Genomic DNA, 72089 nt, shown 5'->3' on the forward strand with positions numbered 1-72089 from the left:
TAAAACGCAGTGTTTTGTCTATTTAATTACAGACGGATTTTCCGTCTGTAACTATTTCTCACTGAAAAAAATTAATTTTTCCGACGGAATTATCGACGGATTCTCTTTTCCGTCTGTAATTTATGCTAATCCATTTTTTTTGTTTTCCGACAAAAAATCCCTCTGAAATCCCTCTGTATTTCAGTGGGATAAAATCCGTCGGAAATATCCGTCTGTAATAACTAATTTTCTAGTAGTGGTTTCACCATATCTCAAAGCCCAACAAAATTTGCTATTTTGTCTACCAATGGTTAGTGGAGAATGAAAAAAAAGTAGATAAAGCTTGTGTAGAATTGTTAGTTCCAAAATATCACAAATTAAGTTTTGATAATTAAAAAAATTAGATATAATTTAATTTTTTTAATGTGTTATCTAATATTTTGTTCAAGTGTACTAAGAAATTACTTGAGAAATATAAGCAAATTAGATAACTTCTGAACTTAAAAAAGTTTAAAAAATAACAATACAACTTCAAAAGCTAAACTAAGTAAACTGGCTATGTCAGGAAGCTATGTAGCTAACTCAGAAAAAATATAACACATTTCAAAAGAATATTGTATTATCCCTTAGTGAAAAACAGATGAGGGTGCGAAGTTGCTGATCTTAGAAAGTCATAAAGAAAATAGTTTATTTTGACTTCAACATTTGAATTTGATCGTAGTCAACAAGAAAAATAGTTTCAAAGAAGCTTCTTATCTCATCTGCTCAAAGAACACTACAAAGCTTTTAAAAAATGATAAAAAAAAATACTGACAGGAATAAAAGGCACATCACCTTTCACACATCTCTATAGATATACAAGGACAATGACTAATTAAAAGAGGTTTCTAACTACTCGTTTTGCCTCAGGACTATATAATAAATATATCTTTAAAACCTCTACAAGATGAAGAAGATTTCTGAAAAGACCACCTACAGAAAAAATTTATTATAAATCGATTTCTCATCTTCACTCGATAAGTTTTAGACTTATGAAAGTTTAGAAACCTCAGTTGTAGCCTAAATTTGTATTATATAGCAGTTATAGATTACTCTTGTGTTGATCTAAGATAGCTCTATTGAGTATAGATAATCTGTTAGGCTACATCTTAGAATATATAGGATAGAATTTGTATATGAAGTTGTGAAGTTGAAAACTTTCACCATGCATCTGCATTACCGTGAGTACCAATACTCATCAATATCTGAAATATGTTAACCCTTCATAGATAATATCTTAAAACTATCTCAGGAACTTGGGAAAGGATTTGTCAACTCAGTTATATATAAAAGTTGAGAACATCTTTTTAGTTGGTTTATATTACGAGTCTATAGACTCTACAATTATTTAATCATTTAGACATTTACAGATCCTTACTCATGAGAAGACTTAAATTAAAGAAAGAATATCTAAGGTTCTTAGACTATCTCTAGTAGGGAACTCATCCCAGTTTCGGTTTATGGCTCACCTGTCATAAAAAGTAATTTCACATAAGCTTTTGCGTCATAAAAAGTAAATAGGAACTCAAAACATCTCCCTCTTTTCCATTAGGAGGAACTAACTTTAGTCCCTATTGTGGTCCCACTTAATTAATTAATTAAAATACTTGAAATTAATGTAATTAATTTTTTTCAATAATGTAATTTAAATTTATAAATTTAAAAATAATTCACTATTAAAAGATATTAATATTAAATAAATTCATATATAATAATAATATACAATATATAATTTGGGGTTACACTAATTTGTAACATTACTTAATACAAAGAAAAACATAATTAAGCTTTATAGTTGACGACAAGCATTGTGAAATTACCATATATGTTCAATCAAGTCCTCTCTTTCAATTGTCTATGCTGCTGCCTATTTCGAAGTTGGGCATTTCTTTGGAGAAATTGATGGTATGGTGTGAAATCTTCTTCTTCCAGCTGAGGTTGTGAGAATAGAAGTGTATCTAAGTGGTATATATAGAGTAACAAAATATTAATTTATTAATAATAACGGTAACATAATTATGGCTATCTTTGCAACAGCTAATTTTACAACGGCTAATTTTACAATAGCTAATTTAATATAATAATACAAATTATTAATTAAATAAATAATTAATTATTTAATCTAATTAATTATTATAATTATTAATAAATTAATTATAATTTAATTACTTAATTAATTATTATTTAAATAATTAATATAAATTATTAATTAAATAAAATTATAATTATTTAATTTAATTAATTATTATAATTATTATTAAATTTAATATTATTTAATTATTTAATATAATTATTTAATATAATTATTTATTTAATTATAATTTTATATATATATTTATTTAAAAGGTAACTTGCCATGTGGCAAATTACCATTGGTTATGCTTGAGTCCCTCTGAGCAGGGACTCTTCCATCTTGAACTTCGTGAGGGAACTCGTCTCTCTCCTTCTCCAACGGTAATTTCCTCAATGTGTCAGAAAAATGTTGAATAGAGATCACCCATTGGAGGTGCTCTTAGGAGGAACTAACTTTAGTCCCTATTGTGGTCCCACTTAATTAATTAATTAAAATACTTGTAATTAATGTAATTAATTTTTTTAATAATGTAATTTAAATATTTAAATTTAAAAATAATTCACTATTAAAATATATTAATATTAAATAAATTCATATATAACAATAATACACAATAGATAATTTGGGGTTACACTAATTTGTAAAATTACTTAATACAAAGAAAAACATAATTAAACTCTATAGTTGACGACAAGCATTGTGAAATTGTCATATGTGTTCAATCAAGTCCTCCTTCAATTGTCTATGCTGCTGCCTATTTCGAAGTTGGGCATTTCTTTGGAGAAATTAATGGTATGGTGCAAAATCTTCCTCTCCCAGTTGAAGTTGTGATATGCCATTTTCAACATCATCATACTCTAAGTCTTGAGTAAAATTTCCTACATAACTGTCTCTTTCATCCTCAACAATCATATTATGCAATATAATACAAGCTCTCATTATGTTTGCAAGCTTATTCTTTTTCCAAAAATAAGCTGGACCACGTATAATTGCAAAGCGTGCTTGCAACACTCCGAATGCTCGTTCCACATCTTTTCTTTGCCCTTCTTGGTATTGTGCAAATAACTTGCGTTTCTCACCTTGTGGCTTTGAGATTGATTTGACAAATGTGGCCCATTCAGGATAAATACCATATGCTAAATAGTATCCCATTATATAATTATTATCATTAATAGTATAATTTACTTCCGGAGCATGGTCATTTAGAATATCATCAAACACTGGAGAATGATCTAACACGTTGATATCATTATTTGAACCAAAAACTCCAAAGAACGCATGCCATATCCAAAGGTCTGAAGATGCTATAACCTCAAGTACTATGGTTGCAACCCCACGATAACCACTCATGTACATACCTTTCCACGCCTTTGGACAATTTTTTCATTGCCAATGCATGCAGTTAATGCTACCCAACATGCCAGGGAAGCCATGACCCTCCGCCATTTGTAGCAGGCGCTGTACGTCATTTGGATTGGGTTTTCGCAAGTATTCATCTTGGAACACGGAAATGACACCTTCAACAAATTTTTTCAAGCATTCAATTGTAGTGCTCTCGCCTATGCGCACATAATCATCAACAACATCAGCTGCTACGCCATATGCTAACATCCGTATCGCAGCGGTACATTTCTGAAGTGACGACAAGCCTCTTCTTCCAGTTGCATCAACCCTCTGTTGGAAATACGGATAGACGTTTGAAAGAGCGTCTACTATTCGAAGGAAGAAATATAATTTTTAGTTCTCTGTCGAGGTGAGAAACAAGAGTTGAAGTGGAGTTGTGGAGTCATTGATAGTTGATATTTATAAGTGTGTCTGCAATAAGTACCTTAACGGCTAGTTTTGCAACGGCTAGTTTTGCAACGGCTAGTTTTGCAACGGCTAGTTTTTCTTAACGGCTAGTTTTGCAACGACTACTTAATGGCTAGTTTTGCAACGGTCACTTTCATGAACAATAACGGCACAATAATATTGACTAATTTAAAAACTTACATCAGAAATAAATAAAACAAACTACATCACATACCAGTAATATGCAATAAATAAATAAGAACATACTACATAACTCTACGAATATAAAGAACCATTAAGTAAACCACTTGGCCATTATTTTCTCACATGCAATCTCATGAAGAGCTCGTCGTTTCTCACTCATTGTAGACGTGTCAGCATTAAGTATTTGCATATCCATTTTCCTTTCTTTTGCTTTTATCTCCATTTCTTTAATATATCTCTGAGTTTGTAATTCTTGTTCTTTCATTGCCGCTTGAATTTGTAACTCCTTCTCTTTGATTGCCATCATCTTTGCTCTATGTTCCTTCTCCTCTTCTCTTTCTTTTTCCCTTTCTATTAGTTCCTTTTCTCTAACATTCTTAATATCTTTCATGAGAGATAATTTTTTGACAAACCGATGATTTTCTTTTGCTAAATTCTTTAGACATCTGTGCTTTTTTCTTACCTCTTCGCTTGCTCTTCTTTGATCCTTGTGGGCGAAAGGGGGAGTCCACACCGGGTTTGTCAGCCAACGGTGTTTCTAGGTTTGATGAGGATGAGTATGCTCCACTTGCACTAACCTTGGTTCTCTTTGAGCCGCCACTCTGTGTATGTAGTTGGCTTCTCCATTTTTGCTCCAACCAAAGCATGTTTCAATGCCTCTCAAAAGTAAACTTTTGACCATAATTTGTGGAATAAAGTTTATAAGCCAACTCCTTTATATCATCAGCGTTCGAACCACTCCTTATGTTTCGACTAGCTTGATCGTAGCAACCAGCAAATTGTGCAATAGCCTTGTTGATCTTATACCATCGTTTCTTACATGCAACTATCCCCCTTGTCATGTCGGTGCAAAATTCTACACAGTAGCTATGAATTCGACTCCAAAATGTTTCCCCCTTTTGATCGGCACCAACTACAGGGTCAGTTGAAACATTTAACCATCCACTGATCAGCATCTCATCCTCTTTCCAATGCCAGTGTTGAATACTATCTTGCCTCCAATCTTCAATATCATCATCATTAAGGTCGATAGCATCTAATCCATGAGGGTTGGCAAAATCTGAATATTGCGAATTTGGACTAGATTGTATAGGAGTCTGAGAGGATGGGTTAGAAGAGCCACCAACACCAGATGAGTTATGTCTTGATGCACTGAATTGAATTGAAAACGGCAAGAAAGTTGGAGTAACATTTCCGATAGAGGGGTTAAATATGGACGAAAATGGAAAATGGGGTGTTTGTGAATTTTGATTTTACGGTTGGAATATAGGAAACTGATTATTATAAGGAGCTTGAAAATTGAAATTAGAAATATTTTGTGGATTTGGATTTTGAAATGAATTTGGTAGTGTGAAGTTTTGATTTGGAACTTGAGAGTTTGAGGTTTGAGATTGTTGGGTATTTGGAATTTGAAGAAAGTTTTGTAAGAAATTGAAGAAAGAGTTGAGTTGGTTTGGATCCATTTTTTCGAACAAAAAATAATAGTAGCAGAACTTTGATTTTCGTAAACTTGGAAGAAGATAAAGAAGAGTAGTAGATAGTGTGAGAATAGAAGTGTATCTAAGTGGTATATATAGAGTAACAAAATATTAATTTATTAACAATAACGGTAACATAGTAACGGCTAATTTTTAACGGCTATTTTTACAACAGCTAGTTTTGCAACGGCTAAATTAATATAATAATATAAATATAAATAATATTTAATATTAATTATGATATAAATAATTAATATAAATTATTAATTAAATAAAAATTTAATTACTTAATTTATTTAATTATTATAATTATTAATAAATTAATTATAATTTAATTATTTAATTAATTATTAGTTAATTAATTAATATAAATAATTTATTAAATAAGAATATTAATATTTAATTTAATTAGTCATTATAATTATTATTAAATTAATTATTATTTAATTATATAAATATAATTATTTAATTAATTAATATAATTATTTAATTAATTAATATTTTATATAATTATTTATTTTTTATTTAGTTGCCATCTGGCAATTGTATATCGATTAATGGGAGTCCCATTCAGAGGGACTCTCTCTTCTCTCTCTTCTTGAAAAAAGTGAAGGAACTCACTTTAGTTCTCTCCATCGATCCAATTCCTTTTTTCTCTGACTAAATAGTAACTGGACTTTTCCATTGGAGATGCTCTTAAAGATAGTTTGTGGTTGGATCAAAGTCTTACATGATGAGAATATCAAGAGAATATCCAAAAAATTTTAGTTGTTAAGGTAACCAATTGAGTCACTTTTTAGCTTGAGAAGCTTTGAAGCAATAATATTTAAAGTTCTTAGATGAGTAGTATTCAATCCAAGTCCTTCCTAAAAAAATTCGTAGAATAAGATAAAGTATAGTTTTGTCTTTAAAATTTGTTAAAAATTTTAAAAATGTCCATAAATTTTACTTTATTTCAATTTTGTCTTAAAAATTTTTAATTTGTATCAAATATATCTCTAAAGATTAATTTTTCAAGAAACTTTAGGACCAATTTAGCAATCATTTTACGAGAACAACTTTTAACACAAGCAAATTAAACATAGTTATCATGCATTATTGCTGGATTAATCTTTAACTTTTTAAAAATTTAGTTATCGGAGAATATATTTGCTAATGTAATTAAAAATATCATAGATAAAATTAAAATAAAATAAAACTTAAGAATATATGTAAAATTTTCAACAAACTTTAAAAACAAAAAATATCTTTATTCTAGTATAATATTTAAATTTCTTAAATTGAATTACAATTTAATGTGAGTCACTTTGTAGTCTTATAAATGCTTGAAAAAATAATATCTATAATTCTTAAATTGTACGATACAATCTGAGTCAAAGGTGCGATCTTAAATGACTCCATAAAAATAATAACCTTCGTATATTCATTCTAATAGTAGAAGTCTTAATGACTCTTGAACACTGTATTATAGGCATTTTAACCGAGCTAATATATATCCTTTATATACTCCTTATATTCTATGCTTTACATTATGTTAGTTAAGAGATTCTCAGTTATGTTTATTTCACGATCTGCCAAGACCTCATATTCTTCTCTAACCAAATTGAAATCCTCAAAGGATATTAAAAACTATCTTGTAATTTGAAGCATTTTATATAGTATTTTTGGAATGTATATTAATATATTATTTAAAATAAGATAAATTTTACTCAATTTTCTTTAAAATAAAGAATAAATTATTCTCTTGTGACATATCTTTAATAATTATTAGATAAAATGAGTTGAGTTATTGTAGTTAATATTAACTCTGAATTTAACCTAAGTTATAATAATCTAACTAGTTAATTAACCAAGGTATAATTTTTTTTATAATTTATAAAAATTACTAGAAAATTACATTTTGTAATTTTAATCACACAATAAAAAAATTTCAAAAAATGAAAAAAAAATAAAACATTTGATGCCTCTTTAAGGTTGAAAATCAGTAAAAATTCTATTTGTGTCATTCTATCTTAAGACCAAGAAATAAAATTATTGTACTCTCTGTACCAGATAATTTATGGTTCAATATTATTAACTATCTTTTTCATATGTATATATTTATCAATCACCCCTCAGACGGCTTCTTCTCCAAACACCTACCATATATACAAAGAAAAAATTGATCACCATCGTCTCTTTTTTCCTTTTTTTAAACTCCTTTGATTCTTCCGTGGTATTATATATGTACATATAATCCCTTCTCTCTCTAATTTATCAAGAGAGAATTTTTAAGAATTTTTTATGTCTAATAATTTTTATAATTTAAAAAATATCATGGTTAATTAATTAGGTAATCAAAACTTAGATTAAATTAAAAATTAAAGTTAATTATGATAAACCAACCAATTTTATATAATAATCACTAAATATATTATAAGAAGTAATTTATCATTTATTTTAGAAAAAATTGAATAGAATTCACCTTAAAATAGTTATTCTTTAAATAATCATATTTGCTCTTTTAACTCTAAAAGGGATTTTAAATCAATATGTTAAAGAATTTCTAGAACTTAATTTAACATTTTTTACTGCATACATACAAGTCCAAAAATTTGGAAAGCATTCGTAGTTCACGGTGACTGTGTCCAGAATTAGGATACCATACTAAATTTTGCAAAGATGATGGTGGTGCTACCAAGAATGCCCTTGGTTGGTGAAATGATGGTGAAGAAGTTGGAAGGTGATATGATTGACCTGAAAATGTTGCATTTGGTGATTCAAATTGTTGACCAAACCTAATGATGACAAAACAAGCGAGTTGAATTGTTAAATCTATCACATCTCATAAATCTTCTTCTTGATCAATAGGCATAGAGGATTGAGATAAATTGGCTAATGGAATTGCTTGAGATGGTTTCTTGAATCGATTGAGCATATCTTCATATGCTACCAAGTATTATTCTATTTCAACTACTATAAACTTACCCATTTTTTGCTGCCAATAAAACCTGATACTCCTCAGTGAGCCCATGAAGACTAGTTTGAATTTATTCATCTTGAGAAAATGGTGCTTCTAATACAATTAAAGAATCTACTAATTGTCTGATTCTTGCAAGATCTTAGAGACTTTAAGAATAGTATCCCATGTCTAATAAAAAAATTTGCAGGGCATAACACTGTTTTTAAAAGTTGTGTCCATAGATGCTAATAGCCAAGTCATAAGTGATTTGCTTAAGTTTTCTTTCTTTAAAGGTTTTTGATTTTGTATTTGTTGGCTTTGCTGGATCTTTAGAATTCACTGTTTATACAGGGAGCTTTCTTTCTTGAAGTGTCCTTCAAGATTCTAACTTTCCACTGTGATGATTGTAGTTTGTTTCCATCAAGCTTATCTAAAATGACTGGTAAGAGATATTAAAATTAGTGACTTGGTATGTATGTACAAGCTAGTGACTTGGTAACTCCTTGTGCAACTGAATTGATAACAGAATTTCAGTTACACTCTAATTACATAAAAGATAAGTTAGGCTAAATTTTGTCAGGCTTTTTTTTTAAATTGTTTTTCTTCCATGCATTCATTTTCCACTCTCTCACAAACCTAAAAGTTAGGCTGCGGAAGCTTCTTGATTATTGTGTTCTGTGGCTCCTAACACAAGATTGATAACTTTTTTATAGCGTAGGGCACTTTCTAGGGTGTAGCATAACGAAATAATGGAAAATATTTCAATTCCTTATTTGTAACCTAACAGATAGAGATTATTGCTGCATTTTTTGTTGACATTTCTATGTCTTTATGTGTTCTACCAGATTATAAAATTCACGGATTATGACTGCTCACAAGTGATTATTATCCACTAAATTATCGTTATCATGTCATTAGATACTTATTTATATATATATATATATATATATATATATATATATACCATTATGAGAGATGTATATTAAAATGAACTACCAAAATCCATCACTGATATAAAATATATATTAAAATATAAATATATATTAAAAATAAATTAAATTACATATATATTTATATATAGGAAAAATTTAAGAGCCAGCAACTTTATAGAATTTTGGCCAGTATGTAACCAGCAGAAAAATATGAACTATTGGATGAAATTTCACATCAATCTTACACCATTAACTCATCATTGATAGCTATTTGATAGCTACTAATCACAAAAGTTACTGACTCTTAGCATTGCTCTTATATATAAATATATTAGTAGTTAATTTTAATAACTAATTTTATTATACCAATAGCATTTTGATATATACGCAGTGTTTCATTTTACTTTCATGCATACTACATCTTCATTCTTAGTTCCACTGTATATGATGAGACTTGACTTGATTAATTAAATTTAGTATATATCTCAACACCTTATAACTGATCCAATTAAAAGGTATAATTGACTGCTCTTTCCACATTGTTAATTGATTGAAATATTATTAACAATTTGTTAATCACGCCAAGCCACATATTAAACTCTGTTATACCTATTCTTTTCAATTTACTTTAAATTAATAATATTATTCTTCTTGATGAGAACAAAACTATATATAATAATTAAAACAGTGATCTTGATATCAGATGAAACGAATTTATTCTGTGGATGGAACTCGATGGAAGCTAAGAAATATAAGTTTGATATTTTGCATGAGGAAGAAGCCGGGTACACATCCTAATTCCTAAGTATATACGTACAAAGTTCAAAAGGATAATATATTGAAAGTTATTTACATTTTGTACATATTATAATTAATTAATTTATCACCGAGGACGGTGATTTTTCGATCTTCTACCAAAAATGGAAAAGGGAAGAAAAGAAAATTAAATATTTAATTATGAATGGGAGGGTTCTTCCCTGCAGGAGTGTAGTCCATAGTAGCTAATTCATGAACCTCTTGTTTTGGGTCAAACACATTGCTGTTGACCTTCTTATTATCAATATTCTCAGATAATAATGATGATTTCACTGTCTCGCGCAAACTTCTTGCAGCTGCATCAACACAAAACAACGCACAAGCTAATAAGTAGTCATCTTCAGTTAATTATGTACTCACTTTAATATTATTTAGAAAAACACTTCTTCCTATTAGCTTAATTTAAAAGAAAAAATTTAATAACATGTTATCAGAGATTTATATGTCTCCTCCATCTTATTCACTTAAGCTTTTGAAAAAAGTAATTTTATAATATAATATAAAATCTCCAAAAAAAGAATTTTAGTAAAAGACAATAAATAAAAAATTATGTAAAAAATTTACATAAATTCATAAAAAACTATTTTATAAGGGCATATTAAAAATATGAATTATGCTAGGTGTATTAAAATCAGACACTAATATAAAATATTTGCTAAAATACAAATATATATTCAAAATAAATTAAACTACACATATATTTATCTTAGTGGTTAATTTTGATGTACAAATAGCATTTTTGTAAAAATATACTCATTCATTTGTTTTTTTCTATCGAAAGTCTCTAGAAGAAGTATAGTTATTAAATTGGAGAGATGATTTAATCAAAGTATATAAATAGTGGGAGAGAACGAAATAATAAGCTCACCTGTAGCTGTAGTGGTAATGAAGCACAAGAATAGAAAAGCAACAAGAAGAAGACGAAGGCGTTTGCTTGGTAACGTAGCCATCTTATATATTTAATTTGATATATTTGGTGTGGTGGTGTAATGTAATAAACCGAAAATAGTTAAGGTGGAATAATGAAGTCGTACATGGAGAATTAGAGGAGTTGGCGTCGTGTATATATAGGGAAGGAGGAGTGAATGAAGGAAATGAAGGAAGCATTTGGGTGCGTAAGAATTCATCTGAGGAGGAGAGTGGACGCAAACAAGAGAAACAATTGTTGAAATTTAGGTTCAAATCAATGTCTCCCTGCTTTCTCTTCGCTGAAAACGACAACACTTTTTATTGTTGTCCTCCCCCAATCGACAAAACTAAATAGAGGATCCAAGCATATAACTATACATGAACACTTAATTCCTTTATTACACAATGCTATATATGCATTAGTGGTACCTTGTCCAACGCTTTGCCCCCTCTCATTCTTCAATTTTTACTAGTATGTTGTGCAAACATCCGCAACCGTACCAAACACTCTATCTAACCAGTAAATAATTTTCATTTTTTATTGATCAGTAATAATTTATATCAAATGAATTATGTATAATATAATATTACTGTGCAAATTATTACTGTGCAGTAATAAATATAATCCATTTTTTATTGCACAATAAATATAGAGATGGATTATACTACTGTGCAAATTATTGCAAGTGTATAGCACAGTAATAAATATAATATTTTTAAAAATCAAATATGTCTATGTAAATTTTCTGAGATCAAATTCCGAACCTAAATTTTCATTATAATATATATATTGGAGTATTGGGATGTATAATCCATCTCTCTGAATTATGTATCTTATACACTTGCAAATTGCCTTGTAAATTGCAATAGACTATTGAATATATGGTGATTGGTGATTATATATAAGGGTATTTTTATTAAAAAAAAGTTTTATCACATTGAGGCAGAGCAAAGGAACAGTTAAAACAGAAAAGCAACAAATCGTATATAATTTTTAATTTTTTATGTTATTTTTGACATTGTCATTAAGAACTAATCATCCACCAGATTTCTCCTATATAAGAGCGAGTGCAATAATATATACAGTTTTAAATTTCTAGAGATTAATCAAACAGCGACATTATGATGAGAACCTGATATTAGGCATTTGTGCATAGAATTGAAGAACTGATGGTGTTGCAAGCACATGGCACTTCTCCTACAACAGATGCAGAGAGTGGCTGCTATGCATCCATGAGCAGAATTATAGGCCATATATAAGAAATTAGGATTTTATTAGGGAAGAAGCCAAATATAAAAAGTACTGTAACATATAGATTATTATTCACTTTAATCATGCCTAGTTTTTGAAGCAAGCATTTAATATAATGAACCAAAATACATAACCGACAACGATGTGGGGTTTTAGATCATTTTCAAATAATAAGGGAGGGCAATAATCAACATTCAACAATGTAATACATACAGAAAAATCACATGCAAGAGTGCTCATCTATCTAATTGTGGGGTTGCTTTGTCCCTTTATATAATACCTAGCCATATACTAATCATCAAATTATTATCTTTCTCATAGGGCCCCTTATGCTTCTTAACTATAAGAATAAATAGCACCAGAAAAATTACTGCTGGAAAATCGAGAACCATTAAGAAGAATACGTAAATTACTAAAGGGATTTAAGAGAATTAATTACTTGTAGATATACACACTATACGTAATTACAAGTATTTTGATGTCAAGGGACTAAAAGCATTTTTGAATTTCTAAGTATTTTTTAAAAGAATTGAATTCTTTTATAATGTTAGCCTAAGATTTATTTATAAACTTTTTAATTTTTATGTAAACTGATAGTTATACTTTATATTATAGTTATAAAAATCGAATCGGATCGGTTAGTTCGATCAAAAAATCGATAAATCAGACTCTTAATCGATTCAGTCCAGTGTTATAATAGTTTAACGATGAGAATCGATAAAAAAGGTCAAAATCGGTCAAATTCAGTAGAAATCAATAGAAAACCGATCTAACCAAACTCCTCTAAAAAAAATTCTAAAATTATTGAAGATGTGGTTTAAAATCTGAGTCCTCTTTGTTATTACATGCTCCTTTTGTCACTAAACTATGTTATTTCTTATTATTTTATATGTTAATTATTAATTATATAATAAAAATATACAATAATTTTATTAATATTATTTTAATTTTATACTCACTTATATTTAAAATAATTATATTTGTTATTATTCATAATTATTAATATAAATATTATTAAATATGTATAAATAAAAATATCAAATATTTTTATTAATTACAATATCATTATTCGTTTTATGATTATATGATATTTATTAAATATTATTTTTCAATAAATACATATAGTATATAACAATATAATAAATAGAAACTAATTAGTTAGTTATTGAAATAAAAAATATTTACTTTAGTATAAAAAAAATTAAAAATTTTTATTATGAAAAATACTAGAATTCATATACTTATTTAATGATAACTGGATTATAACTTGTTGATTATAATTTGTTAAAACTTGATTATTTTTAAATATTAATGAAGATATATATTTTAAATTTTAATTTTAAGTTTTTGACTATTTTATATTTTTTATTTATATAAGACTGGTTTTATCGGTTCAACCAATAACTTATTGATTCAACTAATAAATTAATAAACCAATAATTTAACCGTTCGATTCTGACAACTATACTTTTTACACTATTTTTGGCCAATTTGAATTGCCGCTATGCAATTGTTTCCACACTCTTTGCTTAGTCTGATCAATTGAAAATCTCAAAAAAAACTAAAATGTCAAATGATTTCATTTAATTAAAAATAATATTATATACGGAAATATTAACATACACTACAACAATTTTGATCTATGGCAACATATATTCGAAACAATACTTAAAAAATGTTGTCTAAAATAATAAAAAGCAACTCTTAATATTTGTTGCAAAAAAATAAGACTATTGCAACTCTTTTAAATCAACATGTTATAAATGTTATTTTTTAGTTAATTAAAAAACATAACAAAAATGTTGCTTTAATAAATTAAATAGACAACATTTATTATATTCATATATTACATTTTATAAAAGTTGCTTTAAAATTTTTAATAAACATCAACTTATAAATGTTGTCTAAAATAAATTAATATTTTTTTTTTAAATTATAAGCTTCTCTCCAAATATTTTAACAAAATATTTTTTTCACTTTAACTAAAAAGAAGAAAAACAAAACCCCTTTTGCTCCACGGGCCTTCAATTCATCATCTTCTTCTCCTTTTACTGAAAGAAAGACTGAGACAAAACCCCAACCCTAACAAGCACAAAATCATCTTCATCTTCCTCTCTTCGATGATGACAATAGATGAGCTTTGATTCTCTCTGCTTGTAGTTCGAGATTCAATCTTCTCTGCTCGCAATCGAGATTCAATCCAATTTGTTCGCGTTTGATCTTCGATTGTCTCTGCTAGCAGTTCGAGCTTCCATCATTTCTGCTCGCTTGTTCATCACCGGGTACCTATGATTCTGCATATTCCTTTTTCTTTTTCATTTTGAATCCTAATTTTAATAATGTTGATGTTGCTATTATAGGGTTTTTGGTAATAATGTTGCTGTTTCGAGCTTGCCGTTCATATTGTGTATATTTGTGTATTTTGTAACCAGATCTATAAAGTCTTTAGGTTTTGCTTGCCGTTCATCTATGACTCTTTCAATTTGCCAGCGTTCTTCTGCTAGGGTTCATCACCGCTGATCATTGTTTTACAGGTACTCATGATTTTCTCTGTTTTTCTTTTCTATTTTTGTGTTTTGAATCCTAATTTTTGGTTATATGAAATTTGTTGCTGTATGTGTGCATTAGTGTTGAAGCAACTCTACTGTCACTGTGTGCGTTTAATGGAATTGCATGTGTATTTTAAATCTTCTGGTTGAACTTAAACTTGTTTTTACATACATAGCTTTGTGCAGTACCATTTTATTTTGGTTTTTTATTATTGTGGGAGTTCTTGTTTCTGGACCCAAGGAAATGAGGCAGGAGGTAGCGGCTGTTTGCTCATTTAATTTGGCTGAAAATCTGCACTTTGAGTCCTTTAGCTTTTAACTGGTGATTTTACTTGTATTGCTAAAAAATGTAAAATGCTTAGCTATTAGCCAGAGTTGATCTTAGTTAGCTTATTTTGAGTTAGGATTTTGTTATTTTTTGATAGTGTAAATTGATTATGTAACAAATGTTAGATCCTAGTTCCTAGCTACCACCAATGACAATGCGTCTAAATTCTAATAGTCTCCTTTGCTTCTAGAAAATAAAATCTGTCATAAGGAACACAATAAAAAAAAAGAAGATAAAAAGGTTTTTTAGTTCCATATCTTTTTTTAGAATATTAACATACAAACAGTTTAATATTTTATAAATCTAAATCATTTCATAAATGGTTACATCAAACTCAAATTTATATAACACCAGATGCAGATTGACATGGACTAAATTTGTGCATTGCTAAGGCTTCCACAACACTTTACAACACCAACAACGAAATTGGGAATACTCCAAATCTTGAGTGTTGTTTTGCTGTTTGTAGTTATTATTGATTGATTGAAACATCTGATATTATTTATTTGATAATTGCATCACATACAAGTATATATACAACACATGGAAAAGAACAAGCTAATAAGGTAAGTGTTTTCATGTGCAGAGTGATGGCTGGGACCAAAATATTGCCTACTCAATAATTGAAAGAAGCTAAGCATTGAACACGGGTTGCTTAACACGGGTTGCCTACTCAATATATGAAACTTGTTGCTGTGTGTATTAGTGTTGAGGTAACTCTACTGTCACTGTGTGGGTTTAATGGAACTGCATGTGTATTTTAAATCTTCTAGTTAAACTTAAACTTATTTTTACATACATAGCTTTGTGCAGTACCATTCTATTTTGGTTCTTTTATTATGATTTTGAATTTTAGCTTATTTTCATTCTATGTACTCTGTAGAAATTGGGAAACAGGGTAAGTAGTGCTGATATTTTGAGATTAGCAATTGGGAAACAGGGAAAGTATTATATGCGAAACTAATTATTGTTTTGGGTCAAGTGTGTGCATGGGGTGTGGAGTTTGAGCATAGTTTTGTATATTTGGAGCTTCGAGTGAAGAGCAGAGCTACCAGCTTGCTTCTTCTCATACTGCTCCGTAGATCAAATGGCCTCTTTTTATACAACGGAATGGAATCACTTCCATCTTTTATGTAACTTTTGTATCTAGCTTAAATTCATGCAACATTGCAACATGAACCTGATTTGCCATTGCTTTTAGGATTCAACTTTTTTTTTCTTACCATGCCCTCTGTAATTTTAGATGCAGCTGTGCTTTACCCTGCTCTCTGGAATAATTTGAATTTTTCTTTTGCATGTTGACTGTGCTTGCTACCAAGTTGTAATTTGATGCCATAAATATGGACAAATCATTATGCTTATGTCATATGCAGTGTCTTGTTATGTTTTTTTTTTTATAGTGAAATTATCAAAGGATCCTAGAAACGACAGTCCTAGTTTTTATATATGTAATACAAGTTTCAAGCAAGATAGATACATTGAGACAGCATCTTTAAAGAAAGCAAGTTCTTTATTTGTTGTAACTCCTAACCCAAAGGACTTGGCATGATATTTAGAAATGAGATTTCTAGTAATATGAATTTACTGATATTTATATAGGGTCTGGCAAAATGGATGTGTTGTTGTGCATCAGTTATTGAACTTGTTTAAATATTCTTGACTAAGCACTGTTGGGGTCATATTTGGTATAGCGTTATCACCACTGCTACTTTAATTTTTGGCATTTGTGTTTAAGGTTGGTGATCCTGCACAGCTTCCAGCAGCTGTAATTTCAGATGTTGCTAAGAATCATGGGTAAACAATTCTTTTGATGATAAGCATATCTTCTAACTAAATAAAACTATTCTTCTACTTAATACCCTACTTTTGTGCTATTTTTTGTTTCATGCTTTAAGATATGGCACAAGCTTATTTGAAAGATTGATGCAAGCTGGCTATCCAGTTAAAATGTTGAAGACCCAATACCAAATGCATCCTGAGGTTGGTTCATATTTTACTGGGAAAGTTAGTTTGTTATTTATTTCTGTTCATACTATGGTCATGCTTCAGATTTGGGATTCCTTTATTCCCTAGGCAGCCTCAGATTGAATTGCATAACACAACCAATAATAGTAACTTATCTTAATTAGTATCTTAATTATTCATTCTCTGGTTTTGTATCTTAATTCCTTTCCGGTGACCATGATTTTGTTGAGTCAAAATCAGGCCGGATGGTTAGTTGTATCCATTCTTGGAACTGCTAAGACCAATACTTGCATCATCACATGCTTTGTTTCCTTTTAATAGTAATTTAATTAGAAATTTAATTTATTACTTTCCTGGAAACTGCTAATCTGCCCTCCTCATCATCACTTTCATCACCCATCACCATCATCATCGCATGAGACCCCCATCTAATTGAACTCCAACTCCATTCATATCATTTTATATATTTCTAGAATACAATACCCCAACACTAGTGTGAATGCTATAAGCTCTTACTTTTCTTTTCTTTTCATTTTGACTAAATTAAACTAAATAGAAATCTCTAGTCTACTAATTTGGTCCTTTAATTTACCATGAAATTTATTTGCTACTTTCTTTTTAAGTTCCTTGGACATATTCAGCCCCCAGTACTGTCTTTTGTCTTCCTTAAACCTGGCGTCACGAAGAAGCTAATTTTGTTAAGAAAGATAAATCAAAACCGAACACGTATACGTATATGCACCTACGAAATTATTTTGATTTGTTGTGAAATAATATTTTTCTTTAGAATAGAATTCGAATTTTATGACAGGTCTCTATTTATTACTCCATAACAGCAACAGCAATGCAGATTTGCTAAAAGCCTGTGATGTTTATTTAGTTGATGATCTGATATATCTGTTTGATGAGATAATTTAATGTAGATTATTTGTATGGTTACTATGTGTGCGCACACGTAATGCCCTTACTTAGTCCCCACAATAATCCTATAGACAAATGTCCTCACTTAGCTGCTTTGTCGGCCTGTAGAGGGAATTTCATTCAACACAATTATTTGATGGATCATAACTTCCCAATATATATCTCATTTAATATATATATATATATATATATATATATATATATATATATATATATATATATATATAATGCTTAGCAAATCGCAAAATATAAACTGAATTAGTACTATTCGTATGTTGGTGGAGTTTTCTTGAATTTGGCCACGATAACTATTACTTGATGCAGTAGAGTGAGTTACTACAAGCCAGCTATATTACATGAGATATTAGAGGCATGTGTGATAAACTTTTCCGAAAAGGGAAAATGTATGATTTAAGTAACGCATAAATTTAAGATTCCATGCATTATTGAAATCAAATTCAGTACCCCTCTCTTTAATTAGAAATTTAATTTATTACAAAATCTAAAACTACTACATAATATATTTACAAAATCTAAAAATAACCCCTGTTAAAAGCAAGAATGGAACTTAAATTTAGGATGTGTCTAAAGTATGAAAACTGATTGTTTAGATTGCTAAAATTTGGCATAATATATATATTAGCTGGAAATTAAAAGATGAATGGTTATGTCATATATAAACGCAGTATCCTGTTCTTTCTTTATTAACTGCTAATATTAATAGTGCTTTTGTTTATATAAAACCTGCACTCTCTTGTGTATATAAAAGCTGCACTAAGTGCAGAATTAGATTGATTCTATGCAAGTCACAATTCATTTTTACTCATACTCTTTCTCATCTCCTCTGGTCTCTCTTTCTTAATCAGATTGATTCCTTCACTCATACTTGAGTATACGCAGCTGAACACTAAGTGCAAATTATTGCGGCATGACCTCGTAAGTCTATCTTATACTTATTTGCTTTTATATGTTTATGTTATTCTTTTGCACTTTTTTATGTAATAAAATACTGATTGTTTAATTAAAAAATTAATATAAAGCATTTTTATTTTAAAATATATCTTTTCAAAGTAATTATTAATATTTCTTTTAGAATAATAAAAGAATTATGATTAGTTTGTATTTGGTTAACTTTTTAGAATAATAAAAGAATTATTAATATTTCTTTTGAAATATAAAAGCATTTTTTTAATATTTCTTTTTATATATTTTATATTGAGCAACCGTGTATATATAGCAAGTTTCAGATTCCATTTTGATAAAAGAAAATTATTTTTAGCTGGTGTTTAAGACCATAATCATTTTTAGTTTAATAGTAATATCACTATGAACAATTAGGTTTTCCCAGGACTCATCCAAGAACTGGATGAGTTTACCAAGACATAGCCAAGAGTTTAGAGATGGCGTCAATAGATTCTTGGACTATGCTTACTCCGTTGGAAATCCTCAAGGAGAGGAAATTCTATGTCCTTGTGCAAAATGTTGCAACTTCCTTTGGGGTCAAAGAGAGTCTATTTATAGCCATTTAATATGCTTTGGATTTGTCAAGGGCTATACACGATGGGTTAATCATGGGAAAAGTGTAATTGGTATGGATGTCGATACTGGTGATACCGGTGAGATTTATTCATGCGATGACATTGAAGGCTTGCTAGACGAAAGGTTTAGGAATGTGGCAGATGTTGAGGGAGAAAAAGAAGGTATGAACGAAGATGCAAAGAAGTTCTATAATTTGGTTGACGAGGCTAGCAAGGAACTATATCCTGGTTGCAAGGGATTTTCTACTTTATCTTTCACCATCCGACTATACTTGTTGAAGTGTCTACATGGATGGAGCAATGCCTCGTTCACTTCCCTCCTGGAGTTGTTGAAAGAGGCTATTCCTAACTTGAATCTCCCTTCTTCTTTCAACAAAGCCAAGGCTATGGTGAGAGATTTAGGTCTTGATTATAAAAGATTGATGCATGCCCAAATGACTGCATGCTATATTGGAAAGAGCACGAAAATGAAACATGTTGCCATGAATGTGGAACTTCTCGTTGGATTGAGCCTGCGGTAGTTGAAGGTGACATATCTTCAAAGAAAGCTCACAACATTCCTGCAAAGACTTACGGCACTTTCCCCTAATTCCCAGGCTTCAAGGCTATTCATGTGCTCAAAGACCGCTAAGAATGAGTTGGCATCAGGAAGAGCGTAAAAGGATGGAAAGCTAAGGCATCCTGCCGATGGTCAATCATGGAAAGATTTTGATAACCGACATTCAGAATTCGCCAAGGAACCTCGTAACTTGAGACTTGGTTTGGCGAGCGATGGATTCAATCCGTTTCGAACCATGAGTATATCTCATAGCACATGGCCGGTTATTTTAATGACTTATAACTTGCCACCATGGATGTGCATGAAACAAGAATACTTCATGCTTTCTTTGTTGATCCCGGGACCAAAATCGCCAGGAAATGATATTGACGTGTACCTGCAACCATTGATTGAGGAATTGAAGGAGTTATGGGAACTTGGGGTAGAAACATACGATGCCGCAAGAAATAAAACTTTTCAAATGCATGCAGCTCTCTTATGGACAATTAGTGATTTCCCTGCATATGCAATGTTATCCGGGTGGAGTACAAAGGGGAAACTAGCTTGCCCTTCTTGTAACTATGGGACTTGTTCTAGTTATCTTACACATAGTCGGAAGATGTGTTATATGGGTCATCGTGTTTTTTTGCCCGAGGAACATCCATGGAGAACTAATAAAAGGTCATTTAATGGAAAAGAAGAACATCGAAAAGCTCCACCATTGCTAGAGGGCATGGAAGTTTTAAGTCACTTAGATTCTATGGAGAATTCCTTTGGGAAGACAAAAAAAAAGGTGAATGAAGGCCCGTGGAGGAAAGGTCAATCTTTTTGATTTACCTTACTGGAAGTATAACACATCAAGACACAATCTTGATGTAATGCATATAGAAAAGAATATAGTTGACAGTATTCTTGGAACTCTCTTGGATATCTGGAAAGACAAAAGACCACCTAAATGCTCGATATGACTTGAAAGAAATAAGCATTCGTAAGAATCTTCATCCAAAAGAAATAAGAGGTCATAGAAAGTGAAGTTTGCAAAAGCATGTTTCTCCATGACTAAAGCTGAGAAATCATTTTTTTTGTGATGTCTTGAAGAAGCAAAGCTATCTGATGGTGCTGCCTCAAATATTTCTCGATGCGTGAACCTTGCAGAAAGAAAAGTATCAGGTTACAAGACTCATGATGCCCATTTTATGCTGCATTATTTGCTGCAAATCCCATCAAAAGTATACTTCCAGATTCGGTCGCAATCCCTTTAATTCGGCTTGGCTCTTTTTTCGTCATTATGTCAAAAGGTTATCACATTAGAAGAGATAATCAATTGGAAGCAGAGATTGTGATAACACTATGCCAATTGGAGAGGATTTTTCCTCCTTCATTTTTTGACATAATGATGCATTTGCCTATTCATTTGGCTATGAAGTGAGACTAGGCGGCCCAGTTCATTTCGGTGGATGTATCCTCCCGAAAGATACATGTGTACTTTAAAGTCATATGTTCGAAATAGAAGTCGTCCTGAAGGATCTATTGCGGAGGCCTACTTGGTTGATGAGTGTTTAACTTTTGCTCACGTTATTTACATGATGGTTCAAACAAAATTGAATAGATACCCCGGAATAATGATGCTAATGACTTTGAAGCGAAAATTCCACATTCATTTCCAATTTTGTTTCCTAAGAAAGGCTGTCCATTGGGAGCAAAGAGGGTGAGATTTTTTCTCTTGACGACAAGTCTCGAAACCAAGCCCATAGCTATATATTATTGAACTGTGGAAAAATTGAAGACTATGTTAGGTAAATCCTACTTACCAAACATATTATTGAACTGTCCATTTCTTTCGAAAATTCTAATTTTGGATTTAGAGAGCATGAGGCTGATCAACAAGGAACAAGTTGGGTGAAAGCTAAGAACCATAGTATGAACTTTCCCTCATGGTTTAAAGCACGTGCCATGCGTCAGAATGTTCCATTGGATTAAGGAGCTTCTAGAGGGCCCAACAAGATTGCAAAAAGATATTCGGGGTATTTTATCAATGGGTATAGATTTTCATACTAGGCAACGTGAGGCAAGACGCAAGATGCAAATAGTGGTGTAACTTTAGTTGCGTTGACTACGAGCTTTGCAAGTGCAAAGGATCCAAATCCAATTCGTGCAAAAGTTTCCTACTATGGCAGAATAAATGATATAATTGAGTTAGACTACTTTGGCAATTTTAAGGTTGTAGTGTTTAGATGTGACTGGTATGAGACTCAAGAGGATGGCTATGGCTCTTCGTATGTTCAATTCAACAAAAAATGCTATCAAGAAGAGCCTTTTGTGTTGGCATGTCAAGTACACCAATGCTTCTATGTGCAAGATCCATTTGATCAAAATAAACATTATGTTATGAAGTCAATTCCAAGGGATTATTTAGCATAGGTGACGAAGCTGATGTTGATCCCCAAGCTATATATGAAAAAGAGCCATCTGACCAGTCAATCGGTCCTTCTATACCCAATGATAATGGTGAAATTGATTTGATTAGGGGTGACTTGCACGAAGTTGTTATAGATGCTTCAAAAGGAGTTCTTCTTTCACAAGAATACAACACAGAATCAGAAGAAAATTCCGAAGACGACATTGAATGATTTATACTTTTTTCCTTTATTACACTAAATAGTAGGGAAGTAGAATGAAATATGTATATACTTTAACTTTTTAATTGCATTAAACAGTAGGGAAGTGGAATGAAAGATGTATCACTTTTTATATATGTGTCTTATGGCATGCCTTCTTGTTTATTACTATTAAATAGTAGTCTTCAATTATATCCTCAGCAAACAACTCCATTCAGTTTCTTAATGATTTATTAAAGGCTGAATTTGGTATTAGGAAAGAACTTTATTTACATTGCCAAATTCTAATGTCTAATGTCATCTTTTATTTTGTTTTATTTCAGAAATACAATGGAAACAAGAACTACTCCAAAGCGGAAAAGACTGGTAAAACAGTATCAAAGCAACAAGCAATTCATGCAGAAAAATACAGCAGAAATTCATAAGAAGCAACATTTTATCTCTCCAATGATGGCTGGTGGTCATGGACAAAAGAGAGTGACTCCTATGCCTTCTAAGCAAAGCACTCAAAAAGAAGTCCCAATTTCTAAAAGAATGAAAAGTATGTCGAACCAGAAAATTGGAGCTAGTGAAGAAGAACCAGAAATCTTAAAAAGCGTCCAACCATGGGTATGGATAAATTTTTGGGACACATGGGGTTCATTTGGAAAGAGAAGATGACGATTTTGAACCAAGTGCTGAAAACGAAAGATCTATTCAAGAAAAGCAACAAAATCTTAGGAAGACAAATACAAAATCAAGTTGTCAAGCCATGACTTGATACATTTGGAGACAAATGGGATTCATGTGGAAGGAGAGGAGGAACTAGTGGAGCAAATGCTAATGAAGTTGGGATGATGATGATGATGATTTCTCGGATGATGAGGACTATGTTGGTGAATATGAAGATGAAGTTCTTCATGGTGATGACAATCACCTTATGGAAACTAACAATGTTAAAGGTGCTGTACTTTATACATAATTATCATTTTACTTATTCATTAGCATGTATAGCTATATAATTCATTTAAATGGTTAAATTGCACATATTTATAGATACTCCAAAGACTAGAAGGACACGAGGAAAAACAAGGTGTGCTAAAATCCATGCAAGAAGTTGGGAAGAAAGAGAAGAGGTGACTTTTTATGAAGGACAAGCAGTGGGACCAACTCCAAGAAGAGTGAAGGATTTAACTTACTTTATTGGAACAATGGGAAGGAATAGCGATTTCATAACATTGATGTACACTAGTTGGAAAGCTGCCCCTCAAAGTCAAAAAGCGCATATGGAAATATATTAATGTAAGTGTTTTATTTCTCATCTTTTTATGATCTGAAAATTTTCAATTTTGTATGGCTTAGCTGTAGTTTTGTGAAAATATAGCTGCTGTTTTACACTGCAATTTTGTCTTTGTTTTTAGTGTTCTTGAATTGTCATTTACAATTTTTGTTTTGTACTTTTTCGTAGTCAAAGTTCATTCTTCCAAAAGAGGGGAAAGGGTGGGTGATGACTGGTGTTCGAGAAGCTTGGAAAGGTTACAAAACAAGAATCAAGGGAAAGCATTTTGAGAGATATAACAACATTGAAGATATGCTGAAAAATCGCCCTTTAGATATTCCAGAAGTTCAATATCAAAAGTTAATTGCATATTGGAGTATTCCTTCTGTTAAGGTGAGTTGTAGAATAAATAATTCTGTTTCTTTGTCTTTTTTTATGCTTTTGGTTTATTACATATAACTCCCTTTAATTTTTTTGGGTATAGGTTCTATCTCGTTTAAATTCTGAAAATCGTAAAAAGCAACAACATCAACATCGAATGGGACCTATAAGTTTTGCAAGAGTGCGTAATGAAATGGTAATAATTTTGATTTTTTATAAGTTTTTTCTTGTTGTATAATGACCATCTTAAAACTAGATAATTATTTTTGGCCATTTTTAATACTCTTTTTCCTTACTTGTAGCGTGAAATGAATGAGAACAAAGAAGACCCATCACAGGTTGATGTGTTTGTTGCAACTCGAACTGGACGAAAAGGAAAAGAGCTTGATTCAGGAAACAAGCTGTTATTGTAAGTCATAATAAGTTGAAGTAGAACTGCCTTAATTTACAAATTAATCTAAAACAAAATTGCCTTAATTTACAGTATTATTTTAAGTCAGATTGTCCTGTATAAAACTTAAAAGTATTGTTATATGTAATATGTATATATCTTGATTTTAGAGCCTTCAAAGTCAATTTCCCCTGGAGGAGGATTCTTCTTGAAAGCTAATATAATTTATAAATAACTAATTAAGTAGATTTAAAACATACATGATCATGTTTTGTGGGGTCCATAATTAAAATATACATGTGAATTGCTTATGCTTTAATTTATTTAGATATAGCAGGCGAGAAGTTAAAGATACAAATGTGTAGGCATTAATTTAAGACAGCTTGCTTTTTTAGGTTTGAAATTAATCAAATCATCCCTTAATTTCTGTCATCTATTTATATTTAATGGGTAGCTGATATGGACATGACTGGTAAACAGAGCTCTCAGCCATCAACTTGAATAAATGTGTGTTTCTAAAATACATATTATTAAGTGACAATTTTTGTGAAAAGGACATAAATCTAAGTTTTAACTTTTAATAGTTCATTATATCATTATTAAAAGTATTAAAAGTTCTCCAATGAAGTTCTCATCTCAGAAACTTTCATTAATGCTGCACCTCTTATTTGCTTCCATTAACTCCCTCTTGAGTGTCTCAATTGAAACTATTCACATGTCCTTAAGAACTTGAGAAACTTTCTCAGATTCAGTTCGTTTGGGGAACTCATAATCACATTCTTGCTATGCTTCTTCTTGAACCGAGGAAATAGCCATGACATAACACCTTTACTTTTAGGTTTTGGAAAGAAGCATGAGAATCAGTGAGTGGAACAAGCTAAAATTGTTATGTGTTTTTTAATAGGATAAACTTAAGAGCCACCAAGAAGCTGGAGACACTTCCGAGAAAGCATTTACTGCAGTATTTGGCAAAGAACAACCAGGAAGAGTTCGATGTTATGGGAGGACAATCACAAAAACATCTCTGCAGAAAGAACGGGAGATTGCTAAAATTAAGCAACAACATGCAGAGACTATAAGTTCAATGAAAACTGAACTTCATGAGACAAAAGATAGAGTCCAAAGTTTGGAGGATCTTGTGAAGCTTCTCTTGCAACAGAGTTCTCTTGGCACAAATTGATGAAGCACTATCTTTATTACGAGCCAAGGAATCAACACATGATATAAATAGTAAGCAATGTTCGAATGGCAACGATCGTCCTTCCTCATCAACTCGTGATCCAAAGTGATGACCAGGTATAACAAAAAAATTTGCAGTGATTTTTGTGATTTATCATTTATTGGGAATGGACTATCAACATTTTTGGCCTTTGCTTTCTCTGTCTTCTGCCATCTTACTTCATGGTGGCTTCTGCAATACACTCTTGCTATTTTTAATCAATCATCTTTTTTTCTTTTTCCTTTTTAATTACTTATTTTTGTAGCGTTGTGCTATTGTGAGGAAGAAAATTTTTTCCTCATTGCTGAAATAATGTGGCTATGTTGGAGAGTGATGCATGTTGTCACTGCAACAGACTCTAGTAACTGCTGTTTCATTTTCCCCCCTTCAAATTTATGTTTCAGTCATTTTTATCTTTTCATTGCATTTCTCTTTCTCAGTTTACTCAGGTACTTCATCAAACACATACCATGCATCATTTTTCATTATTGCACCTTTTATGTTTCAATTTTTTTTTAAATGCAACTTTAACTAAACCCCAATTCATTTAAATGCAGCAGTTATTGGACTCAGTGGAGGCAAGAGGATTTTGAGTTCATCATACCACACACTATCAGATTGTTCCAACAAAGTCAAGCATAGATATAAAATATGCAAATAGATTGACATTATTTTGATAAATATTAATTACTATTTTGTTATGACAATTATTGTTAGACAAGAATTTTATTATTTTGTTGAGAATTATTGATGAACATGTATTAGAAATACTAATTGAACTTTTTAATATCTACTTTAATTAGAATTTTATTTTTAGTTATTTTGTCTCTTTTATAATTTTTTGTGTACAAATTTATTTATTAATTAAATAATTACACATGTATGAACAAAAAATTTTATTGTAAATTTTATTTTTTTATATTTTTATTACAAAAATAATTTTTATTTTTATCAAAAGGCAACCCTTTTATTAGTTGCATATTTTGAATATTAGACAACACTTGTATAGGTTGCATATCCAAAAGAAAAGGCAATATTTTAAAGGGTTGCATATTCAAAAGGGTTGCATATTCAAAACTAATAGGCAACACTTCAAAGGATTGCAAATTCTAACTTATAAGCAACACATAAAAGAGTTGCATTTTATTGCAAATAGACAACACTTCAAAGGATTGCAAATTCCAACTTATAAGCAACACATAAAAGAGTTGCATTTTATTGCAAATAGGCAACACTTTTTAGTAGTGACCAAAATATGAGAGAAGAGACAACACTGCAAAAGTGTTGTCTCAAACACACCTTTGAAGTGTTGTTGTTTTTCAACCAAAGGCAACACTTACCAAGTGTTGCTCTCAAAAGCGTTGCTTTTGAAACAAAAAAGTGTTGCCTTGATCTAAGGCAACGGCTGCATATGCAACGCCGACAAAAAACGTTGCCTTAGGTCCAAAAGTGTTGCCATTGATCAAAAGCAACTTTTTGTCAGCCTTTAGGCAATACTTTTTAAATGTTGCCTCAATCTGAAAATGTTGTAGTGATATAATTAATTATTTCTTTACATGATTTTTTTTATAATAATAATATTTTTATCTAACATAATGGCTTCCAAAATTTTTCACTTAAAATTTTATAGTAATTGAAAATAAAAATTTTTTGTTATTTATAATAGTAAAAGAGCTGTATACAAACATACATAATAATAATAATAATAATAATAATAATAATAATAATAATAATAATAATAATAATAATAAATAGAAAACACATATTGACCAATACAAGTACATTATTTCAAAATGTTATCTTATAATATAAATAAGAGTACCCCTTCTCTTCTTTTTTTTTATTGACTGAACAAAAATAAAACAATCCAATATTGGACATATAACATAAAATAGTTTATTAGACAAAAAATCATATATTATTATCTAGTAACACTTGTAAAAGAGAAAAAGAGTACCAAAATTTTGTTCTGAAGAGCGTCTTTTTTTTATTATTTATTGGCTCTGAATTGACCGATTAGATCAGAAAACTAGTGAATCGAATTTTCAATCGATCCGGTCCAATCTTTAAACCACTTAAAGATAAAATTTATAAAGATGAAGTTCGAATTTGGGTTTTCTTTATGCTTGCATGCTCTCCTTGCCACTAAGCCATGTTGTTTCTTATAATATCAAATGTTAATTATTAATTATATAGTAAAAATATACAATAAATTTTTTAGATATTATTTTAATTTTATACTCACTTATATTTAAATTAATTATATTTTTATTATTCATAATTATTAATATAAATGTAATTAAATATGTAAAAAATATCAATATTTTATTAATTACAATATAATTATTTTTTTATGATTATATGATATTTATTAATATTATTTTTTAATAAATACATATAGTATATAACAATATAATAAATATAAACTAATTAATTAGTCATTAAAATAAAATTAAAAAATCTTTATTATGAGAAAAACTAGAATTTTATATACTTATTTAATAATAACTAGATTATAACTTGTTGATTGTAATTTGTTGAAACTTGATTATTTTTAGAATATTAGTGAAGATATATATTTTAAATTTTAATTTTAGATTTTAGACTATTTTTTATTTTTTATTTAAGTAGCACCGATTCTGTCGGTTCAACTAATAATTCGTCAGTTGAACCAATAAACCAATAAATCAATAATTTGACCAATTCGATTATCGGTTTAGTTCTAACAACTATGGTCCTGCTATGTTGCTTTTTTTCCCCTCAAATTACTTTCATACTCCAATGAATTGAATATTTTTGCATATGAACCAAATGTTAAAGATTGTTTTCTTGGGCATGTTCGTGAGTGTTGTAATTAAAATGCACCTTAGCTTAGTCCTTTTGAGTTGAAAAACAGTTTAGTGTTCTAATTTGTAAAGAGACATATCTTCTTTTATCTTTTTTAGTTCTATTGTAAATTTGTGATAAAATCCCAATTTATAAACAAATAGGCTTGTAACATTTTTTTTATATTCATGAGTATTGATAAATAATATTAAATCTTGTTTCATGTTGTATTCTTGTTTTACTGTTTAAACCAAATTAAATTCACATAAACTTAATCTTTATTCATTTCTTATGCACTATCTTTTGCCTTTATAGCTTGTTTGATCATTGTTAATAACCTCAGGACATTATACTAGAATTCTTTAATCTGAACTCCCATGATATTTTCGAGCAACAACCTGTCAATGAATCTTCCTTCTTCACTCAAAGTGGTCATTTGTGATAAACCTGTTGTCAAAAATAGCGAAGCTTTTGCTCTTGAACCAGAAGCATCAAAGTAAAAAATCTGAAAATCTCAGGTGCTACTCTCTTTCACCATTGATGGTGTAGAGTCAGCTTTTATTGGCCCTATCATCTCTCCCAATGCCACAAACAAGATTAGAATTTTTTTCCTGGTCACTCTAAAAAAAATCCGTTGCTTTCCAAGACTCTATTCCTATTGGGAATTTCAACTCACACAACAGGTTATTCAGAAACCCCAAAAGACCAACATTGATGGTTACTATGCTTGGTTGGATAGGGTTAAAATCGAAAAGATGTCCCTGTGAAAAGAAATTAAAATATGCGATCTAATTTAACTCAGTAAAAGCTCTTACATCGTTAATTCAGGACTAATGGAGGTGCATTATACTTTTGGGACAAGATTTTTCATATTTTTCACACCTCATACGGCATGGTTACTCTTACTCTTCTGGGTATAACTGCTATAACTGGTTTACCTCTTTGGGAGAGAAACTTTAACTACCACTAAGTCAATCACAGGAGTTGAGTATTTTATTGACCTCTCTTCCACCACCTACCAGAGTTTCATTCGCAACAACAAAGGTCAAAATGAAGAACATATTTTGGATAATGAGCACATAGTCTTCCTTCTCTATTAGTTGAGTGGCGTTGTTTTCTGTGCTCGAAGCATTCAAGTTGAAGCCATTTATCTTCCATTGGCCATTATGTTAGACGAAAGTAGGAAGTTTTGTCTAACCAAATTATTCTTGACTCAACTACATCTCACTTTAGATTGGATCATGGACCTTATGAGGGAGCCGCTTCAACTCTTCTGTAAGGATAAGGAACCACCACTAGATTTTGGCTTTAAGGTTGAATTGGCATTGTGCGACCAGAGGACAGCGAATGTACTAAAGTAGCTAGCGTAACTTTCAACCCCTGCTTAGAAAACAAAAAAAAAAAGGATTAAGAGAAGAGCATATAGAGGAAGGTTGATGTAATTCAAGTACAAAAATATGGACATGAGCCCCCACAAACAAGCTCTCAGGAAAAAAGAATTGAAAATAGGCCAAGCCTTTTTCTAGAATTGTTTGGAGGAAGACAGAGGAGCCTAGCTGACCCATATCCTCAAGATCAAGAGAAAGAAATCGATTGAAAGAGGACTAACTATAAGTTCAATCGATCTGCTTTCTTCAGTAGTTAGTTACAAATGTATGATAGGTCTATCATTGTTGGCTAGGAAGTCTGCACAAAAAGTTGCCTTGGCAAAGGCAATGAACAGGAAAGGAGAATCACTAATGTTGACGGTCCCGTTTGATTTTTTCAATTATGACTTTCTGCCATTTTTTAATCTAAGTGACAACCATGTTTGAACCAAAAAGATCCTACAGACTCTGTGATTACGGGGCACCATATGCTTAACTTAATTTTTTCTGAGAAGTTAATGGCTTCACATGATAAGATAAAACACTTCTTACGTGCTTTCTGTTACTTGCCAGAGAAAGGCCACAATATCAATGTGACTCATTTTGCCAATTGTCAAGCTGGTCTAGAATGGTTGATGCAATCTCTTACCCCAACTAAGATTACACAAGAGGAAAGTATTACCATTTGGTCGCAATTCTTGACTCTCCAACTACTTTTTGCTGGATTTCTAGGTAAAGATGACCTAAGAATAATAGTTTATATGTCAAACGCCGTATCTAGAAAATTTGGACTAACTCAAGCCATTCCATCTTCTTACCATCTTCAAGAAGCTCAATCTTTGCATACCAAAACTACTTCACTAGAAGATCTATTGAACCTTCAGAAGGACAATGCTTTTCCAAGTAAATTCCACCCGTTACCCTATAAGACCTGTCTGTTGATCACATATTTATTTTTTTTTCTTGGTGAAAAATATATTACTCTTCCATTAAAGTCACTTTTAGTTGTCGAAAGATGACTACTACTCTTGTGATGCAGCAATTGAGGAGAATGTTAATTATTAAAAAAAAGTAATTACAACTAAATCATTTGTCTATTTGAATTAAACAAATTATGCTCTTCTTTGTGTGATTGTTAAATTTTTTTCTCATGTATGATACCTGTTTTTACAGAGAAAAATACTATATTACTTGCTATCAATCCTCCTCTAAGAAAGACTTCTACTAGGCTTGTAGGAAAAAGGAAGCTCAATCCTAATTACCTAAGTCGTTGGGTCAAAAGAAAACTTGAACTAATTACGATGTCATCATCTTTAAATAATAATGATAACGAAGACACATCAAGTACATCCAATGACAATAATGAGGGACCAGCAATCTCTCAGAACAATAATGAGTAAGACGAGAACAACTCGTTTAGTGATAAAGTAGTAAGTGACTCCTCTTCTAAAGACAATGACGTCGATGCCTTTTGCCTCAGTGGTTAATTTGTTCCTCAGGTATATTCATCTATTCTCACATCCTTCAGGTTAAAAATAACATTGTTTTAAAGAAATTAACTGTTCATGATGTCTCTCATGCTGAATTTTTTTTTACCATCAATTTTTTTATGTTAATTTCATTAATTATCTTCGTTCCTATTTCATTTCTCGTTCTAGATTACTGCAACTCTTACTATTTTACTATTTGTGCCTAACACCAAAAATCCTGCAGCTACCACATCAGATCAACACCCACTTAGTATCAAATTTGATAAGGTATAATATGTCATTTAGACTAATTAATATTTTTTTTCTTTGCAAATTTTGTTGACATCTTTTTTTGTATTCTTGTTTTAGATTCTAAACTTTGAAATTTATCTGAGTAAGCTACTGAAAAAATAAATGCCAATCATTTCTATCCTTGCTCAAACCTCCAATATTGTGGTGAATGTCTTGTTGTCAAACTTAGAAAGTTTGAATGAAGCGTATGCATGTAGTATGGATGCGGATAAGAAAGCCATAATTGACCATCCAAAGTCACCTTTCAACAGAACAGCTCCATGTACACCTCCCACAACTAAGGCTATTGACAAATCCATTCTACTTCTTTTGGGCGCAAACAACTTGGTACTATCCTATCCAAACTTCTCTTGATGCTTGCCACTAATCTGTACATTAAGGCTCAACTTTCTAACATTCTTCAGACCTTTTCAATTACTCCGCATCCTGAGACTATTGACCCTTTGTTGGCTCACTTATGAAAGGTTTATGATGACCATTACATCAAATTTTTAGACTCTTAAGCAACTATCTCATCATATCAGCAATCAACTAAATCTTTTTCCAAGTTGAAACAAGACACCTCGTCTTTTGAAATTGCTAAAACTACCCTGACTACCCATATTGCAAAAGCTAAAGACTGGACTCATGAATTGTACGAAGAAATTCAAGACTTGGAACAACAATTGGTTGTCAAAAAAGAGATAAAAAATAAGTTGGACGCTGCTTTGATAAAGAATGAAGGTCAATTTGTTAAAGCAAGCAGCATGCTTGATAGTAGCAGTGTATCCTTACAATCCCTTAAAAAGAAGATACTTTCCTCGCATCAAGATGCAAAAGAAGCCATGAATTTTCAAATTACTCTTCATATTGAAGTTACTCGTTTGAAAGAGATCTTTGAGGCTTAATCTTATAATTTTCATATGAACTATTTCTTTTAATATGTTCCTGCAATTTTTTTATTTTTTATTAGATTTTACATACTAAGCAAATTAGAGTTTTTTTTTTTTTGCTTTTTATTTATTTTTGTCTGCACTCTATCTTTATTTTGTAAACTGGTTGACACTTGTTCCATTTGAAAAGTTATTACATTACTTCATATCAAGACAATTATTGATATCACAATAATCTCTTTTATATTTTATTTGAGATGACCTCCATATTTGTCTATATCAGGTTGCACTAATGCATGCCACTTCATATGTGTTTGCCTCAAGTATTGTCAAAATAAATCAAGTGTGAATTTGTTGACATGCTTCTAGCTTTACACATGTTTATTTACTAACCCTTTTATTTTTATATGTTGGCATGTGCTAGATTATACTTAGAAGGTGATAAGTTATTTTCATGCATTGATTCTTATTTTAAATTAATACCTTGAACACATATTTGTTTTATAGACTTAATGCTTTACACTGTCAATAAAACTTGTAGTTTATAGGAAGCACATGGATATGTTAGCTTGTACTTATCCTAAATTTGACAAACTAAATTGAAAATGTCGGTTAGCCTTTCATTTTAGGTTTTGACATTTCAACTAGGCATTTTCTTATCCCTAAACATATGGAATTTTTACCTCATGTATGCATGGCCTATACATTTTTAAATACTTGCCATTTATTGAAAGAACTCTTTTTCCTGATTCAACTTTAATAATCTTATAGGCATTTTTAGAATAAATTTTGTCAACTATATAAGGTCCTTCCCAAGTTGAAGACCACTTACCATAAGCTTTTGACTTTTTTCATAGGAAAAATTATTTTTCACACTAAATCTCCAACTGCAAATATCTTTATTTTATTTCGACGGTTGTATGATTTTGACATAATCCCTTTTGCTAAATCACCCACTCTAAAGCTCTCAACCTTTCATCATTTAGTTCATTGAGCTCGTCATACAAAGAATTCTAATAATTTACTACTGGTATCTCTTCTTATCTAGCCACCATTATACTTTATAAATTGATATCAATTGGCAACACTGCATCATGACTGTAAACTAGCTTATATAGAGTGGTTCCAGTAGAACTACTTCGAGAATTTCGGTAAGTCCAGAGAACTTGACTGAGAATTTGATGCCAATTTTTTGGTTGCCTTCGAATGCACTTTTTAATTAATGCAATCAAAATCTTATTCGTCACCTCCGGCTATTCATTGTTTTGGGCATAATAAGGTGTAGAAGAAAGCATTTTTATATCCCTAGACTTGGCATATTTTATGAAAATTTTTTCAATAAACATGGTTCTTGATCAGCGATAATAGATTGAGAAATTCAAAATTTATGCACAATATGTTCCTCAATGAAATCAATTATTTCATTATGAGTTACTTCCCTCAAAGGAATAGCCTCTACCCATTTAGAAAAATAATTAATACCAACCCAAATAAACTTATGACATTTAGAAGAAGGTGGGTGAATCTGCCCAATCAAATTTAAAACCCAACCTCTAAATGGTCATGGTTTAATTATAACATGCAATTTTGATGCTGAAATATGTTGAAGATTTACATATTTGACACTCCTCACAAGATCTAGCATAATTTATACAATCTCTCTGAATGGTTAGCCAATATAATATTTTCTTGTTTATAATCCATTTCATTTTTTTTCTCTGATTAATGGGCACCACAAATTCCTTCGTGCACTTTTGCAAGATCCAAATACGTCTCTTTTTCTTCCAAATATGTCAAAAGATTTTCGTCAATAGATATAACACATTATTCATTATAACATAACTTTGAGCTTTGTATTTAAGTTTTTTATCGACGCTGAGGTTTAGGTTCTCTAAATATTCCACAATTCGAATTATCCATTCTTTTGGATCTAATTTTTTTCAACAAAAATACTTCTGTTTCTCTCACAGGAATAAATATTTTCTTATCCTTACCAATTTTTCTAGTGGGTTTTTTGGATGGCAACAAAACGCTGCCATTTTTAGTTGCTGAATCCATAAATGTCCAAAATCCTGAGATCCCTAATTGCATTCCCTTCTCTGCTTCAGCCTTCACTCCTTCAGTGCTTCTCAGTTCTCATTCATCGAGCAGGCTTCATTGAGCTGCTTCCAAGTTCCAATGCCTCACTCAGTCATTGTCACACCATCACACGGGTCGAGCCACCGCCGTCGAGCCACAGCAGAGCCATCGAGAACTGAGAAGTGAGAACGCCTCACTCTCACACGGGTCGAGCCACCGCCGTCGAGCCACCGCAGAGCCGTTCGAGAACTGAGAAGTGAGAACGCCTCACTCTCACACGGGTCGAGCCACCGCAGCAGCCGTTGCGAACTGAGAAGGTACCTTCGCTGTCTTCCACTGCCTCACTCTCACTCTCCCTGTTGCATGTTCTGTTGAAGCCTTGAAGGTGCCTTCGCTGTCTCCCACTCTCCCTGTTTTATTTTTCTTTGAACTGTGTATTGTGAAACTGTAAACTGATTCAAGATTCAATTGATTGGAGAGAGCTAAACTGTACTGTGATTATTGATTAGTGATTACTGAAACTGAACTGTGATTCAACATGATGAACACTGAAACTGTATTGGATTGTATTGTTATTGCTCTGTTGTGTCTGTTCTGAAACTGATTAGTGATTTTCTGAATGTGAAATCAATCAAAGAAATTGATTTTATGTTGTCAAAATTATTGCTAAAATGGGTTTGTTACTCTGCTGCTGCTGTTTTTATTTATGAGTATACTGTTTTTGAATTTTTGTGAGATTTATTGATTTCACAGAGTTTAGAGTGATTATTTGTGCTGTGTTTTAATTTTAAACCAATTTATGCTTTCAAAAAATTACAAACAGCATATGTCCCATGTTATTGATTTAGAGCAAGGAATCATGAAGATGATGCTATTGTTTGAGGTCTTGGAGTGCTGTTGATGATGTAGTGTATTCTTATGCAGAAGATAGTGGTTCAAGCCCCTCATTTCTAATATTTTTTACTTCATTCTTTAACTGCAAAATTTGGTTTCTGATGCTTTTTAATGCTAAATTTGATTGATTCTGTGGATATTTAGACACCCTTTTGTTTATGATTCATGGAATTTAGAATTGGATTGTTTGGTACTGCTCTATCTGTATACTTGTTCTTCTTGGTGTTGAGTCTCACAAATATTCTCAATTACTTATAGCTGTGGTTTCCTTCTTGAATGGAATTTTATTTTTCCAAAAGAAATCATAGAGGATTAGGATTGTAGATTTTTTAATTGAGTGATGAATGCAAAGCTGAAGATGATGATGACAAAAGTGCTTGGAAACATATATTTTAAGAGAGTTTAAAAAATATTTTGAGTTTGTAAATTGATAAGATCATATAGTTTTAGTGTGTTTATGTATATTTTATTTATTATTTCATTATAAAAAGGTTTTTTCGGTTCAACCACGGTCGAACCGGTTGAACCTGAAAACCAGTGAACCAGTAGTCAAAACGGTTCGATGACCGGTTCAGTTTTCAGAACCTTGCTAATAATAATTCCAATACTATTATTAATGCCTCATACTTTGCCTCATTGTTGGAACATGACTAATTCAATTCAAAGAAGAATTTACTTGGCTCGCCATTTGGGAAAATAATTAAATTTCTATACCAATACCACCTTTATGGCATGAACCATCAAAATATAATTTTAAGGTACCAAACCAACGAAATCTAGCAAACTTTCATCAATGTTAATACAGGAATGGTCAACCAAAAAATTAGCCTGAACTTGTCCCTTAACGGCTCTTGTAGGAATAAAATGTAAAGAAAATTGTGTCAAAGCCAACATTCATTTTCTTAGTCTACCATTAAAGATTGGAGAAGACAACATATATTTAAAAATATCAAACTTAGAAATCAAATAAATAAGAATTAAATAGTACTTAAATTTAAGACAAGAAAAATATAAAGTTAAACAAAGTTTCTCAATTGGAGAATAACGGCTCTCAACATTATTTAGTACTCTGCTTAGATAATAAAGTACTATTTCGTTGTCATCCTTGTCTTCTTGAGCCAGCATTCCACCAATTGTTATTTCTGAAGCTAACACGTAAAGTTTTAGAGGTGTTCCATGCCTTGAAGGTATTATAACAGGAGAATTAGTCAAGTACTTCTTGATGTTGTCAAAAGCTTCTTGATGCTCTAATTTTCACTGAAACTTTTCCTTTTTTTTCAATTTGATTAGAGGCGCAAAAACTTTAATTTTTCCTAACAGATTGAAAATGAACCTTCTGAGATAATTAATATTTCCTAGAAATGGTTGCAGCTATTTTTTGTTAGTTAGAGGAGGAGTCCCTAAGATAGCTATTGTCTTCTTGTTAATTTCAATCTCATTTTTTCTGCACCAAAAAACCAAAAAAATTTTCTGCACTCACACTAAAACACATTTTTAAAGGATTTATTTTTAATTTATGCTTTCTCATTCTTTCAAATACCTTTTTAAAATTTTTTAGATGCTCTTTTCTATCATTTGATTTGACAACTACATCATCAACATAGATTTTTATAAAATTTCTAATAAAGTCATGAAAACTTTTATTCATAGCTCTTTAATAGGTTGCACCAATATTTTTAAGCCCAAATGGCATCACAACCCATTCAAAGGTTCCTAAAGTACCTGGACACCTAAATACGATTTTTGACATATCTTTTTTAGCTATGTATATTTGATTATAGCCTGAATATTCATCCATAAAACTTAAAATATCATGACCAGTAGTAAAATCTATCAACATATCAACTTTAGGAATTGGATATTCATCTTTTGGTGTTGTAGAATTCAAATCTCTAAAATCAATTTAAACTCTTAATTTTTCATTCTCTTTCATGACAGGAATAACATTGAAAATTTAGTTGACATACTTTGTTGTTCTTATAAATTTAGCCTTAAGAAGTCTTTCAATCTCTTCCTTAATCTTCTGCATAACCTCAGGAGCAAATCTTCTTGGTGGTTGCTTGACAGGTTTGACGTTGGCTTTTAGTGGCAATTGATGCTCTACTAGTTCATGACTCAAGTCTAGTATCTCTACATAATCCCATACAAAACAATTACAATATTCCTTAAAGATCTCCACCACTTCTTTTTAGAAATCATCAGGCAGCATCTTACTCACATATGTTGGTCTAGGATGATCACCGTTACCAATATCTACCTCTTCCAAAAGATCCTACACCTCAACCTTTTTCACATTGTCAATATTATTTTTTTCAAAACCTAAAGGACCATCATCATATATACAATCATAAGGTATATTGTCAATGCACCGTTCTCTGCCTGCCATATAGGCTAACAGCCAAGCCAGTTGGTACATCAAACTCATCATCTAAGTCTCTCTTGAGGTCGTATCCGTCCCGACTTTAGGGACCAAAATAAATCATTCATATCTATTTTGCACATTTCAATATTTTCAGGATCAAATGCCTTGGTATCAACAGTCAGTGACATAACTCCAGGATTATACATCCTAAACTCCACATGCATCTCATCATAGTAATAGGTACTGTTGTCAGCAAGAACTTTTTCTACTTTTCCGTCTTCATTACATAAAATCAACTTTTGATGTAGAGTGGATGGAATAACGTCCATCCCATGAATCCAGTCACGTCCTAAAAGCAAGTTAAAACCAGTCTTAGAAGGAACAACAACAAACACAGTTGGTCTATTAATAGAACAAATGTCAATTGACAGCAGAATCACAACTCTAACAAAAAAGTCTTTTCATTAAAATCTGTCACCCCAATACTACTTTTGATCAAATCTTTTTTAGTCTTTCCAAGTTTTTCCATCATTCTTTCAGGCATGAGATTGACAGCAGCTCCCCCATCAGTCAAAATCTTATTGACTATCCTTCCATCAACACGATCCTTGATATGCAGTGGGTGCAAATGCTCCTTGTCATTTTCAGTAGGCTTCTCAAACAATTTCCCACCACACATATTATCATCTAACAATTTCCCACCACACATATTATTATAACAATTATCTTCTAATGATTATACTTACTGGACTTGAATATACTCTTCAGGAAGCACTGACACCACAACTATAAATTGGTTGACTCCAAATATCGCATCTAAGTTGTCATCAAAACTAGTATAAAAATTATTAGTAATTTAGTCTTCATCTTTTTTTTCTTTGTGCTCAACTATTACCTTTTTTTGACCAAATTCTATTTTTATATTTTTATTGCTTTTAGGGTGAGTAGAAGAGTTGCCTGTTTCTATAGACTTGGCCATAGTTGGCAAAGGAGAAAAACTCTTATCATGCTCCTTGTATGGTTCCAAAAGAACATACTCTGGTATGTTCTTGTTTTGCTCAAAATTTATGATAGGAGAATACTTTGGAACAACTCTGACCATTTAGTCAAGGAGAATAATTAGGAACCTTCTGCATGTTAGGATTATAACAAGAATAAATTGGCTTTGAAAGAATAGGTACATTTTTTAGAACATATATACTACCTCCATCTTATGCATGCTTCAGATTTCATAATTTGGACTCGTAATATCTAGACTTAAAAGGTCTAAGCCTCACCTATTTATTTTTTTTTCCTCTTAAAAAAAGTATTAGGTTGATTCTGCACATTCTTCACATTCTGGACCCATTTGTTATTTAAAACTTTGGCTGTAGGGACTTTTGTCTTTTGAGAAAAATCATCAAATTTTTCGTCAATCATTACCACAGTTTTCATCTTTTAGTTGATGGGTTGTATTCTAACATTGTTGACATACTTGTTCAAAGAAATCTAACAATCTAACTTTTGTTTTCCTTCAGCAATCTTTCACTTTAGCTTATTAGTTTCATTCTCTTTTTTAGCAATTTTATTTTTCAACTCGGCCTTTTCCTTTTCTTCGAATTTATACTTTTCAATTTTTTTTGCAACTTTTTTGTCAAAAATAGCACTGCACTTTGGATACATAGCGATGGTGCTGTCAGATTCTTTAATTCTCAGCAAAAAATCTAACAGATCCTCACTAGAACGAGGATAAATTGGCTTCTTGTCTCGCTCAAAGTCCCTCAAGTTTTTATTTTCACCTTGAGCACTAGCCATTGTGGTGTCAATTTCTAATATATTGACTGACAAGTTGAATGGCTTAACATAATTTGAATCAGTAATGAATGATTCAATGTCCACCTTCATAGTAATTTTATTCTCAAACTTCAACCTTCCCTCCTCAATAGCTTTTTGTATTAAATCCCTTAAACGGACGCAATTATTAGTGGTGTGCGAAAATACCTGATGACACTTACAAAATTTTTTATTCTCTATTTCATCAGCCGAAGGCATCTTTTTTACTTGTGATAAAATAAGTTGTGTATCCTTTAATAAAACCTCAAATATTTGGTCTACCTTAGAAATATAACAAAGATAAGTCTTATTTTCAGTTTTAAAATATGAAGAAACTTTTTTTAATAGGCTTCAAAGATTTTCACACATAAGGAGGACCCACGTAATTCAACAATATAAATCTATTTTTCATCTAAATCACTACTATCAGAAAAACAAATATATGTAAGCTTTTTATAACCTTTTTTAAAATTCTCATTTTCTTTCTTAATTTGTTCTATTTGTCATACTCTCTTAGCTAGCTGGACAAGAACTAAAATATATCGATTAACAAATTTTTTTCTAACTTCAAATTCTAGTCCATAAGTAACCATTTCGACAACTTTGATTTATGGAATTGGAGTAAAACACTTATTTCTCATGTTTCTAAACCGTGCCAAATAAGTGTCAATAAATTTTTTCTCTACACATTTGACAGAGCATAAATCCATAAGGCTAATTTTTAATTCACCTCAAAAAAATTAATCCTGAAAATTTATTTCTAATTGCGCCCAAGAATGAATGAAATTTGGTCTCAAGTTGGAGAACTAAGTAAATGTTTTTTTTAAAAGAAAAGAATAAAAATATCTCATCTTGAGATATTCATTAGAAGCTGCTTCCCAATTTTAATAGTATATCGTGTAACACCCGCACTATCAGAGCGTCATGCTTCCAGGTGCGCCACTCTGATAGATTGGATATTACGACAACTCTAAACATATTTAATACTAAAATATGAGCCTGTTTAAAACTTAAAACCGTATAACATTTCAAAAAAACTTTTTACATTGAAAACATATACATACAGACCAGGTACAATACTTTAAAATTATATATACATAACAATAACTTATAAACATACATATCACAAATTCCTATCCCTCTTACAAAATTGGTAAAAACAAAGGCGAGAAAAAAATAATAATAACTAAGATAATATAAAAATATCGAATAAATAGAAAATGAAATAAACTCTTCTAAAACTTCGTCGTCCATATCCTGAAAAGGAAAAACCTGTAGGGGAGTGAGAACATCGTCCTTGATGGTTCTCACTATAGGGTCACAGAATTGTTATAATAAGATACATAAAATAAAAACTGTTTTTAAATTACAGTGATCATTGCTCGTCTTATGTATCTTCTCAAATACCTAGGTTCACATTCAAAAATCCAAAAATCCTTTTTAATATAGAACTTAGTTAATTCCTCAAAATCCAAAACCCTTTTCCTTTCGAGTAAAACCTTAAAAGTTTTTTCAAACAGTATGAATGACCAACATCTCCCAAGCATAGGTTCAATTAAGTCTATGCTGTAAGATTTTAATTTTTCATACTTTACTAGGGCATGAACATAAAAGAGGTTACCTACGCGGTATAAATGATCATCTTATTCTAAGCATAGTTTCATTAAGTCTATGCTGAACCAGTCAGATACTTTATACAGAACTAGACCTCAAACATACTAATCACGACCTCAGTCCCATCTAAATCCAACACGGCTCCCGGCCCAAACAACTCAATCATCAACCAATTCATCACAAACCAACCAATCAAACACAATCACAATTAATATAGTTCAAGCACAATCAAGAGCAATTACAACAAGTATAACAGTTAGCAGTTAACATAAGTATTTACATAGGTAAACCAATTACAATATGCACACCCAAACAATGTCACATAAATGCAAATGATGAATGTTTGTCCTACTAACTATGATATCACATTGTCGGTTCAATTGCTAACCCGACACATTCCCATGGGAATGTTGCCTTTTGATCACGAATATAGCTACGGGAACCCTACATGGATATAGTGCCGGGCACACTTCTGTGATCCGAAAGGATGTGAGCGGGATACTCTGCCTCCAACCTCACATCTACGCGTAAGCAGGATTAACCACCGTGTAACACCCAAACTATCAAAATTTCACGCTTCCGGCTCAAGTATTACGACGACTCTTATAATATTTAATACTAAAATATGAGCCTGTTTAAAACTTAAAAACCGCATAACCTTTCATAAACACTTTTTCGTGAAAACATAAACATACATGTACATACAAACATACATATCATAATTTCCTTAAGACATAACACTAGCTTACAAACATACATATCATAATTTCCTATCCCTCTTACAAACTTAGTAAAGATAAAGGCAAGGGAAAAATAAAAGCTAAGATAATAAAAAAAATAACGAATAAACAGAAAAAGGAATATAACTCTTCTGAAGCTTCGTCGTCCATATCCTAAAAAGAAATAACATGTAGGGGAGTGAGAACATCGTCCTCGCTTGTTCTCACCATAGGATTACAGAAATTGCTATAACAAGATACGTAAAATAAAATAAAATTTATTCTTAGAGTACAGTGATCATTACTCGTCTCATGAGTCTTTCCAAAAACCTTGGGTACACATTAGAAATCTAGTAAATCCCTTTTTAAAGACTTGGTAAATTTTTCAAATAATTTAAAACAAAACCTTTTTCCTTTCTTGTAAAATCTAAAAAGTTTTTCCTAGACAATATGAATGACCAACATGTCCCAAACATAGGTTCAATTAAGTCTATGCTATAAGATTTTGATTTTTCATACTTTTCTAGACCACAACCATGAAAGCAGTTACCTACGCGGTATAAATGACCATCCCGTTCCAAGCATAGGTTCATTAATTCTATACTGAACCAGTCAAATACTTTATACAAAACTAGAACTTAATATACCAATCACGGCCTCAAGCACATCCAATCCAACACGGCCCCCAGCCTAAACAACTCAATCATCAACCAATTCATCACAAACCAACCAATCAAACACAATCACAAATAATGTAGTTCAAACACAATCAATATCAATTACAACAATTATAGCAGTTAGAAATTAACATAAGTATTCACAAAGGCAAACCAATTACAATATGCACACCCAAGCAATGTCACATAAATACAAATGATGAATGTCTACCCTACTGGCTGTGATATCACATCGTCGGTTCAACTGCCAACCCGACACATCCCCTTGGAGATGTTGCCCTTCAGATTCATGGTGTGGGAACCCCTGAGATACAGTGCTCGGATCACTATCCAGGGTTTTGCGCCTGTACGCTCTAATGATCCGAAGGGATGCGAGCGGGATCTATTGCCACCGACCTCACATCTAAGCGCAAGTGGGATGAACTACCGCCCTTACGCCGCCGCCGCTACCTTGACAGGCGGGATCCAACCACAGCCCCTGCCGGGCGCATAGCGTCTCATAATCTCAATATAAAATAATAGTCCAGTGGTTTTTCAGAAACATTTTCAACACATCAATCAGGCTCAATATCTTACTTCAAAATCATTCTTGGCCCATTTACTTTTAAATAAAAACCATATTCAATTCACATCTTGCCAAGAATCACTTTTCAAAACAGAGCCACTCTCCACTTCTTTCCAACACTTCCGAACAATCTCAAAACCATGCCAATTTCAAAATCATCTTTCGAAAGACTCAAAATCATTCGTTTAGAAATCAGGATTTAGTCATAAAATTCCTCAGCGGAGTGTCAAGACTTCAGGGGAGAATAACCTAACTCATTTCTTAAATTCATTGAAAACCTCCGAAACCTTAACTTCTTGATTTAAATAAAGAAAATTGAATTTAAACCAAAACCAAGTCATGTGTCTAAATATTCCGAGTCAATTTAAAAAGTAACTTACTTAGATCAGAACCAAATCATTTAAACCAAAAACTAATTTCAGTTTCATTCTTAAATCTGTTTCCAATTGTTCAGGAATTGTATCTGTTTTACTAAGTCATGTTTCCTAAAACACTTCAAACTTTTCTTAAAACGTCGTAAAGTAAAATTAGTTAATCAAAATTCAAGTTCCTTTTAAGTCCATTAAAACTCCTTCAAATTTGCTTATTTAATCAACTTCCAAAACATAATTATTTTCATCTTTAAATTGACTTTGAAACCTAATTCTTTTCTAAAATAATTTACATTCAAAATATAACAATTTTCTTAATAAAAGAGTTCAAACTAATTTCATATATCCGTAATTCAATTCAAGGCATAATTCATTCCTTTTCAAAATTCGTTTCAAATAAAGTCTCGAATTTTATAAAAATTTTGGCAGCATCTTCCCTAAAACTTGGACTTTGCCACCCTTTTCGGGTCCCAACAAAACCAATCATCAACTCTTTCCAGCAGGTTCAAGACCAAATCAGTTTCCAATAAAACAAAAAACTCAACTTTCAGATGATCAAAATCACTCAAATCAACCAATCTAGAAATCTCCAATTTATCAAAATCAGACATTGTTTCAATCAAACAGTCAACCATATTCATTCAAGATAAAATTAGACAATTCATAAGACTCATATAACCACCAGAAATTTTGCACAGCATATCTATTTATAACAATTTCCAATTTAAATAAATTAGTTTATATAGAAAGCCCCTACCTCAAAACGCAAAACGATAGCCCAAACGCCTCACTGAGTCTTTTTCGCCTCAACTCGAAATCACCGACAACCAAAACCTCGGCTCCAAGCCACTTTCGCAACAACCATAGTGACACTAATCACAACATACAATAATCAGGACTCGACCCCACGTTATCAAAACTCATATTCATTAACCAACACAACATTATACTAACACAAGGCCTTCCGAAACATAAATACTTACTGAACTAGTGAAATGAAGCAGTCGCGAACTCCGAGCAAGTCACGCAAGCATCGATACACAACCCTACGACTGATAACGCCACAACACCTCAGCCTAAATTATTAAAACAATAATATAAAAGGCTTTCAAATCAAAAATGCTTACTGAACGAAGAAGGAACGGATGAACCAAAATAGCGGCGGTCACCGAACCGGTTTGGCGACAGCCCGGCAGCCACCTTAAACGGCAGTGGCGATGAAAAACCCTGACAACCACAATTGCACAACAACGTCATGACCATAAAAACCCAGGAACAAGAAAGAATGGGAACCAAATGCAACGACCCTTACCGGCGGTGGTTTCAGCAGCCACGGCGATTTTCTTCGGCGACCATACAGAGGACCACAACCACTGCGGCAGCCAGGAGGGTGGCGGCCTTGGCGGCAGGAACGGCGGCAATGGCAGTAAGGAGCACAGCGGCGGCGTGTAGACCAGCGACGACCTTCAGCAGTGGCACCGGTGGACCAGTCGCGACAGAGGCAGCAACAGCTCAGACCACATCTCTCTAGTCTCTGACGCAAGCTCTCTCTCTCTTCCACCGATACCGATGGTGACGATGACGCCCAGGACAGAAACGGCGATGCAAACACCACAGCGGCGGCGCGAGTGACGATGAAGGCCTTACGTTTGGACTCTCTCTCTCTCTCTTCAGTGGTGGCTGGGGTCATCAGCGACGGCAGCGAGGCAACGCTTCTCCTCGCGATGGCATCCTTCATTAATGGCACCAAGACATGACGGCAACGCCGGTTGAGGCAGAACGGCGAAGGCGAAGGCGAAGGCTCATCCTTCCCCGCGTGTCTCCCTTCTGTTCATAGACCTCCAATAACGGCGATGGTGAGGACCTCAACGGCGGTGACGAAGCGGGCTCCGACGGCGACGGGTCTCCTTCCTCCTCCTCTCTTCGACCGCGTTGCTTCCTCTCTCTATGGTGACAACGCGTGTGGCAGATCAAAGGCGGTCCGGCGGCAAGGCACAACTCCACGGAGTGATGGTGCATGCGACGGCGGTAAGCGGGTAAGCGGTAGCCCCTCTACCTTCTCCTCTGCTCTCTCAGACCCCTCTCTTCCTCTCTGTCTGATTGCCATTTCATGTGTGAATGAAAGGAGGAAAGGAAGCAGATTGAGTGTGGCAGCTAGGTGGGAAATTAGGGTTTCACTAATTTGAAAAATTAGGGTTAGGGTTAAGCTAGGGGTAGTTTTGTAATTTCAAATAAAATCGGGAGTAATATAGTAATTGAAACCCAAATTAAATTCAACACTAGTTATATGTAGAAAATACTATTTGTTCATCGATTTCATAAATTATTTTCAATAAAATGTTCAAATCCAAATATTAAAAGTAATATAATTAAATCCTTTATTTTTTTCAAAATAACAGTATTAATATATTAAAATATTAATTATTTAGTCCAAATCATATAAAAATTCTTATTATTTCACAATTACGATACCAACTTTAAAATTTAAATATATAAAATAACTTAATAATTGTAAAATTAGATAAAATCTTAATTTAAATATCCCAAACTCATTATTTTGGGATTTCTAGAACTTTAAGTTGTAAATAGAAATTAATCCATAATTATAGAGTTTGGATGAAAACCTTAATTTATTTCAAATTCAATTAATCAAAACTACCTTTAATTACCCTCAATAAGATAATTTATAAAATTAAAACTGTAAATAAATATATGGTCTGAGATTAGTTCAAAATAGGACTTTTCAAAAGTCTTGGGTCTTACATTCCACCCACCTTATAAAAATTTTCGTCCTCAAAAATTAAAATAATACATAAGATAATACATAGCCTTAAATACCTTTTAGAAAAGTAAGAGATCTTAACACATATATATACGTAAGTTCAAATACCTGATATCCATAAGATTTAAACATAATGGTGAAATATAGTGCAAGGAAGAAGATCAAGATAGGCTCAATACAAACAGGGTTATATGGTTTCAAAACCTTACAAAAGCTTGGAGAAACAATATAGGGTGCAAGTCAAGATAGGCATTCACAAAGCAGAGCTATAGTTAATGTGGCAAAAAGGCTACAAGATAAGTTGGTATTAAAACAACGGATATAGCGTTCCCTCACAGCTCTCTTACCCAATCGAAACTTCAACTTCCCAACTCTATCAATCACTTCACAACTCCATAACCGGTCACAAACCTAACATCCGCAAACTCTTCCACGAGAAACAAAACTCTCACAACTTCTTATAACGTTGCACACTTGCCGCTTCACCTTCTGTATCCACAAACAGGTCTTAAAGAACTAACGCATCGCATTACTATACATAAAGATCGCACGTGACATCAAAATAATTTTCGAGTTTACTCAGAAAGATAAAAGACTTTGAAAAAGAAGGACAAACAACAAGGATAATCTCCGCAAGAGTTTTGAAAGAACTGTTGAATTTACAAGTAAACAAGGATGTACAATTGATGAAGAGTATTGGAAAGAAATTCTGTTTAACAACCTCACGGATGACTCCTGAATCAGAGATGACTGATAGGAACACAAAAAGGATAAGCAAGGCAGTAGTTCGAAACTAAATCAAGCTGAGTTAAAAAGTATAAAATCATAGAATAAGGTTAACTAAAGCTAGCGATGACACTCTCAAGGTTTAAAATTTCTGATAAGTACACATAATACATTTAAATATAAAGAATGAAAAACTGAAAGAATATCGCCTCCTGTGCTAAAGAAAGGTATGTAACTCGCATTTCACAAAAGGGTGACATAAACATATATCAAAACTGCAATATGGTTAAAAGAAAATTAAATTGCATTTTATCCAAATAGTTTCCAAGTAAAAGACAGAATAGGTAAGGTTTGAAAAATAAAAGTCAATTGGGTTAAGGCCAAAACAATTTTTTTCGAAAAATCCTGAAAGACATTTAGGTACTCAATCAGATAAAGGTATACACTGATATTGTGGCAAGGTTGTAAGAAAATCAAACTTTTGTTCAAGAACCCTCAAATTTTAAATTCAAACAAGCGTGTATAAAATTTTATAGCAAATATGGAACAAGTTAAACTCTATTTAGAAAAGGAAACTCCGAGGTAGAAATTTGCTTATCAGTCAGTTTCAAAACTTTATTTAAAATAGTGCATGCCAACTTCAAAACAACTTTGTCAATTTAAAGAATAACTATGGATGCAATTTAAGCGAGAAGAATTGATTTAGATTTCTTAAGAGAATCCAAACTTGTTTCAAAAGTTCACATCAAAACTCTAAGAATACACTTGAAATTGCCATCACATAAAAACATTCAAGAATATTTAAGATGTACTTAAAAAGAAATCAGACCAAACAAGAATGGATCTTAAATTAAGGGAGTTCAAACAAGATCCACGAAGCATGGGACACCAAACAAGCTTTCCATTGGTCCAAAAGAATGCAACACTCGTCAGGAAAGACAACTCAATCAACAGTGAAGTTTCAAGAAGGAACCTTTGACTAAAGAAGGACAATTAAGAGGACAGACAACACACTAGATAGAAACAAATTCAAGCTGTCTTAGAGGAGTATGAAATTCACAAGAGAAGGAAAACTGAGACTATTGGTGGTGTTCATAAAAGAAAAAGATTAGTTAAAAACAAAATCAAGTATCACAATCATAGAAACAAAAGCTTAAAGAATTAGCCCATACTTGAGATGAAAGGTATGAACCCAATATTTTCAAAAGAACAACAAATGCGTAAATAATGTATCATGCTAAATTAAAGTCAATTTGTCAAACGAAAACTAACTGGAAATAAAGCAAAAAGCCTTTCCTTTAAGAATTTAAAAATACCTAAGTACATAATCAAATAGAGTTATGTATAGGAACCGTAATAAAATTATTTTGAAAAGTCAAATTGTACTTAAAGTAAGTGTAGTTCGGTAAACCAGTAAAAGAACATTCGAGGTATTAGAAATAAATAATTTTTAAATTGCATAAGGAATTTTCGAAGTTTTATATATAGATAAGTGTATATCAAATCAAAAGCGATTTTATAAAAGTTTGAAAATTCGTTATAAATATAGTCAATTAAGAGAAAAACTGAATCACCATTTCTTTAAACAAGACTAGGAGTAAGGACATAAAAAGGCACACTGCATCAAGACAAGTTCAAAGTCATGCCGAAAAATTACATGGATCAAGAAAAAGAGTTCAAACAGAGAAAGGCAGATACACCAAGAAATTCAAACCGGCATATGCAATTTAGGATCAAAGAAGAATGCATATGAATAGAAAATAGGATTGAAAACACCAAACTGCTTCTCAAAAGAAATGGCAACAAGAACATCAAGATAGGTTAAGAAACAATAAGTCATATGACATCCAACAGAATCCAAAGCACATAACTGAGTAACCTCGAGAAATAGTTTCTAACGTTCCCAAAACCCGCGATTTAATTTACTCAAAACTCGTATATCATCTATGATAACCCATCAGTGCTTTCAAATACATAATTCACTAGTATTAAGCCGGTCAAACCTAATATTAGTAATTATGCAACGCAAGACTAATGGCATTAATCAATAGACCGTCATGTGCATAAAGCTCTAATTCTCGTCATTCGATAAGACCTAATACATGACAAACGCTCAGAGTATGCAAGTGAAGCATAGTCGGTCCATTCCTCAGGATCTACAGGAAAGACCGCTCTGATACCACAAATGTAACACCCTAACTATCAAAATGTCACGCTTCCGGCTACGCCACTCTGATAGCTCGAGTATTACGATGACTCTTATAATATTTAATACTAAAATATGAGCCTGTTTAAAACTTAAAAACTGCATAACCTTTCATAAACACTTTTTCGTGAAAACATAAACATACATGTACATACAAACCAGATACAATTCCTTAAGATATATATATATACATAACACTAGCTTACAAACATACATATCATAATTTCCTATCCCCCTTACAAACTTAGTAAAGATAAAGGCGAGGGAAAAATAAAAGCTAAGATAATGCAAAAATAATGAATAAACAGAAAAAGGAATATAACTCTTCTGAAACTTCGTCGTCCATATCCTGAAAAGGAATAACCTGTAGGGGAGTGAGAACGTCGTCCTCGCTTGTTCTCACCATAGGATTACAGAAATTGCTATAACAAGATACGTAAAACATAATTTATTCTTAGAGTATAGTGATCATTGCTCGTCTCATGAGTCTTTCCAAAAACCTTGGGTACACATTCGAAATCCAGAAAATCCCTTTTTGAAGACTTGGTAAATTTTTCACATAATTTAAAACAAAACCTTTTTCCTTTCTTGTAAAATCTGAAAAGTTTTTCCTAGACAGTATGAATGACTAACATGTCCCAAACATATGTTCAATTAAGTCTATTATGTAAGAGTTTGATTTTTCATACTTTTCTAGACCACAACTATGAAAGCAGTTACCTACGCGGTATAAATGACCATCCCGTTCCAAGCATAGGTTCATTAAGTCTATACTGAACCGGTCAGATACTTTATACAAAACTAGAACTCAATATACCAATCACGGCCTCAAGCCCATCCAATCCAACAAGGGCCCCAGCCCAAACAACTCAATCATCAACTAATTTATCACAAACCAACCAAACAAACACAATCACAAATAATGTAGTTCAAACACAATTGATGAGCGGATAATTTATACGCTTTTTGGCATTGTTTTTAGGTAGTTTTTAGTAAGTTCAAGCTACTTTTAGGGATGTTTTCATTAGTTTTTATGTTAAATTCACATTTCTGGACTTTACTATGAGTTTGTGTATTTTTCTGTGATTTCAGGTAATTTCTGGCTGAAATTGAGGGACTTGAGCAAAACTCTGAAAAAGGCTGACAAAAGGACTGCTGATGCTGTTGGAATCTGACCTCCCTGCACTCAAAGTGGATTTTCTGGAGCTACATAACTCCAAATGGCGCACTCTCAACGGCGTTGGAAAGTAGACATCCAGAGCTTTCCAGCAATATATAATAATTTATACTTTATTCGGAAATTGACGATGTAACTTGGCGTTGAACGCCAAGTACATGCTGCTGTCTGGAGTTAAACGCCAGAAACACGTCATGATCCGGAGTTGAACGCCCAAAACACGTCATAACTTGGAGTTCAACTCCAACAAAAGCCTCAGCTCGTGGATAGATCAAGCTCAGCCCAAACATACACCAAATGGGCCCCGAAAGTGGATTTATGCATCAATTACTTACTCATGTAAACCCTAGGAGCTAGTTTATTATAAATAGAACTTTTTACTATCATAATCTCATCCTGGATTGTATTTTGAATCCTGTGATCACGTTTTGGGGGCTGGCCATTCGGCCATGCCTGAACCTTTCACTTATGTATTTTCAACGGTGGAGTTTCTGCACACCATAGATTAAGGGTGTGGAGCTCTGCTGTACCTCAAGTTTCAATACAATTACTATTACTTTCTATTCAATTCTCTTTTATTCTTATTCCAAGATATACGTTTCACAACACTTTGATGAATGTGATGATCCGTGACACTCATCATCATTCTCACCTATGAACGCGCGTGACTGACAGCCACTTTCGTTCTACCTTAGGCCGAGCGCATATCTCTTAGATTCCCCAACAGAATCTTGGTGGTATAAGTTAGATAGATGGCGGCATTCATGAGGATCCGGAAAGTCTAAACCTTGTCTATGGTATTCCGAGTAGGATTCTGGGATTGAATGACTGTGACGAGCTTCAAACTCCTGAAGGCTGGGCGTGATGACAAACGCAAAAGAATCAAGGGATTCTACTCCAACCTGATTGAGAACCGACAGATGATTAGCCGTGCCGTGACAGAGCATAGGACCATTTTCACTGAGAGGATGGGATGTAGCCATTGACAACGGTGATGCCCTACATACAGCTTGCCATGGAAAGGAGTAAGAAGGATTGGATGAAAGCAATAAGAAAGTAGAGATTCGAAAGGATTCTAGCACCTCTGCACGCCTATCTGAAATTCCCACTATTGATTTACATAAGTATTTCTATCCCTTTTTATTTTCTATTTATTATTAATTATGCGAAAATCCATAAACCGATTTAATCTGCCTAACTGAGATTTACAAGGTGACCATAGCTTGCTTCATACCAACAATCTCTGTGGGATCGACCCTTACTTACGTAAGGTATTACTTGGATGACCCAGTACACTTGCTGGTTAAGTTGAACGGAGTTATGATAAAAAAGCAATGAATTTTACAAAATACAATAACAAAGGAATCACAATTTCGTCCACCAAGTTTTTGGCGCCGTTGCCGGGGAACAATCAATTTCGAACAACAATTTCACAATTGTTTCCAGACCACAATGGTGCCAAGTTTTAATCCGGCAACAACACCAAGTTTTTGGCGCCGTTGCCGGGGATTGTTCGGGTATGGACAACTAACGGTTCATCTTGTTGCTCAGATCAGGTAATTTTCTTTTCAAAAATCTTTTTCAAAATTTTTCTTTTATTTTTCATTTTTCCCAACTTTATTTTCGAAAAAAATTTAATAAAAATACAAAAAAAAATAGAAAATCATAAAAACCAAAAATATTTTGTGTTTCTTGTTTGAGTCTTGAGTCAATTTTTAGTTTGGTGTCAATTGCATGCTTTAAAAATTTTTTCTTGCATTTTTCGAAAAATCCATGCATTCATAGTGATCTTCATGATCTTCAAGATGTTCTTGGTAAGTCTTCTTGTTTGATCTTGATGTTTTCTTGTTTTGTGTTGTTTGTTGTTTTTCATATGCATTTTTTGTTTGTTAGAGTCCATGCATTAAATATTTCTAAGTTTGGTGTCTTGCATGTTTTCTTTGCATCAAAAATTTTTCAAAAATATGTTCTTGATGTTCATCATAATCTTCAAAGTGTTCTTGGTGTTCATCTTGACATTCATAGTGTTCTTGCATGCATCTTGTGTTTTGATCCAAAATTTTTATGTTTTGGGTCATATTTGTGTTTTTCTCTTTCATCATTAAAAATTTAAAAATAAAAAAATATCTTTTCCTTATTTTTCTCATAATTTTCGAAAATTTGAGTTGACTTAGTCAAAAAATTTTCAAAATTAGTTGTTTCTTACAAGTCAAGTCAAATTTTCAATTTTAAAAAATCTTACCTTTTCAAAATCTTTTTCAAAAATTATATCTTTTTCATTTTTTTCTATTTTTCGAAAATTTCAAAAAAATCTTTTTCAAAATATTTTCAAAATCTTTTTCTTATCTTTATATCATATTTTCGAAAATATGCTAACAATTAATGTGATTGATTCAAAAATTTGAAGTTTGTTACTTGCTTGTTAAGAAAGGTTCAATCTTTAAGTTCTAGAATCTTATCTTTTAGTTTCTTGTTAGTAATTAATTTTAATTTTAAAAAAATTAAATCAAATATATTTTATCTTATCTTTTATATCTTATCTTTTTCAAAATTTTATCCTTTTCAAAATTTGATTTTAAAATATCTTGTCTAACTTTTTATCTTCTTATATCTTTAAAATTTGATTTTAAAATCTTTTTCAACTAATTAATTAACTTTTTATTTGTTTCTTATCTTTTTCAAAACTACCTAACTACTCTTTTCTCTCTAATTTTCGAAAATATCTCACCCCTTTTTCAAAAATTCTTTTTAATTAACTAATTGTTTCATGTTTTAATTTTAATTACATCTCATCTCTAATTTTCGAAAATCACTAACCCCTTTTTTAAAATTATTTTCGAAATTCTCCCTCTCTTTTCTTATTCTATTTAATTATTTAATTACTAACACTTCTCTTCACCTCTCTCCATCTAAATATCCAAATCCCCTCTTCTACATTCTTCCCGCCTTTTCTTCTTCTACTAACATAAAGGAATCTCTATACTGTGACATAGAGGATTCCTCTTCTTTTCTTGTTTTCTTCTCTTTCATATGAGCAGGAACAAGGAAAAAGACACTCTTGTTGAAATTGATCCAGAACCTGAAAGGACTCTGAAGAGAAAATTAAGAGAAGCTAAGTTACAACAATCCAGAAACAACCTTTCAGAAATTTTTGAACAAGAGAAGGAGATGGCAGCCGAAAATAATAATAATGCAAGGAGAATGCTTGGTGACTTCACAAAGCCAACGTCTAAATTTGATGGAAGAAGCATCTCCATTCCTGCCATTGGAGCCAATAATTTTGAGCTTAAGCCTCAACTAGTTGCTTTAATGCAACAAAACTGCAAGTTTTATGGACTTCCATCTGAAGATCCTTATCAGTTTTTAACTGAGTTCTTGCAGATCTATGAGACTGTAAAGACGAATGGAGTTGATCCTGAAGTCAACAGACTCATGCTTTTCCCTTTTGCTGTAAGAGACAAAGCTAGAATATGGTTGGATTCACAACCTAAGGATAGCCTGGACTCCTAGGATAAGCTGGTCACTGCCTTCTTGGATAAATTCTTTCCTCCTCAAAAGCTGAGCAAGCTGAGAGTGGATGTTCAAACCTTCAAACAAAAAGATGGTGAATCCCTCTACGAAGCTTGGGAAAAATACAAGCAGCTGACCAAAAGATGTCCATCTGACATGTTTTCAGAATGGACCATATTAGATATATTCTATTATGGTCTATCTGAATTTTCGAAAATGTCATTGGACCATTCTGCAAGTGGATCTATTCACCTAAAGAAAACACCTGCAGAAGCTCAAGAACTCATTGACATGGTTGCAAACAACCAATTCATGTACACTTCTGAGAGGAATTCCGTGAATAATGGGATACCTCAGAAGAAAGGAGTTCTTGAGATTGATGCTCTGAATGCCATATTGGCTCAGAACAAAGTGTTGACTCAACAGGTCAACATGATCTCTCAAAATCTGAATGGATGGCAACATGCATCCAACAGTATTAAAGAGGCTGCTTCTGAAGAAGCTTATGATCCTGAGAACCCTGCCATGGCAAAGGTTAATTACATGGGTGAACCTTATGGAAACACCTATAACTTATCATGGAGAAATCATCCAAATTTCTCATGGAAGGATCAACAAAAGCCTCAACAAGGCTTTAACAATGGTGGACGTAATAGGCTGAGCAATAGCAAGCCTTTCCCATCATCTTCTCAGCAACAGACAGAGAATTCTGAACAAAATACTTCTAATTTAGCCAATCTAGTCTCTGATCTGTCAAAGGCCACTTTCAGTTTCATGAGTGAAACAAGATCCTCCATCAGAAATCTGGAGGCACAAGTGGGCCAGCTGAGTAAGAAAGTCATTGAAACTCCTCCCAGTATTCTCCCAAGCAATACAGAAGAGAATCCAAAAGGAGAGTGCAAAGCCATTGATATAATCAATATGGCCGAATGCACAAGGGAGGAGGAGGACGAAAATCCTAGTGAGGAAGACCTCCTGGGACGTCCCTCAAGCAAGAAGGAGTTTCCTATTAAGGATCCAAAGAAATCTGAGGCTCATATAGAAACCATAGAGATTCCATTAAATCTCCTTCTGCCATTCATGAGCTCTGAAGACTATTCTTCCTCTGAAGAGGATGAAGATATGACTGGAGAGCAAGTTGCTCAATATTTAGGAGCTATCATGAAGCTGAATGCCAAGTTGTTTGGCAATGAGACTTGGAAAAGTGAACCTCCCTTGCTCATTAGTGAACTGGATACCTGGATTCAGAAAATTTTACCTCAAAAGAAACAAGATCCTGGCAAGTTCTTAATACCTTGTACCATAGGCACCATGACCTTTGAAAAAGCTCTGTGTGATCTGGGGTCAGGGATAAATCTTATGCCACTCTCTGTAATGGAGAAGCTGGGGATCATTGAGGTACAACCTGCCTTGTTCTCATTACAATTGGCAGACAAGTCATTGAGACAAGCTTATGGAATAGTGGAGGACGTGTTAGTAAAGGTTGAAGGCCTTTATATCCCTGCTGATTTCATAATCTTAGACACTAGGAAGGAATAAGATGAATGCATCATCCTTGGAAGACCTTTCCTAGCTACAGCAGGAGCTGTGATAGATGTCAACAGAGGTGAACTAGTCCTTCAATTGAATGGGGACTACCTTGTGTTTAAGGCACATGGCCATCCCTCTGTGGCAAAAGAGAGTAAGCATGAAGAGCTTCTCTCAGTTCAGAGTCAGGAAGAGCCCCCACAGTCAAACTCTAAGTTTGGTGTTGGGAGGCCACAACCAAACTCTAAGTTTGGTGTTAAGATCCCATATCCAAACTCTAAGTTTGGTGTTGGGACTACACAACATTGACCTGATCACCTTTGTGGCTCCATGAGAGCCACTGTCAAGCTATTGACATTAAAGAAGCGCTTGTTGGGAGGCAACCCAATTTTTATTTTATTTTGTGTTTTATTAGGTACATGATCATGAGGAGTCACGAAAAAATATAAAAATTAAAAACAGAATCAAAAACAGCAGAAGAAAAATCACACCCTGGAGGAAGCACAGGCTGGCGTTCAACGCCAGTAAGATGCATCTGGCCGGCGTTCAACGCCAGAACAGAGCATCATTCTGGCGCTGAACGCCAGAAACAAGCAACATTCTGGCGCTGAATGCCAGGAATGTGCCTAAAAGGAAAAGCTGGCGCTGAACGCCAGAAACATGTTACATGTGGGCGTTGAACGCCCAAAACGTGCACCAATGGGCGTTTAAACGCCAGAATGGTGTGCAAAGGCATTTTACATGCCTATTTGGTGCAGGGATGGAATTCCTTGACACCTCAGGATCTGTGGACCCCACAGGATCACCTCAGGATCTGTGGACCCCACAGGATCCCCACCTACTATATTCCCACCTTACCTCCTAATCCTATTTTTGTGATTACTCTTCCCCATGTCACACTTCCCAACACCCTTCACCAATCACCTCAATATCTCTTCCCAGTTACCCCCTTCACCACTCACATCCATCCACTCTTCCCCATAAATCCCATCCACCTTCAAAAATTCAAAACCATTTTCCCACCCATTCCCACCCTAAATGGCCGAACATATACTCTCCCCTCTCCCTATATATACCCTTCCATTCTACTTCATTTTCACACAACACAACCCCTCTTCCATACATTGGCCGAACCTACATCTCTCCTTCTCCTCCATATTTTCTTCTTCTTCTTCTTCTCTTCTTTCTTCTCTTGCTCGAGGGCGAGCAATATTTTAAGTTTGGTGTGGTAAAAGCATAAGCTTTTTTTGTTTTTCCATTACAATCAATGGCACCTAAGGCCGGAGAATCCTCTAGAAAAGGAAAAGGGAAGACAAAAGCTTCCACCTCCGAGTCATGGGAGATGGAAAGATTCATCTCCAAAAGCCATCAAGACCACTTCTATGATGTTGTGGCAAAGAAGAAGGTGATCCCTGAGGTCCCTTTCAAGCTCAAGAAAAATGAGTATCCGGAGATCCGACATGGAATCCGAAGAAGAGGTTGGGAAGTCCTAACCAACCCCATGCAACAAGTCGGAATCTTAATGGTTCAAGAGTTCTATGCCAATGCATGGATCACTAGGAACCATGATCAAAGTATGAACCCGAGTCCAAAGAATTATCTCACAATGGTTCGGGGGAAATACTTAGATTTTAGTCTGGAAAATGTGAGGTTGGCGTTCCACTTGCCCATGATGTAAGGAGATGAACGCCCCTACACTAGAAGGGTCAACTTTAATCAAAGGTTGGACCAAGTCCTAATGGACATATGTGTGGAAGGAGCTCAATGGAAGAGAGACTCCAAAGGCAAGCCAGTTCAACTAAGAAGACTGGACCTCAAGCCTGTGGCTAGAGGATGGTTGGAGTTCATTCAACGCTCCATCATTCCCACTAGCAACCGATCTGAAGTTACTGTGGATCGGGCCATCATGATTCATAGCATCATGATTGGAGAGGAAGTAGAAGTTCATGAGGTCATCTCCAATGAAATCTACAAAATAGCCGACAAGCCCTCCACCATGACACGGCTAGCTTTTCCTCACCTTATTTGCCATCTATGTTACTCAGCTGGAGTTATCATAGAAGGAGACATCTCCATTGAAGAGGATAAGCCCATCACCAAGAAGAGGATAGAGCAAGCAAGAGAGATCCTTCACGGTTCTCAAGAGATGCATGAGGAAGCTCATCATCAAGAAATCCCTGAGATGCCTCAAGGGATGCACCTTCCTCCCAACAACTATTGGGAACAACTCAACACCTCCTTAGAAGATTTGAGCCACAATGTTGAACAATTAAGGGTGGAACATCATGAGCACTCTATCATTCTCCATGAAATAAGAGAAGACCAAAGAGCAATGAGGGAGGAGCAACAAAGGCAAGGAAGGGACATAGAAGAGCTTAAGAACATCATTGGTCCTTCAAGAAGAAGACGCCACTAAGGTGGATTCATTCCTTGTTCTTATTTTCTTTCTGCTTTTCGATTTTTATGTTGAGTTTATCTATGTTTTGTGTCTCTACTTCATGATCATTAGTATGTAGTAACCATGTCTTAAAGCTATGAATAAAATCCATTAATCCTTCACCTCTCTTAAATGAAATATGCTTTAATTCAAAAGAACAAGAAGTACATGAATTTTGAATTTATCCTTGAATTTAGTTTAATTATATTGATGTGGTGACAATACTTTTTTGTTTTCTAAATGAATGCTTGAACAGTGCATATTTTTTATCTTGTTGTTTATGAATGTTAAAATTGTTGGCTCTTGAAAGCATGATGAACAAAGAGAAATGTTATTGATGATCTGAAAGATCATGGAATTGATTCTTGAAGCAAGAAAAAGCAGTGAAAAGTAAAAAGCTTGCGAAAAAATGGCGAAAAAAAAATATAGAAAGAAAAAGAAAAAGCAAGCAGAAAAAGCCAATAGCCCTTAAAACCAAAAGGCAAGGGTAAAAAGGATCCAAGGCTTTGAGCATCAATGGATAGGAGGGCCCAAGGAAATAAAATCCAGGCCTAAGCGGCTAAATCAAGCTGTCCCTAACCATGTGCTTGTGTCATGAAGGTCCAAGTGAAAAGCTTGAGACTGAGTGGTTAAAGTCGTGATCCAAAGCAATAAGAGTGTGCTTAAGAGCTCTGGACACCTCTAACTGGGGACTTTAGCAAAGCTGAGTCACAATCTGAAAAGGTTCACCCAGTTATGTGTCTGTGGCATTTATGTATCCGGTGGTAATACTGGAAAACAAAGTGCTTAGGGCCACGGCCAAGACTCATAAGTAGCTGCGTTCAAGAATCAACATGCTTAACTAAGAGAATCAATAACACTATCTAAACTTCTAAGTTCCTAGAGAAGCCAATCATTCAGAACTTCAAAGGAAAAAGTGAGATGCCAAAACAGTTCAGAAGCAAAAAGCTACAAGTCCCGCTCATCTAATTATAATTAATATTCATTGATATTTTGGAATTTATAGTATATTCTCTTCTTTTTATCCTATTTGATTTTCAGTTGCTTGGGGACAAGCAACAATTTAAGTTTGGTGTTGTGATGAGCGGATAATTTATACGCTTTTTGGCATTGTTTTTAGGTAGTTTTTAGTAAGTTCAAGCTACTTTTAGGGATGTTTTCATTATTTTTTATGTTAAATTCACATTTCTGGACTTTACTATGAGTTTGTGTATTTTTCTATGATTTCAGGTAATTTCTGGCTGAAATTGAGGGACTTGAGCAAAACTCTGAAAAAGGCTGACAAAAGGACTGCTGATGCTGTTGGAATCTGACCTCCCTGCACTCAAAGTGGATTTTCTGGAGTTACAGAACTCCAAATGGCGCATTCTCAACGGCGTTGGAAAGTAGACATCCAGAGCTTTCCAGCAATATATAATATTTCATACTTTATTCGGAAATTGACGACGTAACTTGGCGTTGAACGCCAAGTACATGCTGCTGTCTGGAGTTAAACGCCAGAAACACGTCATGATCCGGAGTTGAACGCCCAAGACACGTCATAACTTGGAGTTCAACTCCAATAAAAGCCTCAGCTCGTGGATAGATCAAGCTCAGCCCAAACATACACCAAGTGGGCCCCGGAAGTGGATTTATGCATCAATTACTTACTCATGTAAACCCTAGGAGCTAGTTTATTATAAATAGAACTTTTTACTATCATAATCTCATCCTGGATTGTATTTTGAATCCTGTGATCACGTTTTGGGGGCTGGCCATTCAGCCATGCCTGAACCTTTCACTTATGTATTTTCAACGGTGGAGTTTCTGCACACCATAGATTAAGGGTGTGGAGCTCTGCTGTACCTCAAGTTTCAATACAATTACTATTACTTTCTATTCAATTCTCTTTTATTCTTATTCCAAGATATACGTTTCACAACACTTTGATGAATGTGATGATCCGTGACACTCATCATCATTCTCACCTATGAACGCGCGTGACTGACAACCACTTTCGTTCTACCTTAGGCCGAGCGCATATCTCTTAGATTCCCCAACAGAATCTTGGTGGTATAAGTTAGATAGATGGCGGCATTCATGAGGATCCGGAAAGTCTAAACCTTGTCTATGGTATTCCGAGTAGGATTCTGGAATTGAATGACTGTGACGAGCTTCAAACTCCTGAAGGCTGGGCGTGATGACAAACGCAAAAGAATCAAGGGATTCTACTCTAACCTGATTGAGAACCGACAGATGATTAGCCGTGCCGTGACAGAGCATAGGACCATTTTCACTGAGAGGATGGGATGTAACCATTGACAACGGTGATGCCCTACATACAGCTTGCCATGGAAAGGAGTAAGAAGGATTGGATGAAAGCAATAAGAAAGTAGAGATTCGAAAGGATTCTAGCACCTCCGCACGCCTATCTGAAATTCCCACTATTGATTTACATAAGTATTTCTATCCCTTTTTATTTTCTATTTATTATTAATTATGCGAAAATCCATAAACCGATTTAATCTGCCTAACTGAGATTTACAAGGTGACCATAGCTTGCTTCATACCAACAATCTCTGTGGGATCGACCCTTACTCACGTAAGGTATTACTTGGATGACCCAGTACACTTGCTGGTTAAGTTGAACGGAGTTATGATCAAAAGGCAATGAATTTTACAAAATACAATAATAAAGGAATCACAATTTCGTCCACCAACAATCAATAGCAATTACAACAATTATAGCAGTTAGCAACTAACATAAGTATTCACATAGGCAAACCAATTACAATATGCACACCCAAGCAATGTCACATAAATGCAAATGATGAATGTCTGCCCTACTGGCTGTGATATCATATTATCGGTTCAACTATCAAACCGACACATCCCCATAGAGATGTTGCCCTTCGGATTCATGGTGTGGGAACCTCCGAGATATAGTGCTCGGATCACTATCCAGGGTTTTACACCTGTACGCTTTGATGATCCGAAGGGATGCGAGCAGGATCTATTGCCACCGACCTCACATCTAAGCGCAAGCGGGAAGAACCTCCACCTTTACGCCGCCGACGCTACCTCGACAGGCGGGAACTAACCACAGCCCCTGCCGGGTGCATAGTGTCTCATAATCTCAATATAAAACAGTAGTCTAGTGGTTTTTCAGAAATATTTTCAACACTTCAATCAGGCTCAATATCTTACTTCAAAATCATTCTTGGCCCATTTACTTTTAAATAACAACCGTATTCAATTCACATCTTGCCAAGAATCACTTTTTAAAACGGAGCCACTCTCCACTTCTTTCCAACACTTCCAAACAATCTCAAAACCATGCCAATTTCAAAATCATCTTTCGAAAGACTCAAAATCATTCGTTTCTAAATCAGGATTTGGTCATAAAATTCCTCAGCGGAGTCTCAAGACTTTAGGGGAGAATAACCTAACTCATTTATTAAATTCATTGAAAACCTCTGAAACCTTAACTTCTTGATTTAAATAAATAAAATTGAATTTAAACCAAAACAAAGTCATGAACCAATTTAAAAGCTAACTTACTTAGACCATAACCAAATCATTTAAACCGAAAACCAATTTCAGTTTCATTCTTAAATCTGTTTCCAAAAGCTCAGGAATTGTATCAGTTTTACTAAGTCAAAGTTTCCTAAAATATTTCAAACATTTCTTAAAACATCGTAAAGTGAAATTAGATAATCAAAATCCAAGTTCCTTTTAAGTCCATTAAAACTCTTACAAATTTGCTTATTTAATTAACTCCCAAAACATAATTATTTTCATCTTTAAATTGACTTTAAAACCTAATTCTTTTCTAAAATAATTTACATTCAAAATATAACATTTTTCTTAATAAAAGAGTTCAAACCTATTTCATATATCTGTAATTCAATTCAAGGCATAATTCATTCCTTTCCAAAAATTTGTTTCAAATAAAGTCTCAGATTTTATAAAAATTTCGGCAGCAAAACCTCGGCTCCAAGCCACTTTCGCAATAACCATAGTAACACTAATCGCAACATACAATAATCAGGACTCGACCCCACGTTATCAAAACTCATATTCATTAACCAACACAACAGAATACTAACGCGAGGCCTTCCAAAATATAAATACTTACTAAACTAGTGAAACGAAGCAGCTGCGAACTCCGAGCACGTCACGCAAGCATCGATACACAACCCTACGACTGATAATGCCACAATACCTCAGCCTAAATTTATCCGAAAAGTAATCTAAAGGGCTTTCAAATAAAAAATGCTTACCGAACGAAGAAGAAATGGCTGAACCAAAACAGCGGCAGTGTCCGTACCGGTTTGGCAGCAGCCCGGCAGCCACCTCAAACGGCAGCGGCGATGAAAAACCCCGACAACCGCGACTGCACAACAATGTCATAACCATAGATAAAATTAGATAAAATCTTAATTTAAATAGCCCAAACTCATTATTTTTGGATTTCTAGAACTTTAAGTTGTAAATAGAAATTAATCCATAATTATGGAGTTTGGATGAAAACCTTAATTTATTTCATCCAATTAATCAAAACTACCTTTAATTACCCTCAATAAGATAATTTATGAAATTAAAACTGTAAATAAATATATGGTCTAAGATTAGTTCAAAATAGGACTTTTCAAAAGTCTTGGGTCTTACACACCGTCCTTACGCCAGCGCAGCAACCTCGACAAGCAGGATTAACCACCATCCTTGCCAGGTGCAAGCGACTTATCAACAATTTCAGTAATATCCATGATCGAGCAGGCTCAAACTCTTATTTCGATAATCATTCTTGGCCCATTTACTTGCAATTAAAAAACGTATTTAGTTCACATCTTGTCAAGAATCACTTTTCAAAATGGAGCCACTTTCGACAACATCTTTCAAAAACCATGCCAAATTCAAAAGCTCTTCTGAAAGACTTAGTGCACGAAATTGCAATCATACTTTTGTAATACGCACAACTAACCAGCAAGTGCACTGGGTCGTCCAAGTAATACCTTACGTGAGTAAGGGTCGAATCCCACGGAGATTGTTGGCTTGAAGCAAGCTATGGTTATCTTATTAATCTTAGTCAGGATACCAATAGGATTCTTTAGCCTCGATTGTAAAAGATAAAAGAGCATGAAATAAATAATTGTTACCCAAACGCATCAACAGAACTCTTTTCTCTCAGCCCAAAACCAACGGCAACCGAAACCTCATCCCCTGATCTCTTTTGCAGTAAACACAGCAACTTAAAAGCAACATGCAATGCTCAAAACATGACCCTACGTTACTAGAACTTTAGAGTTTGTAACCAAACATAATAAAATACTAATGCGGGATTTTCGAAACAGAAATACTTACTGTAACAAGAAAAACGAAACAGCAGCGATCTTTGAACTGATTTGGCGGCAGTCCTGACAACCACCCCAAACGGCAGCGGCGACCTGAACAACATGCAGCGACAATGAAGTTCCCAGAAGCTCAACGAAAAGGAAAACCAACGTAAAACCCTTACCGACAGTGGATCTCAGTGGCGGCAGTGGCATTCCCGACGGCAGAGGCTCGGCTAGAAGCTTTGGCAGCAGCGGATCTGGCGGCGGTTTGGACGAAGACGGCGCCGGCGACACGAATGGCGACTGGGCACGGTGGCTGGATGATGAGCGGATAATTTGTACGCTTTTTGGCATTGTTTTTAGTATGTTTTTAGTATAATCTAGTTAGTTTTTAGTATATTTTTATTAGTTTTTAGTTAAAATTCACTTTTCTGGACTTTACTATGAGTTTGTGTGTTTTTCTGTGATTTCAGGTATTTTCTGACTGAAATTGAAGGTTCTGAGCAAAAATCTGATTCAGAGACTGAAAAGGACTGCAGATGCTGTTGGATTCTGACCTCCCTACACTCGAAGTAGATTTTCTGGAGCTACAGAAGCCCAATTGGCGCGCTCTCAACGGCATTGGAAAGTAGACATTCTGGGCTTTCCAGCAATATATGATAGTCCATACTTTGCCCAAGATTTGATGGCCCAAATCGGCGTAGCAATTCGGCCTCAGAAATTCCAGCGTTAAACGCCGGAACTGGCATAAAACTTGGAGTTAAACGCCCAAACTGGCATAAAAGCTGGCGTTTAACTCCAGAAAAGGTCTCTACACGAAAATGCTTCATTGCTCAGCCCAAGCACACACCAAGTGGGCCCGGAAGTGGATTTTTCTGTCATTTACTCATTTATGTAAACCTTAGGATACTAGTTTACTATTAATAGGACCTTTTGACATTGTATCTGTACCTCATGACATTTTTACACATTTCATTGTATACTTTCCATAGCATGAGTCTCTAAACCCCATGGTTGGGGGTGAGAAGCTCTGCTGTGTCTTGATGGATTAATGCAATTACTACTGTTTCTTATTCAATCATGCTTGCTTCCATTCTAAGATATCACTTGTTCTTAATCCGGATGAATGTGATGATCTGTGACACTCATCATATTCTCAACTATGAACGTGTGCCTGACAACCACCTCCGTTCTACTTTAGATTGAGTAGATATCTCTTGGATTCCTTAACCAGAATCTTCGTGGTATAAGCTAGAACTGATGGCGGCATTCAAGAGAATCCGGAAGGTCTAAACCTTGTCTGTGGTATTCTGAGTAGGATTCAATGACTGAATGACTGTGACGTGCTTCAAACTCCTAGCAGGCGGGGCGTTAGTGACAGACGCAAAAGGATCGATGGATTCTATTCCGGCCTGACCGAGAACCGACAGCTGATTAGCCATGCTGTGACAGAGCATAGGAACATTTTCACTGAGAGGATGGGAGGTAGCCACTGACAACGGTGAAACCCTACATACAGCTTGCCATGGAAGGAGTCTTGCGTGTTTGATGAAGAAGACAGTAGGAAAGCAGAGATTCAGAAGATGGAGCATCTCCAAAGCCTCAACCTATTCTCCATTACTGCTGAACAAGTAACCATTTCATGTTCTTTTGCTTTTCACAATCAATCCTGATAATTTCTGATATCCTGACTAAGATTTACAAGATAACCATAGCTTGCTTCAAGCCGACAATCTCCGTGGGATCGACCCTTGCTCACGCAAGGTATTACTTGGACGACCCAGTGCACTTGCTGGTTAGTTGTGCGGGGTTGCAAAAGTGTGATTGCAATTTCGTGCACCACTGGACTGGACGCGGCCCTCCCTTCTAGGTTCTCTCTCTCACTCGTGGATCCTTTCTCTCCCCGTGGCTCTGCTTGACAGCGACGGACTCAGATGTGGCAGCCACGACACGCGCAACTGCAATCTGTGATGATGACGACGACGGCACTGGCTTCGTGGCGAGGACGGCGGCGGCAACAGGGACCCGCAAAGATGACGATGGACGCGAGGGCGGCGGCGGTTCGCGAGGATGGCGCGAGCTCCTCCCTCCTCCACCGGTGCTCTCCTCTCTCAGATCTCCTCTCTTTTTTGCCAATAGTAGTGGCGGCGGTGGCAGTGACACCTACTGCGCCGCCTCCCTCTTCTTCTTCCCCCTCTTCCTGCGACCCCTTTTTCTTCTTTCCCTTTCTTTCTTCTTTCTTTCTTTCTTTCTTTCTTTCTGCCATTGGGTAAGGGGTAAAGGTGGCTAGGGTTTGCATTGGGAAGTGTGTGAGAGAGTGTTGTGTTGTGGTAGGATTAGAGTTTCAATTTAGGAATTTTAGGTTTAATTAGAGTAAGGTAATTTTAATAAAATTAGAGCATATAGTATTAATTTGAAATCTAATTTAATTTCTAAAAAATTACTTTAAAATATTATTTATTGTATCAAAATACTAATTTGACTCTCAATCAAATACTCTAATTGAAAATATAAGATAATATAATTAATTTTATTTATTCCCAAGACATAAGCTTTAAATTATATAAATATAAAATATTTAACTCAAATCATATAAAATTCTTATTAATTCATAACTACCAACTTTATATTTTAAATATAGAAAATAGCTCAATAATTATAAAATTAAATATAATTTTAATTTAAATAGCCAAACCTCATTATTTTCGAATTTCTAAAATTTTAATTATAAATAGAAAAATAATCCATAACTATAAAGTTTGGATAAAAACTTTAATTTATTTTAAATCCAATTAATCTAAACTGCCTTTAATTATCTTCAATAAAATAATTTCTAAAATTAAAACTGTAAATAAATATCTATGATTTGAAATTAGTTTGAAATAGGACTTTTCAAAAATTTTGGGTCTTGCATTCCACCCGACTTTATAAAAATTTTTGTCCTCGAAAATTAAAGTAATACATAAGATAATACATATTTGTAGTGTTCTACTTTTCAAATACTTTTTAGAAAGGTGAGAAATCTTAGCGCGCGCGCGCACACACACGTGTGTGTATGCGTATTCAAATACCGGATAACTATAAGATTTAAATATAAGGGTGAAGTATGGTGTAAGGCAGAAGATACAAGATAAAATCGATGCAAAACGGTTATATGGTTTTCAAAATTTTATAAAAGCTTGGAGGAATAAAATAATGTGCAAGTCAGGATGAGCGTTCACAAGGAAAAGCGGTAGTTAATGTGGCAAAAAGGCTACAAAGCAGGTAAGTATTAAAACAGTTATAACGTTTGCTCACAAGTCTTGTACCCACTTCAGAACTTTAACTTCCTAACCCCATCAATCACTTCACAACCCCATAACCAGTCACAAGCCTAACATCTGCAAAGTCTTCTACGAGAAACGAGACTCCCATAACTTCTCATAACGTTAGACACTTACTGCTTCACTTTCCATATCCACAAACCGTGTCTTAAAGAACTAACGCATCACATTACTATACCTAAAGGTCCCACGTGACATTAAAATAATTCTTGAGTTTATTCAGAAGGATACAAGACTTTGGAAAAGGACAAGCAACAATGACAATATCCGTAAAAATTTGAAAAGGTTATTGGGATCACAAGTAATCAAGGATGTACAAAGAATGACGAGTGCTGGACTGAAAATCACTTTGGCAGCCTCAAAAATGACCCTCAAATCAAAGAAGTTTGATAGGAATGATAAAAGGAAAAGCAGTGCAGTAGTTTGACCAAAATCAAGCTGAGTCAAAGAAGTGTGAGTTTTACAGAAGAAGAATGTCTAAAACTGAAGACAAAGCTTACAAGACTCAAGAGTAGGATTAAGAATACTTTCAAATACATTACTCATGAAGAGTGTGAAACTTTTCAAAAACTATTTCACGTTTTCAAAGAAAAGGTGCGCAACAAGCACTTTGTAAAAGAATAATAAAAGTATAATTATGGCATTACGTTAATACAATTTCATATTGAAATTGATTATGTAGATTTTTAAAACAAAATGAATACTGGTTTTGTTAAGAGCAAAAATATTTCCTCAAATATTTTAGAAAAAACAGTTAGGTGCACAACTTAACCAAAAACAAGCATAAAACTCAGAAGAAAATCAAATGGTTCTTCAAAAAGTCTCAAAGTTCATATTCAAACAAGCGTGTATAAAAGTTATAGCAAAGATGGAAGAAGAAGTTAAACTCTATTTAGAAAAGAATATCTAAGGTAAAAAGTTTTGCAAACACACCTTCAGCAAAAACAGGGTTCCACGTACACGAACACCCTTCTGCGTACGCATGGGTGTTAAAATATCCATCTCGTGTACGCATGCCACCTCTGCATATGCGAGTGCGCGAAACAGAAAGGCTAGTTCGTGTCGTGTGCCAACTGCCGCGTACGCGAGTATCTGAAAAGTTCATCTTTGCGTACGCATGCCGGTGTCGCGTACGCACGATAAGTGCATGCTAAATTCAAAATAACTTTATCAAAAATTGAAATCTCTGATAGATGCAGCTCATCCAGAACGAGTACAACCGGCAATGTTCGTGATGCCCCGCTGTGCCACCGAATAAAGTGACTGGTACGTCCAGGCCAGCACAGCCGAACCCCACGAAAATGCCCTACACTTCCCAGAGTCCCGGAGAAGAGGTAGCCAACTTATGTGAACCAGGTTGGTGGACTTGTCAATCATTAGATACCCTCTTATCAGTAACATAATAGAGCACCTGGTGTACCGTCGGAGGGTCTCCGAGTCGTTTGTCGGGGGCATCTGGTGGATATGATCTCGCAGCCACACAAGCTTAAGCGTGAAGGATTCCTTCCTCTGCGCAGCCTACTGTGCTACCACCGGAGGCTTGGCACCAAGCAGCTGCTCCACCAACACCCACGTTTCTGTGTGGTACCACCTACCGAAGTCACGGAGGCACCCCCCAACATGGTTATTGTGTGCGTGTAGGCCTAGATGGTATGCCACGTCCTGCAGGGTGATAGTGACCTCAATCCAAGGGAAATAAAACGTGTGCGTTTCCGGACGCCATCGCTCCACAAGTGCCGAAATCAGGGAATTGTCAAAGGTGAAGTCCTTGAGGGGCACTGTGTCGCCGAATCTGGCCTCAGCCAAATACGAAACGATGTCATCTGGTGGAGGAAGGGTATGACTCACTCGCTGAGGCAATAAAAGGCGAGGCCTCTGAAGAATAAAAAAAAATCAGCCTTATAAAGAGATGATCATAAATTTTTGTCTTACTGAATTCTTACTCTTTTTATTTTTTTTAATAATTAGATCAGCTTAACATGATACACAGCAAATTAGACGTTAAGCAAATATTTCTATCTAACTTACAGCTACTTCTACTTAAGTTCTTACTTCCATGTTTCTAGCCTACACATGTGCCTAAATTACATATTCCATACTAAGAAAATCCTAATTAGAACGTTATAAATACTAACAACCTAGCACAAGAAAAATAGAGTTCCAAACCAATAATTATGTCATAACAACCTTGCACAAGTAAATACAGTTCTAAATTCCTCCTAGAGACCTATCCCTAAACCATTTAACTACGTTCTTGTCACTTAAGGACTATCCTAACAATGGTCACATACTTAGATTAAACAAATAGAATGCAACTAACCTCGAAGTTGGCCACCCCAACGTAATACAATGTCTTGTTCAACCTGTTGATGTCTTCGTCATTTTCTGCCTGGTGCGCCATCACCGTATCAGTCTAAAATAGGGTAGGAAAGGCTTAAAAGTGGAGAGGAAGAGGTTGACTACGTCAAATTGGGACCCGGAATGAAGCTATAAACGACTTCTAGTTATAGGTACGTACATGCCTTATCTCGTTTACAGTGTAAACGAGATAAACTCGTGTATATTTCGTTTACACTGTAAACGAGATATACACATATCATTCTGATGGGTCTTATCTCGTTTATGGTGTAAACGAGATAAAATGAAAAATTTTAAATCGATAAATATTTTTTAAATTATTTATTCTGTAAATGAGATATATGAAATATCATCTCGTTTACACTGTAAATAAGATAAGATGAAAAATTTTAAATCGGTAAATATTTTTTAAATTATTTATTCTGATAAAAATTATATTTATTTTATTTATTAAAAAAAATCCTGGTTCTACGAGTAGTATATATAGAAGATATTGTATTCATAGAAATGGATATGACCACGTCCTTTATGGCTAATGCCACACCGTACCCTATTCAATTAACTTTACTTAAAATTTATTAAAATGCTCCTAATTAATATGTGAGATAAAAAAATTATTGTCACACCCACATTTTAAAAATATATTAATTAAAAATATATTAATTAATACTAAATTAAATAAAAATATATTAAAAATTAACTACACATAAATATTTGCATTCTTATATAATTTATAACTATTGTTTAGACAAATCTATATATGAGAGTATAGGAACAAATATCTCTATTGGGATTTTCTGAAGGTTTATGTATTATATGGGATAAAAAATTGTTTAACCTCATTCAATAAATAAATTTGATCTCACTTTAGTTTTTTTAATTCATTTCTGTCTTCATAATATATAAAGAGAAGATCCCATTATCTTATCATAATATTATATTAATTATTTAATAAAAACTAATTAAATAATAATAATAATAATAATAATAATAATAATAATAATAATAACAATAAAAGATAATTAAAAAAGCTAATGATTTAAATTTAAATACTAAAGTGTCATTTTTTATGTTTTTTAAAATTTTTATTTTTTTCTCTTGTTGTTTATTTTTTATTCTTTGTCTCCTACTAAAATTCTTTAATTTTATTTTTTAATTTCTTTTGATTTAATTAAATATTTACTTTTATCTTTTTATATTTTTTAATTCATTCAATTATTTTATATTTTATTTTGTAGTTATGTTATTGTATATATTTTTTATTACATGATTAATAGTGATTTAATAAGAAGATTTATCAGTAATTTAAATTTTTTGAAATATAGTAATATTAACTAGCAACAAATAATATTAAAATGAAAAGTAAGATCTAAATAGATGGATATCTATTAGTTTTTTTTAAGTTGGCTCTAGTTTTGTCGGTAATAATAACATCAACTGAAAAAATTTTAGTTATAAATATTATAAAGAGACGATTTCGTAATCCGATCCTATAGGAGATAAATTTTTAAATTATTATTTAGTGACACATATAAAAAAATAAACATTTAATTGTATTGACAATGAAAGAATTATTCAATCTTTTTAAAATATGAAACTTAGAAGAATAAAATTTTAAGTTATATATTATTATTTAAATTACTATACAAGTATTTTTAATTTATTAGTTAGATAACTAGAAGACTAATTATATTTTATAATACAAAATATAATTATAAAATTATTATTATATTGTATATACTTTGCTTTCACTGATAAAATTTTTTTGAATCCGTCACTGTTGTTAAGTATGAAAATCATGACATTTATTTGGTAAAAAATAGATCAAAATTTTTTAAAGTGAGTGATCGTTACCTTGGTGTTCTCAGGTACTCGACGGGTCAGGTGGAGATAAAAGGGTGAGTGGACGAGAACCTGGGTTGGCTTGGAGCAGGTGTAGAGGTGTGACCAGCGTGCCGATGACGTCAGAGGTGGAGTGGTCGAGGGGAGTGGCTACCTGCAAGGACACTCCAACGATCAAGTCAGTGTCCGTACGAGATGGCAGCCAAATTAGGTAAGGTGTTACGTATCTTAGGGAGAGTGCTGACCTCTCCCCTTATATACTGTTGCTGGATGGGCCCATAAATGGCCTAGCCCACTGGCCAGAAAACTTCTATGAGCTGTCCCAGTCCACGTGGGAGGAGTAGGTCGTTCTAGTTTTCAGGTCGGGGCTTAGGGCGGTGCCCCGAGGATACCGATCCAACCGATTTGCTGGGCGTGGTGGCAAGCTGCGTAATGGCAGGTTGCGCAGACCTTGGGTCGGGTGCAAGGGACCGACCCGTCGGGTTTTTCGGCCATGGAGGATGGTTCGGGTCGGAGGCGGGGATCTCGCCCCGCCGGGTAATTGGGCTGGGCCTAGGTGAGTCCGTAACAGTGCCTCCAACGTGTCAGTCTCGAGGTTGGAATCTCGTGGCTAGGTGCATTTGATTTACTTGCCGTGTCGGGGTGTATTCCTCTTCTCGGGAGCTCGCTGATATCGTTCGTGTCCCCCACGCGTGGTCATCTCGTCTTTCCTTTGATGATGCCTCCTAGGCTTCTGTGCTGGGCATTAAATGCCCATCATTTCATGATTTAAAATTCGCATGAAATGACGAATATGCCCCTGCCTTTTGGCGCTCCTCCTCGGCAG

General features: G+C 33.5%; 4 protein-coding genes across 4 annotated transcripts; all 4 read right to left on the reverse strand.

The window, feature by feature from the left end:
- Nucleotides 1-2878: 2878 nt before the first annotated feature.
- On the reverse strand, nucleotides 2879-3442 carry LOC130962738 (uncharacterized). Its single transcript, XM_057888909.1, has one exon. The coding sequence runs from the start codon at nucleotides 3440-3442 to the stop codon at nucleotides 2879-2881; it is 564 nt and encodes a 187-aa protein (XP_057744892.1).
- A 33-nt stretch (nucleotides 3443-3475) lies between these two features.
- On the reverse strand, nucleotides 3476-4478 carry LOC130962739 (uncharacterized). Its single transcript, XM_057888910.1, has 2 exons — nucleotides 4211-4478; nucleotides 3476-3801 (listed from the first exon to the last, which is right to left on the reverse strand). The coding sequence occupies exons 1-2, from the start codon at nucleotides 4476-4478 to the stop codon at nucleotides 3476-3478; spliced, it is 594 nt and encodes a 197-aa protein (XP_057744893.1).
- A 259-nt stretch (nucleotides 4479-4737) lies between these two features.
- Nucleotides 4738-8536, reverse strand: LOC130962740 (glutathione S-transferase T3-like). Its single transcript, XM_057888911.1, has 3 exons — nucleotides 8533-8536; nucleotides 8148-8301; nucleotides 4738-5239 (listed from the first exon to the last, which is right to left on the reverse strand). Exons 1-3 carry the CDS (start codon nucleotides 8534-8536, stop codon nucleotides 4738-4740), a joined length of 660 nt encoding a protein of 219 aa, XP_057744894.1.
- Nucleotides 8537-41170: 32634 nt separating this feature from the next.
- Nucleotides 41171-46225, reverse strand: LOC130960481 (uncharacterized). Its single transcript, XM_057885884.1, has 5 exons — nucleotides 45373-46225; nucleotides 45188-45287; nucleotides 45044-45112; nucleotides 44818-44932; nucleotides 41171-41386 (listed from the first exon to the last, which is right to left on the reverse strand). The coding sequence occupies exons 1-3, from the start codon at nucleotides 45796-45798 to the stop codon at nucleotides 45048-45050; spliced, it is 591 nt and encodes a 196-aa protein (XP_057741867.1). The 5' UTR covers nucleotides 45799-46225; the 3' UTR covers nucleotides 41171-41386; nucleotides 44818-44932; nucleotides 45044-45047.
- Between the last annotated feature and the right edge of the window lie 25864 nt (nucleotides 46226-72089).

Source organism: Arachis stenosperma, chromosome 2, assembly GCF_014773155.1.
Source record: "Arachis stenosperma cultivar V10309 chromosome 2, arast.V10309.gnm1.PFL2, whole genome shotgun sequence".
Lineage (NCBI taxonomy): Eukaryota > Viridiplantae > Streptophyta > Magnoliopsida > Fabales > Fabaceae > Arachis > Arachis stenosperma.

Coding starts and splice junctions, on each gene's coding strand:
- LOC130962739 (XM_057888910.1), bottom strand. CDS start 4,478: ATGAAAGATATTAAGAATGTTAGAGAAAAGGAACTAATAGAAAGGGAA. Junction 3,802..4,210: donor AGCTCTTCATGAGATTGCAT/GTGAGAAAATAA, acceptor TTCGAATAGTAG/ACGCTCTTTCAAACGTCTAT.
- LOC130962740 (XM_057888911.1), bottom strand. Junction 5,240..8,147: donor CTTTCCAAATTTTTGGACTT/GTATGTATGCAG, acceptor AATTCAATTCAG/TGCATCAAGACATAACTCAT.
- LOC130962738 (XM_057888909.1), bottom strand. CDS start 3,442: ATGAGTGGTTATCGTGGGGTTGCAACCATAGTACTTGAGGTTATAGCA.
- LOC130960481 (XM_057885884.1), bottom strand. CDS start 45,798: ATGAAGGATGCCATCGCGAGGAGAAGCGTTGCCTCGCTGCCGTCGCTG. Junction 45,288..45,372: donor GGCTGCTGAAACCACCGCCG/GTAAGGGTCGTT, acceptor TGTGGTTGTCAG/GGTTTTTCATCGCCACTGCC. Junction 45,113..45,187: donor ATCCGTTCCTTCTTCGTTCA/GTAAGCATTTTT, acceptor TGGCGTTATCAG/TCGTAGGGTTGTGTATCGAT.